The following is a 72089-nucleotide window of genomic DNA, read 5'->3' as shown; positions in this document are numbered from 1 at the left end:
GTCACCATGAAAACCAGAGGTAGGGCCCCACTGATTCAGCTTTCAACAACACACTTCTTCCTCAGCAGGGCCTCACAGTTAAAGTGTGGGGCTACAGCCTAGAGCCCATATTGGGATCCTATCCTTCTCCAGACACTTTTCCAGCATCCCCCTGTCCCCCATTCCCACAGAACAAAGAAAAAATAATTAGGATGTGGTAAAATATCACAAGAAGAGTACATTAATCCTTAAAGCACTTCCTTAGCACTGCTACCAACCTCCACATTCCCAGGAAGGAGGGGTAACATCTGGACTGTGGGTAACTGACTAATGCTTATGTTGGCTTCATCCCTGCTGTAAAGACTTTGTAACATCTCCCTTCAGTTAGCAGTAGACAGAGCTTCTGCATGGTCACTTAAGAAGGAAAAGGTGGGAGGTGGGCATTGAAAATATGCTAACTTCTGTCTGGGGCCAGTCATAGGTTAGAGAACCCCATGATTTCAGAGACTGCTCAGGTTAAGTCTTCAATGACCATAAAATATGGTAGATGTTAATTAAACCAAGACATAGAATGAAAACTGTGTTAAATAGGAACCTGGGTAGGAGGCCATGATTGTTGCCTCTCCATCCCAGTGTTTAGGAGAATGCCTGCTATATAGTAGGTGCTTGATAAATGTTTGTTGACTGATTAATTGAAGTCCAAATCTAGAGTCCTTTCTTCTATGTCACAGTGAATGAGTGAAATTTTCAGGGTGAGAGAAGCATGGCTTGGTATAGGACTGGCTAGATAGTGGTCTAAGTGAATTTGTGCTTACTCACCAAGAAGGGCAGCTGGGGGTGATAGATGGGGGGAAGGATTCCCAAACTGCAAAGATTAAGTCCCCAGCAGCATGGTTTCTGAAGGTCAGGAGGGTGAAGGCTGAGACAGGTGTGGAATGAAGCATCAACTAGCTGTGTGACCTAACCTTAGCCCCTGATAATTCTGAAAACAACATTCTTTCCAAACAGCACATTTCCCTTCTCTGAGCATCTATTCCTTCATCTGGGCAATGAACATCATGATACTTGCACTCTCTATATCAGAATTCAGGTGAAAAACCTCCCAAAGGCTTGTGAAGAATAAATGTGGCATATAAAAGGTAAATTGAAATCCTGAAGCACTTGGGATCTACATAACATTTCTTTCTTTTTTGGTGAGGCAATTGGGGTTAAGTGACTTTCCCAGGGTCACACAGGTAGTAGTCTGAGGCCGGATTTGAACTCAGGTCCTCCTGAATCCAGGGCTGGTGCTTTATCCACTGCACCATCTAGCTGCCCCCTGAAGAACATTTCTTAACATTCAGATATTCTCTTGAAAAATGCAAAATTTCAGACATTATTTCAGGACCATGGACAGACTTATGGACACCTGGTTAGGAGGTGATCACCGAGTCCTTGAATGAAATGATGGATGGCAGGATTCTTCTTCCTCCTGACTGAATTCTTGTAGCAAGAGCTGGTTTACATGTATTCTTATACATATTGTTCTGCATATAGGTTCTATGTGAATGTATCTAGCTCAGCTTGTTTATCTACCTCAATATCTGTTTCTTTTTGTCTCTCTATGTCTCTCTATTAATATATGTGTACATATTTATTTATTTACATATCAGCTTTTGTATATATTAATTATTTCCTGTTACATTGTACTCCCTAGGGATTTAAGTCTGTGCTCAGATGGCTATTCAGGGCAAAGTGGGGAAGAAACCACCTCCTCCTCTTGGCTGAGGGATCATCATAATACCAGCTTAATAATGAGCTATTATCAGAGCCAGTAACTCAGGATAAGATTTCCTTGGTAACAGACAAGTCACCATGACAACCAGAGGTAGGGCCCAGTAGATACAGCTTTCAACAATACAATTCTTCCTCAACAGGGCCTCAAAGCTAAAGGGTGGGGCTGCAGCCTGGAGCCCATATTGGGATCCTATCCTTCTCCAGAGACTTTGCCAGCATCCCCCATCCCTTTACTGACAAAGAATAGAGAATTCAGATATGGTCATATTGGGATGAATTAACACAGGGGAAGGACAGTAATCCTTAAATAAGGCCCTCAGCAATCTTGCCCCAACGGCCTCTTAATTCCCAGGAGGGAGGGATGTACAATCTGACCTGTGGGTTTGTTGGGGGCTTATGTTGACTTTCCCCTTTCTGTAGAAACTTTGTCATGTCTTCCTTCAATTAGCAGTAGACAGAGGTTCTGCACAGTCACTTCAGAAGGAAGAAAGTAGGAGGTAGGCATTGAAAACATTATGTCTGGAACCTGTCCTAGATTAGGGATCCCCAGGATTGCAGAGACTGCTCAGGTTCCACTCTAGAACCTCATTCCTCTGAGGGTACAATAACCATAAAATATGGTAGATGCTAATTCAGCCAAGACACAGAAATAAAGCAGGACTAAGAGAAGAATTGTGCAGGAAGTCCAACACAGGAGGAAGCCCTGGGCTGTGCCTGAGCCTAGACCTAGGGAGGGGCTGCATCGAGCCATCCCCACTTGCCATCCCAGCTTCCTGATTCAGACCAATAGTGTCTATTTCTATAATGGTTTCTCAAAGATGGAAATTACAGAAGCTCTTAAGAAATATATCTATTGGATCTTGTGATGAGGGGTTGTTTTATCCACTGCATCTAAATCCCCAGAGCCTTATTGTTGTTTGTCCTTCATTCTCCATGAGGACCATGATTTTGGGGTGATATAATGACTTGCAGTGAATTGGATTTAAGTGAGGCAGGGCTGTGCAAGGTCACCAGCCTCACTCTCTCCTCCAGAGCCATCTGGGTCCAGTGACAAGAAATACATCAGGACAGCTGGTGATGGCCCTGGATGTTTAAGACAACTTGGGTTAAGTGACTTGCCCAGGGTGACAAAGGTAGTAAGTATCTGAGGTAATATTTGAACTCAGGTCCTCCCAACTTCAGGGCCAGTGCTTTATCCACTGTACCACCTAGCTGTCCCTTCCTCAGAGCCTAGAACAGTGCCTAGACCAAGGGCGGTGATAAATAAATGCTTGTTAACTGATTGGTTTGGATTGGAAGACATTACTCCAGTACGTAGCATCCTAAGTATCCTAAGGAGGTTGAGCCTTCTGGCCACTAGATAGTGTGGCAATACCTAATGGAAGCTGCTCAAACTCCCTATGGAAGCATGTCTAAATCTACTTTGGGAGCTGGAATTCTATCCATGAATCACTTTTTTCCATATATTAGTCATGTTGATTTTTTGTTTGTTTTTGTTTTTTGTGAGGCAATTGGGGTTAAGTGACTTGCCCAGGGTCACACGGCTAGTGAGTGTTAAGTGTCTGAAGTCGGATTTGAACTCAGGTACTCCTGAATCCAGGTCCAGTGCTCTATCCACTGTGCCATTTAGCTGCCCCAGTCATGTTGATGTTTTAAGTAAGAAAAATATAGTAAAAAACATTATGTATTAAGCTGCACTCAAAGTTTTTCCATTCTTTCTGGATGTAGATAGCATTTTTCATCACGGGTCCTTTGAAATTGTCTTGGATCATTGCCTTGATTAGTGTAGCTAAGTTTTTTACATTTCATCATCATCACAATATTTCTATTACTGTGTATATTGTTCTCCTTGTTCTGCTTATTTCACTTTGCATCAGTTCATATAAGTCTTCCCAGGTTTTTCTGATAGATGACCTTCCAGCTTATCTTTCTTGGAACATAGACTTCACCTCATCCTCTAGTTACCAGCTTTAAACCACTCCCTTTCCCTCACTTTGCAGTTCCAGATCAGTTTTTTTTCATACAAATATTTTACTATTTTCCAGTTACATGTAGAGATAGTTTTCAACATTTGTTTTTATAAGATTTCTTGTTTCAAATTTTTCTCCCTCCCTCCCCCCTCCTCAAGACAGCAAGCAATCTGATATAGTTTATATATGTACAATCAAATTAAACATATTTCTGCATTAGCCATTTAATGAGAGAAGAATCAGAGCAAAAAGGAAAAAAACTCAAAAAGGAAAAACAACAACAACAAAAACAATAGAAATAGTTCGATCTGCATCTGGATTCAACAGTTCTTTTTTTTCTGGATTTGGAGGGCATTTTCCATCATGAGTCCTTCAGAACTATTGTGGACCATTATATTCCTGAGAAGAATCAAGTCTATCACAGTTGATCAACACACAATGTTGTTGATACTGTGTACAATGTTCTCCTGGTTCTGCTCATCTCACTCATCATCAGTTCATGCAAGTCCTTCCAGGTTTCCATGAGGTGAAATAATTTTTGAGCAACAAACATTTATTTTATTTTTTCCAGTTACATGTAAGGGTAGTTTTCAACATTCATTTTCATAAGATTTAGAGTTCCAAATTTTTCTCCCTCCCTCCATTTACTCCCCCCTCTACAAGACAGCAACCAGGTTATATATGTACAATCCACGAGTGCTCTTTTTATCAGTTCTTTCTATGGGGGTGGATAGTATGCTTCCTCATTAGTCCCTTGGGATTGTCTTGGATCATTGCATTGCTGAGAGGAGCTAAGTCATTCACAATTGTTCATTGAACAATACTGCTGTCAGTATGCACAATGTCCTCCCAGTTCTGCTCACTTCACTATACTATATCAGTTCATGAGTCCAGGTTTTTCTGGGATCATCCTGTTTGTCATTTCCTATAGCACAATCATATACTACAGCTTCTTCAGTCATTCCTCAATTGATGGACATTCCCTTGATTCTCAATTCTTAGCCACCACAAAGAGTTGCTATAAATATTTTTTGTAAAAATTTCCCCCCTTTTCTCTTTTTCATGATTACTATTGTTAATTGTTTCCCTTCCATCCTATTCCCTTCATCATGATATTTATTCTATTAGCCATCTTCTTTCATCCTATCACTCTTCAAAAGGGATTTACTTCTGTCTGTCCCCTACCCCAATCTGCCCTTCTTTCGCCCTTCTCTCTTTATCCCCTTCCCATCTATTTTCCTGCAGGGTTAGAGAGATTACTCCATCCAATTGAGTGTGTATGTTATTCCCTCCTTGAGCCAATTCTAATGAGATTGAGGTCTTTGAGCCAATTCTGATAAGTGTTAGGCTCATTTACTGCCCAGATTAAATAGATTACTCCACCCAGTTGGGTGTGTGTGTGTGTGTGTGTGTGTGTGTGTGTGTGTGTGTGTGTGTGTGTGTGTTAGTCCCTCCTTGAGCCAACTCTGATCAGTTTAAGGTCGTTGAGCCTTTTCTGATGAGTGTAAAATTTATTTACTGCCCTGTTCCTCCCCCATCTCTTCCTCCACTCCATAACCATAAGCCCTTTCCTGTTTCTTTCATGTAGGATATCACCTCTGCCATTCCCCCTCCCCCAGTGCATTTCCCTCACCCCTCAATTTAACCCTAATGATGTCATCATGGGGCAGCTAGGTGACACAGTGGACAAAGCATCCACTCTGGATCTAGGGGGATCCAAGTCAAAACCCATCCTCAGACACAAGACAGTCACCCACTGTACGACCCCAGGTATGTCCCCCAACTCCAATTTTTTATGGTTCTCTAGGGTCTTGTATTTGAAAGTCAAATTTGCCATTCAGTTCAGGTCTTTTAATCATGAATACCTGAAAGTGCTCTTTTTCACTGAATTCCCATTTTTTACTCTGAAATATTATGATCAGTTTTGCTGGGTAGGTGATTCTTGGTTGTAATTCCAATTCCTTTGCCCTCTGAAATATCATATTCCATGCCCTCCGGTTCTTTAATGTAGAAGCTGCTAGATCTTGTGCTATCCTGACTGGGGCTCCACAGTACTTGAATTCTTTCTTTTTGGCAGCTTGAAATATTTTCTCCTTGACCTGAGAGCTCTTGAATTTGGCTATAGTATTCCTAGGAGTTTTCCTTTTGGGATCTCTTTCTGGATGTGATCGGTGGATTCTTTCAATTTCTATTTTATCTTCTGTTTCTAGAATTTCAGGGCAATTTTCCCTGAGAATATCTTGGAAGATGATGTCGAAGCTCTTTCCTTGATCATGATTTTCAGGTAGACCGATAATTTTCAAATTCTCTCTCCTGGACCTATTTTCCAGGTCAGCAGTTTTTCCCAGAAGATATTTCACATTGCCTTCTATTTTTTTTTATTCATTTGGATTTGCTTTATTGTGTCTTGGTTTCTCATAAAGTCACTGGCTTCCATTTATTCAATCCTAATTCTTAGGCAATGATTTTCATCAGAGAGCTTTTCCATTTGGCTTTTCAAGCTGTTGACTTTTTTCTCATGTCTTTCCTGCATCACCCTCATTTGTCTTTCCATTTTTTCCTCTACCTCTCTAACTTTATCTTCAAAGTCCTTTTTGAGTGCTTCTATGGCCTGAGACCAATTCATGTTTTTCTTGGAAGCTTTAGATATAGGGGCCCTGACATTGACATCTTTCTCTGAGGGTGCACCTCGATCTTCCTTGTCACTGAAGAAACTTTCTATGGTCCTCATCTTTCTCTGTCTTCTCATCTTGCCTTTCTTTCACTTGGCCTTTAGCTCCTTAATGTGGGGCACTGTTTCCAGGCTGCACTGTCCCAAGCTTCAGAAGTCCCAGGTGGTACGATTTAAGGAGGAGCATGTTTTTCACTTGCCTGGCCTATTCCCTCGTCCTCAGATGACCCCAGACCAACTTGTTAATCAACCAGCTTTGTGTGTTGTGGTTGTCAGCTCTGACGAGCCTGTGCCCCTCCCCCACCTGTGCCATTGCTACTCAAGTCTACCTCCTGGTTCCCAGCAGGGGCGAAAAACCCAAGTTCTGCCTCAGCATCCGCATAGACCCCTGTAGTTTCCCCCTTGCCCAGGGCTTAGCCTTCTCACCAGAATGTGAGCTTAGTTCCAGATGACACAGGAGTGGAGCCCAACCCCACAGATCCAGTCCCAGGAAGGCCTCACCAGAGAAAGAGACCCCCAGAGCCTCTGACTCAGCTGAAGCACCAGTGTCATCTGGAACTAAGCTCACATTCTGGTGAGAGGCTGAGGCAGAACTTGGGTTTTTCCAGGTGAGCAGTTTTTCCCAGAAGATATTTCACATTGCCTTCTATTTTTTTTTATTCATTTGGATTTGCTTTATTGTGTCTTGGTTTCTCATAAAGTCACTGGCTTCCATTTGTTCAATCTTAATTCTTAGGCAATGATTTTCATCAGAGTGCTTCTAGAATATAAGGGCAATTTTGCCTGACAATCTCTTGGAAGATGCTATCTAAACTCTTATATTGGTCGTGGTTTTCAGGTAGCCCAATGATTTTCTTTCTTTTTTAAAAAATTATGATAATATTTTATTATTTCCAGTTACATGTAGAGATAGTTTTCAACATTTGTTTTTATAAGATTTCTAGTTTCAATTTTTTCCCTCCCTCTCTTCCCTTCCCCCTCCCCCAAGACAGCAAGTAATCTGATATAGGTTATATATGTACAATAACATTAAACATATTTCTTCATTAGTCATCTTATAAGAGAAGAATCAGAGCAAAAAGGAAAAACCTCAAGAAAGGATAACAACAACAACAAAAACAATAGAAATAGTATGGTTCAATCTGCATCCATATTCCACAGTTCATTTTTTTTCTGGATTTGGAGAGCATTTTCCATCATGAGTCCTTTGGAACTATCTTGTACCATTGTATTGCTGAAAAGAGTCAAATCTATCACAATTGATCAATACATAATGTTGATGATACTGTGATCATTCTCTTGGTTCTGCTCATCTAACTCATAATCAGTTCATGCAAGTCCTTCCAGGTTTCTCTGAAATCTGCCTGCTTATCATTTCTTACACATAGTAGAATTCCATTACCTTCATATACCACAGCTTGTTCAGCCATTGCCCAATTGATGGGCAACCCCTCAATTTCTAATCCCTTGCCACCACAAAAAGAGAAGCTATGAATATTTTTGTACATGTAGGTCCTTTTTCCATTTTTATGATCTCTTTGGGAAAAAGACCCAACAGTGGTATTGCTGGGTCAAAGGGTATGCATAGTTTTATAGCCCTTTGGGCATAATTCCAAATTGCTCTACAGAATGGTTGGATAAGTTCACAGCTCCACCAACAATGCATTAGTGTTCCAATTTTTCCACAGCTTCTCCAACATTTATTATTTTCCTTTTTTGTCATATGAGCCAATCTGATAGGTGTCAGGTGGTACCTCAGAGTAGTTTTAATTTGCATTTCTCTAATCAATAGTGATTTAGAGCATTTTTCATATGGAAATAGATAGCTTTTTAAAGCACCGGCCCTGGATTCAGGAGTACCTGATTTCAAATCCGGCCTCAGACACTTGACACTTACTAGCTGTGTGACCCTGGGCAAGTCACTTAACCCCCATTGCCTGCAAAAAAAAAAAATAAAAATAAATAGATAGCTTTGATTTCTTCATCAGAAAACTGCCTGTTCATATCTTTTGATCATTTCTCAACTGGGAAATGACTTGGATTCTTATAAATTTGATTCAGTTCCCAATATATTTTATAATTTTCTTGTGTTCCTTTCACTTCTCTCAATTGATTTTTAAAATCCTTTTTGAGCTCTTCCAGGAAGGCTTTTTGTTCTTGAGACCAATTCACCTTCCCTTGTGAGGCTTCACATGTAGGCAATTTGAGGGTATTGTCCTCATCTGAGTTTGTGTTTGCCTCTTCCCTATTGATACAGAAGCTCTCAATGGAGAGGGCTCTGTTTTGCTTCTTACTCATTATTGCAGCTTATTTATTTATTTTTTAAGTTGAGGTCTGCTCTGGGGGCACCAGAGTCCCTATTTTGAGCTTCTTGTGCTGGGGTATCAGTTCTGTGTCACCAGCTTTTTACACACTGAGGCCTTTATGGTGTGTGAAGTTCTCCCACTTCATGTCTGAGTGTGCTAGGATCAGTGAGCCTAGTCGAGCCTATCCTGTTTGTGGCCCTCCAGCTGGCAACTTGCCCTCTCAGCTGGTGCAGGTAGGTTTTTCCACTGTCCTGCTGGGCCCCCAGATTTTTGAGCCAGGATCCAGTGGCCTCAGTTGTTCGGCTGTGGCCCACAGCTTCCTGCTGACTTGCCCGGACCCCCTCAGTGCCGAGCTGCCACCCTGCGCTGCACCTCCCTTTTGCCCGAGTCAGACTGACCTTTCCTGAAGTCTTCTAAATTATCTCTGGTTGGAAGACTGTGTCTCTCTGTCTCTTTGCAGGTTCTGTAGTATCAGAATCCATCCAGAGGCTTGATTTAATGTTATTTTTGAGGGAACAGAAGGAGAGCTCAGGCAGCTTGCTGACTACTTTCTGCCATCTTGGTTCCACCCTCCACGATTTAGATTCTTGATGGCTTACCCTGATATATTTTAGAAATTAGGCCTTTATCAGAAGTATTGGGCATAAAATTGTTTCTCAGCTTTCTGCATCCCTTCTAATTTTGGATGCATTGCTTCTGTTTGTACAAAACCTTATTAATTTAATGTAATCAAAATCATCCATTTTGCATTTCATAATATTCTCTATCTCTTGTTTGGTCATAAACTGTTCTCCTTTCCAAAGATCTGAAAGGTAAACTATTCCTTCCTCTCCTAATTTACCTATGGTATCACCTTTTATGTCTAAATGATGTACCTATTTTGACCTTATTTTCATATAAGGTGTAAGATGTTGGTCTATGCCTAATTTCTGCCATACTATCTTCCAGTTTTCCCAGCTGTTTTTGTCAAATACTGAGTTGTTATCCCAGAAGCTGGAGTCTTTGGGTTTATCAAACAGTACATTACTAATGTCTCCTGTGCCTAACCTATTCCATTGATCCTCCACTCTATTTCTTAGCCAGTACAAAATAGTTTTGATGACTGCCACTTTATAGTAAAGCTTCAGATTTGGTACAGCTAGCCCACCTTCCTGTGCATTTTTTCATTATTTCCCTTGATATTCTTGAACTTTTGTTTTTCCAGATGAATTTTGTTATTATTTTTTCTAGCTCTACAAAATAATTTTAGGTAGTCTGATTGGTATGGCGCTGAATAAATAAATTAATTTAGGTAGAATTGTCATTTTTATTATATTAGCTCAGCCTATCCATGAGCAATTTATATCTTTCCAATTATTTACATCTGATCTGATTTGTGTGAAAAGTGTTTTGTAATTGTGTTCTTAGAGTTCCTGGGATTTTCTTGGCAAGTAGATTCCCAAGTACTTTATATTGTCTACCATTGCTTTAAATATAGTTTCTTTTGCTATCTCTTGCTGCTGGTAGTCCAATGATTTTCAATTATCTCTCCTGGATCTATTTTCCAGGGCAGCTGTTTTTCCATGGAGATATTTCATATTGCCCTCTATTTTTTATTCATTAGCATTTGCTTTACTGTGTCTTGGTTTCTCATAAAGTCACTAGCTTCCATTTGTTCAGTCCTAGTTCTTAGACAATAATTTTCTTCATATAGCTTGTTTATCTCCTTTTCCATTTGGCTTTTCAAGCTGTTGACTTTTTTCTCATGACTCTCCTTCATTGCTCTCATTTCTCTTTCCATTCTTTCCTCCACATCTCTAAACCCTTCTATTTCTCTTGCTTTATCTTCAAAGTCCCCTTTTAGAGCTTCCATGGCCTGCAACTAATTCATATTTTTCTTGGAAGCTTTGGATGTAGGGGCCCAGAGATTGTTTTTTTTGTTTGTTTTGCGGGGCAATGGGGGTTAAGTGACTTGCCCAGGGTCACACAGCTAGTTAAGTGTCAAGTGTCTGAGGCCGGATTTGAACTCAGGTACTGCTGAATTCAGGGCCGGTGCTTTATCCACTGCGTTACCTAGCCGCCCCCTAGAGATTGTTATCCTATTCTGAGGGTGTACCTCATTCTTTCTGGTTGCTAAAGAAACTTTCTATTGTTCTCAACTTTTCTTTGCTTGCTCATCTTGCTGTTTTTTTGCTTGACTTTTAACTCTTACAGTGGGGCTCTACTTCTAAGTTACACTGTCTCAAGCTTTAGAGCGTCCCAGGTATTTCTGTTTGAGGAAGGGCAGGTTTTTCTCTCACCTGGCCTGTTCTTTGGTCTGAAGATAACCTCAAGCCAACTTGCTAGTTAACCAGCCAGCAGAGTGCTGTTGTGGTTCTTAGCTTTGAGGAGCCTGTGCCCCTCCCCCACCTGGGTCTCCTGCTGCTCAGGATTTCTTCCTGCTTCCCTGCTGGGGTGGGATAGCTGAATTCCTCCTTAGGTACCGCAGACACCCCTGCACTTTCCCCCCCAGTCAGCCATTCAGCCCTCTCAGCTGCAGCTGATTCCCTTGCACTAATTTCAATAAGACTTTCCAATGTTTCCAAAAGGAAATAAGCCCAGATGAGACATTTAGGTAGTTTCCTCCCTTTTATAAATTTTTATATTGTATTTTGTTTTATTTATAACTTCACATCCCCCTAACAAGAATATTTTGATATGAAAGTATTCATAGATTTTTGCCTTAAATGAAAATAGATTCACTGTACCATTCCAGAATAAGTGACTTGTTTGGTTTGGTTTTGGGGAAAAATAAGCATTTCTGCAAAATCACTTTCAGACAGACAATAATGTGGTTGTAATCAAGGATTTCCAAGGTTTCTTCTAACTCTAACATCCTCAGACCTGGTGCCCCTCCACCCCCTGCATGCATTGTAGTCAGAGAAGGCTTCCTTCCAATAGCTTGTGAAGTACTCCAGGCACCCAGTATATGGAGGACCTGTCTGACAGGGAGGCTAGAGGATTGTGTTTGGGATCCTAAGAGGCTGAGGAGGTAGGTAACCTGGACTGAGAGCAGGAGTGAGATTAGCAAAGGGGAATTGGGCTCTCAAGGCCTGAGCCCTCATAAAGCATCTAGTGGTGAAATGGGCAGAGAACTGATCTGGAAATCAAAGGACCTGGTTCCTACCTCATGGGCCAGGCATGAGTGAGCTTGGGAACATAAGACTCCCTTCCTAGGCTTCCAGTGTCTCCTCCCTCCAATGAAAGGGGATTGTCCTTGATGATCTCTGAGACTTCTTCCAGCTGTGGAGCCTGTAGTCTTCATTCCCAAGCTAGACTTTTCAAGTCAATTCAGCAAGCATTCACTGGGTCCCTATTGGGTGCTGACAGGGCTGTTGGTGCTTCCCGTTGGGAATAATATAAAGATGAAGATAGCAGAGTCTGGGATGGGGGAGGTTGGGGGAGTTAGTGGAAATGAGAGAGATACAATAAAGGGGAGAAAAATTCAACATAAAATAAAAATAAACAAAAAAAGACAAAGTTCAGAAGAGGGCATGGAAAAAATTAGATGATTTGTTCATAACTTCTTTAATATATATCATTTAAACCTACATGTAAGAGAAGTTTCTTTTATCACATGATCCTCTCTATTTTTTCTTTGTTTGAGTTGGTCAATGATTGCTGAGTTCATAATCCAAATATACAATAGTGAATTGTTTTAAATTGTCTCAGTCTGCTGGGGGCTGGCAGTGCTGGGGTTGGGGGGATAGAAGTGGAGTAGAGTGAGGACCAGAATGTTTCAAGGTAAAACTCCAATGATTATGCAAATAAAATTGTTCTAAGCTTCAAAGCCCTATATACTGTCGTTGGCCTGTTGGAAGAAGCAAATGAGAGACCCAGGGTGTCATGGAAAATTTGAGGAGGGAGAAGGCTTAAGGGAAGCTTTCCTGGAGGATGCCTCAGCTGCTCTGGGGCTTGAAGGAAAGAAGGGACTTTAATCAATGCAGATGGGGGATAAAGGATGCCAAGCAGGGTAAGTGTGAGTAAAGGCATGGTGGTGGGAGAGGGCAAGTGGAGTAGTTCAGCAGCCCAATTCCATCCAGGGCTAAGAGGCGAGAAGCTGCTGCTCAGCAATGAAAAGGTATTTGTTAAGTTAGCAAGAGAGGCAAGCAGAGGGGCAGCAGGAAGAGGCAGACTGAGGACTTGAGAATCAGAGGGCTTGAGTTCAAATCCTGGCTATGACCCTGGCAAGTGAAATCTCTTGGAAATTCAGTTTTCTCATGTGTATAATGAAGGAGTTGAACTGGATGATTTCCAAGGTCCCTTTGCTGTTATGACATTTCATATTCTAATGTCCCTCCATCTCTAACTCACATTTTATGAATACCCCTAACCCCCCTGTCACTGGCATCTTTATCCTGCTGCTGACCTACTGCTGTTGACAATGACCTCTTTTGTCTGCAGGGTCTTTGTTCTTGTATGGCCTGAAGCATTTGGCCCACTTCTCTTCCTTGTGGGCTCTGTGTTGTGTGCAGGTATACCAGTGAGGGCTGGGAGGGGGAAGGTGCATGGGGCAGGAATTCAAAAGAAATGAGCAGCACTTTCTCTCTGGGGCTCCCTCCTTAGCTCACTGCTGCTCTGCTTACAGGGCTACTTAAGCTGCCAACTACTGAGAGAATTGTTTTTGCCTGGGGACTTAGGGAGCAGCTGTAAATGTAAATATAGGCATAGAACCTAACCTCTGCCTAAATGTGAAGAATTTGCTAACCTGGGGCCTAAAGAGATTGTGGTTGAACTCATAGCTTCTTGTCTAAGGGGCAGCTAGGTGGCACACTAACTCTGGAGTCAAGAGGACCTGAGTTCAAATCCCATATCAGACACTAACTGTGTGACCCTGGCAAGTCACTTACCCATAAACATCTGGGGTCATCCCCGTCGTTCAATATCACCCCAGTGAAAGGACAATCTTGTCTAAGATAAACTCCCTAAGGAGTTTAAGAGGAGGTAAACCTAGGGCCCTTAGGAGTCATTATATTACCTCTAGGCTTCCAAATAGCCAACTGTTATGACATGGTTTTACATTTAGAAAAGAGAATATCAGATCTGGGAATGTGCTTACATCATAGAATATCAGAGCTGGGAGGGCCCTTGGATCCCAGAACTTACAGTGCCAAAGGACCTTGCAGTACTGGATGTCAGAGTTGGGAGGGTCATAGGTCATAGGATGGCAGAGCTGGGATGATCCTCAGGACATAGAAGGTCAGGTCTTGGAGGGCCCTTCAACCAGATACTGGCAGCACTAGAAGGGTCACAGCTTGTGAATGGGCAGAGCTCTGAGGGTCCTCAGAGCCCTCAGTGTCAGAGCCGGGAAGAAACTTGGCCAAGCTTGCAGAGCTTGTGACAGGGAAAGCAGCTTCTCTCTGTGGAGGGAATGACCCTCCTGGAACTGGGACTCAGACCAAGGATGAAGGTATACATTTCCTATGATCTATGATTCTTTAGAGATAATTAATGCCACACTCTTTCCTCAGCATCTTGCCTGTGGCAGAGGAGTGAGTGTGCTGCAAATGCAGTCTGTCTAATCCTGGTGTGAGGCCCTCTCAAGGATTTTTAGTAATAAATGAATAGTTAAAGTAACAATTAGTCCCCTGCCACAGTATAACTGATTGCTGCTGGATTGTTTCTATTACTCTGTAGTAGGTATAGTGCTAACCTTTGCAAATAAAATAAAAGCCCAAACAAAAAAGTCCCTGCCCTCCAGAAGCTTACATTCTAATGGGGAAACAACACACCAGAAGAAGTTGTAGAGTAGGACATGAAGTGGGGTTGGGTGGGTTAGGGAGAAGGTGTATGGGGGCATGGTGGAAAAGAAAGTCCTGAGAGATAGAAGCAGAGCCCTGAGAGGAATGAAGGAGTGGACATGGCCACCTGGGCCCTTCCTTAAAGTGGAAGTTCAGGCAGGAACTGATCAGTCATACAAAGGGACAGCAGAGTGGAGGGATGGTCCAGGGTGAGGAGGGTGCTGGGTGGAGAAAAAAGTCTAGAGAGTCAGCAGCAGCACCTGGTGGGTTTGAGTCTCTTCTTCCCCCACCCCCATTCTGGAAATCTTAAAGAAATGTTACATATTGTTTCAATTCAATGATATATTGTTTGATGAGTCAATGTAGTTAAAGAAATTCATCCCTCAGTGGGTAACCTTCAGGTTGTACTTCACAAGGCTTGTAAGAGGATCTTAGAACTAGAGCTGCTACAATGATCAAAAATAGTTATCTTCCTAACAGTATAGTAGATGAAATTCTACAACAAAGATATTTATTTGAATGGCATTTTAAGAAGAGTAGTTTCAAAGGATTTCCACTAGCACCATGGAGACAATCCTCCACAAATACACACAGAATTTGGGAAGAAGAAATATAAGCATAGATAGATATAGATATAGATATAGACATAGATATATAGATATAGACATAGACATAGACATAGACATAGATATAGATATAGATATAGATATAGATATAGATATTGATATTGATATTGATATAGATACAGTTGCACATATACATATATGTATATGTATGCACATATATATAATATGCGTATTTAAAGCACATTGATAGTGAGGCATATGTCTTAGGCAATACATGTGATGAAGGCAACTCACAGCTTCAGAAGTTCAGAGCCTCAATGTCCTCAATCCTCTTTTGCAGAGGATCCTGGTGACCAGTCATTTTGTGGTGTGATGTATATAAAGAATATGAACAGCTTGGTAAAAGAAGCACACAAAATAGAAAAATGTGTACAAAAGTTCAGTGAAGAAACAAATCTTTAAAGCACAGAATTGGCTAAATAGAAAAAGAGGTACACAAGCTAGCTAAAAAAATTACTTAAAAATTAAAATTGGGCAAGTGAACTGTATGAGACATCAAGAATCAATCAAATAAAATCAAAAGAATTTAAAAATAGAAGAAAATATAAAATATCTCATTGGAAAAACAACTGACTTGGAAAATGGGCAGCTACATGGCACAGTAGATAGAGCATTGGTCTTGGAATCAGGAGGACCTGAGTTCAAATCCTGCCTCAGACACTTGACACTTACTAGCTCTGTGGCCCTGGGCAAGTCACTAAACCCTGACTTCCTCAAACATCTGGGGCTATCTCCAGTCATCCCGATGTATATCTTGTCACTGGACCCAGATGGCTCTGGAGGAGAGAGTGAGGTTGGTGACTTTACCAAGCCCTCCCTGACTTAAATCACCTTCCAATGTGTAAGGGGCTAAAATTTTAGCTAGTCTGTCTAAAATATCTAATGAGTGGTCGCCAATAAATTAGAAGCTTTACCAAGAGTTTAGACTTTTAAGCATTTATTAAGGAGAATAAGAATTTGGGGAAGAGAGAGAGAAAGGCCTAGATTCATCTATCTATCTCAGGGAGCTACAGTTCTCCTGCTCCGCTCTCCATGAGAGTCTTAGCAAAAGAGAGTGAGAGAGCCAGCCTCGCCCCTTCTTCCTCCCACAAGCCAACCTCACTTCCTGACAACCAAAGAAAAGCCACATGGCTTGCCCTCAGGCGCCTTCTCCTCATGGTGGAGTTTTTCTACAGTAGCTCTCCAGCAGGTGGCGTCATTCCAATCATTACAGATGTCATGGTCTTCTTTGAGAACAAAGGACAAACAACAACAATGATGATGACCTGGAAAATAGATCTAGAAGAGGTAATTAAGAATTATTGGACTACCTGAAACCCATGATCAAAATGAAGAGCCTGGAGAGCATCTTTCAAATAATTATCAAGGAAAACTGTCCTGATATCCTAGAGCCAAAGGGAAAAATAGATATTGAAAGAATCTACTGATCACCTCCTGAAAGAGATCTGAAAATGAAAACTCCTAGGAATATTGTAGCCAAATTCCAGAACTTTCAAGTCAAGGAGAAAATACTGCAAGCAGCCATAAAGAAACAATTCAAATACGGAAGTCACCATCAAGATTATGCAGGATTTAGTACTTTCAACATTATACTTAGAACGTGATATTCTGGAAGGCAAAGGAGCTACAATTACAACCAAGAGTCAACTACCCAGCAAAATTGAGAATAATCTTTCAGGGAAAAAATAAACATTCAATGTAATAAGGGACTTTCAAACATTCCTGATTGAAAACATCGGAACTGAACAGAAGACTCAAGAGAAGCATAAAAAGTAATCAGGAAAGAAAAAAATAAAGTAAGTTATTCAATATGGTTAAACTGTTAATATCCCTACACAAAAAGATTACATTTTTAACTCTTAAGAACTGTATCTTTATTAGGGCAATTAGATGAAGTTTACATAGAGTATGTAGTTATAGGTTGACTTTGATGGGACAATAGAAAAAAATAAACAGGTTCTCACCTGTTTGCACTGGGATAAGAGGAAGGGAGAGGCGGAATGGGGTAAATTCTATCATATGAAGAGGCACAAAGACCTAATACAGTGGAGAGACAAAAGGGATGGGAGGAAGGGGGTGGTGAGCATTGTCTGAATATTACTTTCATAAGAATTGGCTCAAAGAGAAAATAACATGCACAATCATTTGTGTATGAAAATGGATCTTGCACTATAGGGATGTAGGTGGGGACGGGGACAAGAAAACTTGGGGGAGCTAATAGAAGGGAAGGAAGATTGTGGGAGGTGATGGTCAGAAGTAAAACACCTGTGAGGAGGGATGGGGTGGGGGCTAAAGGGGAGAAAGGAGAGAGAGTAAAATGTATAATGGGGGGAAATAGGATGGAGAAAAATACACAGTTAGAAATCATAACTGTGATTGTGAATGAGATGAACTGTCACATAAAATGGAAGCATATAGGAGGATGGATTAGAAACCAGATTCCTGTAATATGTTGTTTACAAGAAACACAATATGAAGCAGAGTGTACACAGAGTGTAAAGGTAAAAGGCTGGAGCAGAATAGATTATGCTTCAGTTGAAGTAAAAAAAAAAACAGGGATAGCAATCATGATCTCAAACAAAAAGAAAAGCAAAAATAAGTCTAATTGAAAGAGACAAGGAAGAAAGCTACACCTTGCTAAAAGATACCATAGGCAATGAAGTAGTATCAATACTAAACATATACACACCAAATGGTATAGCATTTAAATTTATAATGGAGGACTTAACAGACAGTTAAATAGAAATAGACAGTAAAAGCTATACTAGTGGGAGACCTTTACTTTCCTCTCTCAGAACTAGATAAATATAATCACAAAATAAACAAGAAGTTAATGTGAGAAATGGTTTTTGTAATTAATATCTTAGACGTTTAATCCCGACTTTCCCCTATTCCAAATTCCTTCTTGATAAAATAAAGCCAACTCTTCTTGGCCCTGGTCCTGGTATAGAGTACTTTAATAACCTCATTTTAGAAAAATAAATTGAATAAGCCATCAATGAACTCCTTAAGAAAAAATCCTCAGGACCAGATGGATTCACAAGTGAATTCTACCAAACTTTTAAAGAACAATTAATTCTTATACTATATAAACTATTTGGGAAAATAGGCAAAGGAGTCCTACCAAATTTCTTTTATGACACAAATATGGTTCTTACACACAAACTAGGAAGATCCAAAAAAAGAGAAAAAAAAATAGACCAATTTCCTTAATGAATATTGATGCAAAATTTAAATAAAATACTAGCAAGAAGATTACAGCAATATATCACCAGAATCATATTCTATGATCAGAAGAGATTTATTATAGGCATTGGTCAATATTAAGAAAACTATCAGCATAATTGACCATATCAATAACAAAACCACCAGAAATTATATGATGATCTCAATAGATGCAGAAAATGCTTTTGACAAATTACAGTGCCCATTCTTATGAAAAACACTTGAGAGCATAGAAATAAATGGAGCATTCCTTAAAATGATAAGTAGTATTTATCTAAATCCATTAGCCAGAATTATCTTAGAAACATTCCCAATAAGATTAGGGGTGAAACAAGGATGCTAATTTTCATCCCTTTTATTCAATATTGTAATAGAAATGTTAGTTTTAGCAATAAGAGAAGGAAAAGAAATTGAAGGACTTATTATTCGAATTAGAAAATAGAATTAGGCAGATTTCAGAAAAACCTGGAAAGACTTATATGAAGTGATGCAAAGTAAAATGGGAAGATCCAGGAGAATATTGTACACAGTAGCAGCAACATTGTGCCTTAACTCTTCTCAGCAATAGGATTCAAGACAATTCCAAAATACCCAGGATGGAAAATTCTATCCACCTCCAAAGAGAATTGATGGAGTCTGAATGAAGATGGAAGTATAGCATTTTCACTTTTTTCTTTTTTTTTCTTTTTCCTTTTGCTCTGTTTCTTCTCTCCCAACATGACTTATATGAAAATGTTTTACACAATTGCACATATATAACTTCTATAAAATTGTTTACTGTCTTAGGAAGGGGCAAGTGGAGAAGAGCGGATATAGGACAGGAGAAAATTTGGAACTCATAATTCTATTAAAAAACAACTGTCAGGGGCAGCTAGATGGCGCAGTGGATAGAGCACCGGCCCTGGAGTCAGGAGTACCTGAGTTCAAATCCGGCCTCAGACACTTAACACTTACTGGCTGTGTGACCCTGGGCAAGTCACTTGACCCCAATTGCCTCACCAAAAAAAAAAAAAAAAAAGTAAAAAACAACTGTCAAAATTGTCTTTACGTATAATTAGAAAAAAATACTGTTAAAACATACTTATCTAAAATGAAGATAGTATTTATTGATATAATTTCATATTGTTTGCTTTTGTTATTAATTGGCTTATTATAGGCTCCTTGAGAGTGGAGAGTCTATTTTGCCTCCTTTTGTATCTCTAGGCTTAGTAGAATACCTTGCACATAGTAGATGCTTATGTAAGGGGCTAAGTACCTTGACTCAGAATATAATATACAATTATGCAACAATTTCAAATAATACCCTGTTTAATTCTAGCTAGTCTGTCTAAAATATTTAATGAGTGGTCGCCAATAAATTATAAGCTTTAGCAAGAGTTAGACTTTTAAGCATTTATTAAGAGGAATAAGAATTTGGTGAAGAGAGAGAGAAAGAGGCCTAGATTCAGCTCTCTATCTTGGAGAGCTACCATTCTCTTGTTCTGATCTCCACGAGAGTCATGGCAAAAGAGAGTGAGCCACACCTCCTTCATCCCCCAAGCCTCCTGTGAAACTGGCAACATCCCCCCCACACACATCTCCAAGCTAATTGGCTGGTAGCTTTGATTGACAGTACCCATGAGCAAAAGTCACTTCCTGACGCCAAGGACCTGACCGAATGGCTTGCCCTTGGTTGCCTTCTCCTCATGGCGGAGCTTTCCTACAGTAGCTCTCCAGCAGGTGGCGTCATTCCAATCATTACTCTAAATAGATGTTTAGTGATTGATTGTTTTGTAATTTTTCTTAATATTGAATCAGACCAGCATTCCTAGTATAAATACAATCTGGCCACAGTAAAATCTTTGTAATATGGTCTGGTAGCTTCTTTGACAATAATTTATTCAATATTTTTGTATTGATATTTATCAGAGAGAATGGTCTGGTTTTTTTACTTTTCTTTTTACTTTTTACTTTTACTTTTCTTGCCCTGGTTTTTGGTATTGAAAATCACATATTTTTTCCTCACAGGAGTTTTAAAAGAAACAATTTATGTAAAACTGAAGTTAGTTGTTCTTTAAAGATTTGCTAGAATTCACTTGTATAGTCATAGGGTTCCTTCTCCATCCTTACCCAACCTTTGCAAGTTCCCTTATGGTTTGTTCTATTTTTTTTTTCTGTTAATCTGGATACTTTATATTTTTGTAATATTTATCCATTTATCAGCATTGTTGGCATAAAATTGGGCAAAAGAGTTTCTACTAATACTTTCCTTTATTTCATCTGCCTCAGGTCTCTCCCCACTCCATTCAGCCACCAAAGTGATTATCCAAAAGCACAGGTCTGACCTTAGCCTCCCACCCCCACCCCCAAATACTCAAACCTCATTGGCTCCCTATTGCCTCCTGAATCAAACACAAAATCTTCTGACATTCAAAGACCTTCATAACCTAGCCCCCCCCTACCTTCCTAGTTTTCTTACACCTTACTCCCTTCCATATTGGCTTCAATCCAGTGACACCACCTCCTGGCTGTTCCATCAGCAAGTCTCTGGCTTTGGGCAGTTTCTCTGACTGTGCTCCCTGCCTGGAATGTTCTCCCTCCCTATCTCTGCTTCTTGGCTCCCTTCAGGTCCCAACTAAAATCTCATCTTTTACAGGAAGCTTTCCGAACCCTTCTGAATTCTAATGCTTTCCCTCTGTTCATTATTTTCTATTTATTCTGTAGGTAGCTCATTTGTACATATTCGTTTGCTTATTATCTCCCCCATTAGGTTGTTAGCTACTGGAGTGCAGCAACTGTCTTTTTTGCCTTTTTCTATTCCCAATGCTTAGCATAGTACCTGGCACAAACTAGGTACTTACTAAATGTTAATTGACTGACAGATTTTCATCCCATTTTTCCATTAAAAATATCATGGCAATTTGGTTATCCTTTAAAAAGCAATCCATTAACTCTTTGTTTTGCCCAGATTTTATTAATGTATTCTTTTATTCTCAGATTTTTTTTTTACATTCAATTAGTGTTTTGTTTGGTTGGTTATTTTGTCTGTTTCTTTTCCAGGTTTTCTCTTTTGTTCATGGATTTATTTGGAAAGATGAATTGTACCCAAGCATTGCTCACCCGAATCCTGCAAATTTGGGTATAGTGTGTGTGTGTGTGTGTGTGTGTGTGTGTGTGTGTGTGTGTGTGTCATTTTTTTCAGTTTATTCGATGATACGATCTCTTCTTTTTCGTGTCTGTCCTATGTGCTTTCTGATTTCCAGCTCTGGCCCAGTGCCTGCCACGTAGTAGGGCTCAGCAAACACTGACTGATGGCCTGATTTGTTTTGTGGGGGCGTCAACCTCCTTCTTGTCACGACCTGCGTCCCATTGGCTGAGGCAAGCCCTGCCTCCCGACGTGACGTCACAGGTTTCCTCCTTTCTGCGGTTTTTACCTGGGCTGGGGTGTCACGTAGTCTTTGCCAAGGGGCTGCCAGCAGCTCCAGCAGCTCCAGCAGCTCCAGCGCCATCAGCCTCCCGTTCCGGCTCCTGGGCCCGCTGGATCCCCGTGAGAGTCCCCTGTATGTGGGAGGTAAGCAAGGCCCCGCGGGACGTCCCTTTCGCTCCCTCCATTCCCACCCCAGAAATCCTCGGGGTGGGTAGGTGTGCATCCCACCCCAGCCGCACCCCCAGGCTTCACCCATGGGTGGATCCGCAGCTGGATTCGCCCAGGCCTCTGGCTGTCCGTCCATAGGGATGGAGGTCCTCTGGCAACGCATCTCGCGATCGCCCCCCCTTTCTAAGCCCCCTCCGTTCTGCGCCCCCCCTTCCCACTGCTGCTGCTTCACCACGCCCGCCCCTCCCCCATCCTCCCAGCTCCTCCATGGAGCGCGGCCCCGAAGGCGAGATGGGTGGGTGGATGGGTGGGGGTGGGCAAAGAGGAGCCCGTCTACGAAATACCTCATATTTTGTGCCTTTTCATCTTATTTATTCATTCTTTTATACGTTTGTTATTATTAGGGACTCCACAAACGCAGATCAAATACACGTTTCCATTTACATCAAACAAAAGAAAAACGGGATCTTCCATGCACCTGTTGATCTCTGCCATCTATGCCTTAGGTTTGTTTTTTTATAAATAATATATGTTAATGGTATTGATATAAATATAAATATATAATATATAATGATAAATTCAATCTCTATTTTTCAAAACTACCAATGTTTCTTTCTGGCCTTCCCCCTGTTCTCATCCGTACATTTTTTTTTAAAAGATGCCTTAGTGAACGTCTTTTTTTTGTTTTTCCTTCCCCGCCCCCCCATCTCTGTCTTCCCTACCTCCCACACCCTACCTCATTTAAAAAAAAAAAAAAGAAAGAAAAGAAAAGAAAGAGGAAAAGAAAGCCTTTGTGATAAATATGCATAGTTAAGGAAAACAAGACTCCATTTTGGCTGTCTGAAGCCCTGTCTTATTCTGCGTCAATAATGTGGATCCAGTGTGTCATCATCATTCTTCTAGGATCCTAATTGGTCATTGCAATTGATCAGAGTCCTGAAGCCTTTCACAAAGGCAAACCCTGCTTCTTTTAGGCTCATCCAGTTCAGACTGGATGCAGAGCTAATAGAGTTTTATGAGGCCAGCCTGAGGCCTCAACAACTCCCCATGTTAAATACTTTTTTTAAAAAATGCACAAAAGGATGGTTCCTATATAGGATATCTAACCAATTTAACTGGATTAGGAAGAGTAATTATTTTATTGTAAATTTTTTAAAAATTATTTTTACAAGCATTTATTATCATTTCTTCCCAGTGGGAACCACCCAACCCCACAAGAACAACAACAATGACAAAACACTCACAATAATTATGTATATTCTAGCAAAATCCATTTCCATTTTGGCCATGCCCAAAGAAGCAGGTGTCACTCTGGATTTTCAGTCTCTGGCAGGTGGTGGGTAGCCTGATTCATATGCAGTCCTCTGGACAGCATTGATTAGGATTCTAAAAACTTTTAATGTTTTTTCCCCCTCTATAATGTTTTTGTCATTGTGTTCTAGTTTTAGTTCTAGTTTTGCTCACTTGAATCTCTATCAGATCTTAAGAGTTCTTCCCAGGTTGCTCTTCCTTCCTTCCTTCCTTTCTTTCTTTCTTTCTTTCTTTCTTTCTTTCTTTCTTTCTTTCTTTCTTTCTTTCTTTCTTTCTTTCTTTCTTTCTTTCTTTCTTTCTTTCTTTCTTTCTTTCTTTGGTGAGGCATTTGGGGTTAAGTCACTTGCCCAGGGTCACACAGCTAGTAAGTGTCAAGTGTCTGAGGCCGGATTTGAACTCAGGTCCTCCTGAATCCAAGGCTGATGCTCTATCCACTGCACCACCTAGCTGCCCCCAAATCTGTCCATTTCTTAAAGCACAATAAAATAAGGGGCAGCTAGGTGGTGCAGTGGATAGAGCACCGGCCCTGGATTCAGGAGGACCTGAGTTCAAATCCGGATTCAGACACTTAACACTTACTAGCTGTGTGACCCTGGGCAAGTCACTTAACCCCAATTGCCTTACCGAAAAAAAAAAAACCAACAAAACCCAAAAAAACAAATTAAAAAAAAAGCACAATAAAATAGTATCCTGCCATTACATTCATAGACCACAGTTTATTTAGTTGTCTCACCAGAGGTATACACCCTCTTAGTTTACAGTTTGGGGGCTACTAAATATTTTTTTATGGATAGGTCCTTTTCCTTTTTCTTTGTTCCCTATGTGGTATAGCCCAGTAGTGATGCAGTTGGACCACAATTTAGTAGCTTTTGGGCACAATTATAAATTGCTTTCCAGGATGTCTGGACCAATTTGCATCTCTACTAGCAATGCTTTCAGTGTGCCTATTTTCCTGCAGCCTCTGCAACATTTGTCATTAATAGTCAATAAACATTTATTAAGCACCTACTATGTGCCGGCCACTGTGCTAAGCACTGAAGATACAAATAACAAAAAGAAAGTCCCTGTCTCAAGGAATTTACAATCTAATGGAGCAAGATAACACAGAGAAGAAATCTGGGAATTCTGTGTATATGTGTGTGTGTGGGGGGGGCTGTTCATTTTTCATCATTATCAACCAATGTGATGGTTGGGAAGTAAAACCTCAAAGTTCCTTTAATTTGCATTTCTCTAATTATTAGTATCTTACAGCATTTTATCACATAGTTCCTGATTGCTGAGATTTCTTCCCTTGAAGCCTGCCTCTTCATAGCCTTTGACCATTTATCTATTGGTGCATGGCTCTTAGTCTTATAAAGTTGAATTGATTCCATATGTGTGTATGTATATATACACACATATATATAATATAAAGCCTTTAATAGAAAAATTTGCTGCAATTTCCCCCCCATTAACCTGTTTCTCTTCTTATTTTAATTGAATTAGATTGGTTTGTGCAAAAGCGTTTTCAATTTTATACCATCAAAATTGTCCATTTTATTTTCTGTGATCATCTGTATAGCTTGTTTGCTCTTGACCTCTTATATCTATATATGTGAAAGGTAATTTCCCCCTTGCTCCTCTACTTTCTCCATAGCCTATAATGTGTGCTCTAGGCCATACTGGATGACACCTCAGACTCTCTTTTTAAATGCTACACAAAGTGAACAATATTGCCACATGGACAGGGCTGTATTTTAATGGGACAAAATGCATATAATTATTGATAGTGGGGGGGGGACCCCACCGAAGGTATTCCCCATTCAGTTCCAGGATTAAAAATCTCAGGATTGGGGCAGCTAGGTGGCGCAGTGGATAGAGCACCAGCCCTGGAGTCAGGAGTACCTGAGTTCAAATCCGGCCTCAGACACTTAATACTTACTAGCTGTGTGACCCTGGGCAAGTCACTCAACCCCAATTGCCTCACTAAAAAAAAAAAAAAATCTCAGGATTTCTGTACTGACAGCATCCCATGATGCTATATACATTATAGTATCAGATTTGTACCTAATGGAGAGGGGGAGTCTAGTACCTTGGTAGAAATTAGATGAAGTGACTCCCTCTATTGTACCCTGTGTTTCTTTTGGTTTCAAGAATGATCTAGTCAGGGGCAGTTAGGTTGCACAGTAGATAAAGCTCTGGCCCTGGATTCAGGAGGACATGAGTTCAAATTCAGCCTCAGACACTTGACACTGACTGTGTGATCCTGGGCAAGTCACTTAACCTTCATTGTCCTGCAAAAAAAAAAGAAAGAAAGAAAGAAAGAAAGAAAGAAAGAAAGAAAGAAAGAAAGAAAGATATAGTCCCCAAGAATACCCTTAGTTAGCCTCTTGCATAGAACAGTTACAGAGAATGGTAAAAGATAGTTGTTCCCTATTCTGATTTCTTCTATTTCTTTTTTATTTGAACTTATATGTTCTAAAATGTTTATAGCAGCTCTCTTTGTGGTGGGAAAAGAACTGGAAATTGCAGGGATGGCCATAAATTAGGGAATGGCCAAACTAGTCGTGGTATATGATTGTGATGGAATGCTACTGTGCTATAAGAAATGGTGAGCTCAATGATTTTAGAGCAACATGGAAAGACTTGCATGAAATAATGAAGAGTGAAATGAATAGAACCAAGAGAACATTGTATACAGTAACAGCAATATTATTATTATTATTATTATTATTATTTTTTAGTGAGGCAATTGGGGTTAAGTGACTTGCCCAGGGTCACACAGCTAGTAAGTGTTAAGTGTCTGAGGCCGGATTTGAACTCAGGTACTCCTGACTCCAGGGCCGGTACTCTATCTACTGCATAGCAATATTATTTTAAGAACAACTTTGAGTGAATAAGTTATTTTGTCTATTATAAATACCCAATTTAACTATAAGCGACATATGAAGAAAGATCCAGAGAAAAAAACTTATGAATAGAAGTATAGTATAATTTTGCACACATACATATACATACATATATGTGTGTATATATATATATGTGCATATGTATGTATGTATATGTATATATGTATATATATATACGTACCTATTTGTGTCTAATGGTAGTTATCTCTAGCATGAGGTGGGGGGGAGGGAAAAATTTACATAATAATTTTATCATATACTTGAAAGGAAAAGCAAGTTATGCATAGTAGATTTAGTTTTATGTGCAATCATCTTTTATTTGTCTGTGTTATGGAAATGCTTGTTTTGTTTCATACATTAAAAAAGATAGTTGTACCTCCCTCAAAGAGCCAGCTGCCTGATGGATTATTTGCAATACGCAGAAATGCTGAATATTTGTCTGGGCTTATTTTGTATTATGCTTGTTTTTTTCTTTGCCATGCTTATTTCTTCAAAATGTTTTATTTTCTTATTTCTATGCTTTGAATTTGTGGGTAAAATATTGAATAGCAATGATAATAATGGACATCCTTGTTTCACCCCAATTGTATTGGGAAATCTGACAGCTAAGAGTAAGCTATTGCTTACTCCTAGTTTTAGATATCGTTATCATTTTAAGGAAATCTCAAATTATTCCTATGCTTTTCAGGTTTTTTTTTTTTAAAAAAAACCCAGCAATTTTGTTATTGTGTTTTATCAAAAACTTTCTGAATCTTTAGAAATAATTGTACAATGTTATGAATTTTGTTATTAATATGGTCACTTATGTTTATGGTTTTCCTTATATTGAACTAGACCTCCATTCCTGGCATAAATGAAGCTAGATCATAGTATATATTACTGTAGCCTCCTTGCTAATGTTTTATTGAAAGTTTTCTTATCAGCCATCATTATCAAAAGTGGTCTATAGTTTTCTTTCTTTTTTTGACTCCCTGTATTTAATTACCAAGATTGTATTTTTGTCATAGAATGGATTTTGTAGGATTCCAATTTTACCTCTTTTTTTTCAAGCAGTTGATGTAGTATTATAATTAATTGTTGTTTAAATGTTTGGGAAAATACAGTTTATTTTTTGCTGAATTAAAAAAAAATAACATTCACCTTTTTTTGGAGTTCCAAATACTCTCCCTCCCTCTCTACCTTCCCCTACTCATTGACATGGCAAGTGATAGAATATCCATCATACATAACACATTTCCATGTTAGCCATGTTGCAAAATAAAAAAGCAAGAAAAATAAAGAAAATGAAAATAGGGGCAGCTAGGTGGCGCAGTGGATAGAGCACCGGCCCTGGAGTCAGGAGTACCTGAGTTCAAATCCGACCTCAGACACTTAACACTTACTAGCTGTGTGACCCTGGGCAAGTCACTTAACCCCAACTGCCTCACAAAAAAAAAAAAAAGAAAGAAAATGAAAATAAAAATATATGCTTCAATCTGTACTCAGAGTTGATCAGTTCTCTTTCTGGAAATGATCAAGAGCTTTTTTTCCCACATGCCTATTGTAGCTTTGATTTTTTCTGAATTGTTCAGATCAATTGGGGAATGGTTTGCAATTTTATCAATTTTGGCTCAATTTCCTTATACATAGGTCTGACAGGTAAATTTTTCCATGCTCCTTTAATTTGTCTAAATCATTTATCCATTTTGACCTTATATTGGTATATACTGTGAATGTTGGTCTTTACCAAGTTTCTGCCAAACTGCTTTCGTTTTCTCAGCAATTTTTGTCAGATACTGAGTTTTTGCCCCCATAGCTTAGATCTTTAGGTTTCTCAAACACTAGATCACTATGGCCATTTAATACTGTGTATTGTTTACTTAATCTATTCCACTGATCCATCACTCTATTTCTTAGCCAGTACTAGTTTATTGTAATAATTACAGATTTATATTATGGCTTTATATTACAATTTGAAATTTGGCACTACTCAACAACCTTCCTTCACATTTTTTTTCATTATTTTCCATCAATATTCTTGGTCTTTTGTTCTTCCAGATGAATTTTATTAATTTTTTCTACATCTATAAAATATTTTTGGTAATTTGATTGATATGGTCCTAAATAGGTAAATAAATTTAGGTAGAATTGTCATTTTTCTTTCTTTCTTTTTTTTTTTTTTGTGTGGCAATGGGGGTTAAGTGACTTGCCTAGGGTCACACAGCTAGTAAGTGTCAAGTGTCTGCGGCTGGATTTGAACTCAGGTCTTCCTGAATCCAAGGCCAATGCTTTATCCACTGCGCCACCTAGCTGCCCCTATTTTTATATTCTAAAACCTTGGTAAAGTTGTTCATTGTTTCAAATAGTTTTTGAGTTGGTTCTCTAGGCTTCTGTAAGTATACCACCATATATTTACAAAGAATGATAGTTTTTTTCTCATTGCCTACTCCTATTCAATTTCTTTATCTTGTCTTAATGCTATAGCTAGTATTTCTAGTACAGTATTGAATAAAAGTGGTGATAATGGATACCTTTGCTTCACCGCTGATCTTATTGGGAAGAGTTCTATTTTTTACCTATTAAAGATAAGTTTTATATAAATAATTCATTTAAAAATTTTTTTTTATTTTTAGTGAAGCAATTGGGGTTAAGTGACTTGCCCAGGGTCACACAGCTAGTAAGTGTTAAGTGTCTGAGGCTGATTTTGAACTCAGGTACTCCTGACTCCAGGGCCGGTACTCTATCCACTGTGCCACCTAGCTGCCCCTATAAATAATTCATTTTAAGAAAGACTGCAGTTATTTATATACTTTCTAGTGTTTTTAATAAGAATGGGTATTATATTTTGTCAAAATATTTTTTGGTTTCTATTTATATCATATGATTTTTGTTGTTGTTTTGTTATTGATATGGTTAATTATGCTTATAGTCTTCCCAATATTGAATCAGACCTACATTCCTTGTATAAATAACACTTGGTATGAGTTATATATTTTTGTGATATATATATACATACATATATAATAATCTCTTTGATAATATTTTGTTTAAAATTGTTTGCATCAGTATTCTTTAGAGAAATTAGTCTTTAGTTTTCTTTTCACCGTCATGGGGGAAATTAGTAGTTGTAATTTTTAAGTATTCCTCTTTAAATAATTTTACCCTCTTGCACATAAATCCAATTAGAATAAATAATCTTTTATTTGCATACTAAAGAAAGAACCAAGAGAGACAGACTCTCAAGGGAAGAAAATGGTTTAGAGGCATGGTTCTCTGAAACATATTTCTCCTCGAACAGGAGAAAGGCAAAAGCTTTTATAGATGGAAGATGGAGTGATCACCACCTGACGATGGAAAGTTCCCTTTGGGGGTGGGAGAAAGCTTGAATGAGAGGTAGTGGTCCGGACTTCTGGAGTTATCACTGTACTCTGGTGCCAATCAGGCACCAGGGGCTTATCTCCCATTTGAAGGTATGTCTGTCCTTTGGTTTAGCTGGCCAGTTTAAACTTTAATATTCCTAAATTCCTCGATATGTCCCAACCCCATAACAATCCCCACTTCTCTATATGTAAGGGAAAAGGGGACAAAGATTCTTTTCCTATAACTGCTTCAAGCTGAGTGGGGTTGAAGAAATCAAAGCGGGTGGGGGAAAGGGCCTGTTCCAGAGGGTGAGAGGAGCTGTGAGGTCCAGAGGGTGAGAGAAAATGTATACCCATGGGCTGTAGTTGACCTGAGGTTGAAGCCTTGATGCTAGATGGAACAGACTTTAACAAGAGGTTAAGAGGCCAGGGCAAAAATCAAAAGGACTTAAGGTGACAAGAGTGCATGTCAAATAAGTTGTACTTAAGGCATTTCTGATTCAGTTTTTTGTTTTGTTTTGTTTTGTTTTGGGGGGGGGGTTGTGGAGCAATGAGGGTTAAGTGACTTGCCCAGGGTCACACAACTAGTAAGTGTCAAGTGTCTGAGGCTGGATTTGAATTCAGGTCCTCCTGACTCCAGGGCCGGTGCTTTATCCACTGTGCCACTTAGCTGCGCCCCTCCCCCCCCCAATTCAGTTTTAAAATGCATAGCTGGGGCAGCTAGGTGGCGCAGTGGATAGAGCACCGGCCCTGGAGTCAGGAGGACCTGAGTTCAAATCCAGCCTCAGACATTTAACACACTTACTAGCTGTGTGACCCTGGGCAAGTCACTTTAACCCCAATTGCCTCACTAAAAGTAAAAAAAATAAAAATAAAAAAAAATGCATAGTTAATAGACAGATGACAAAGCCAGATTCTTATACACTTTAGTTGTTTAGGATATAAAAGGACTAGAATTTCTATATCTGCCATCTCACTATAGTAACCCATTTGCAGTACTAAGGGATGAAAATCCAATATTAGGTTCATGCTGATCAAATGACATGATTTTAGGAATTTTCCATAAAAGAAGAGGGACAAAGCTCTCAGGGAATAGTACTTCCCTAACCTTCATGTGCACTCCAGGCAGAAGTTGTATGGATAGCCACTTGCAGTGGAATAGGCTTAAAATTAGCCAAATGGGATAGTTTTCATTCCATGTGTCATATTGGGGAAATTAACAAACAAAAAATTGGGGATATGTCTACTGCCTTCGGAATTCCTTAAAACATCTTTAAGGAGACTCAATAATAGGTAAACTTAGATTTCCCATTTTAACAGAATTAAAATTTTGTTTTGTTTTGTTTTTTGCAGGGCAATTGGGTTTAAGTGACTTGACCAGAGTCACACAGCCAGTAAGTGTTAAGTGTCTGAGGCAGGATTTGAACCCAGGTACTCCTGAATCCAGGGCCGGTGCTTTATCCACTGTGCCACCTAGCTGCCCCATTTTTAAAAATTTGACATCCAGATATGAGAAATTTATTTTCCATCCTTGCTGATACAATTGTTCACCGATTTATACATTATAAGGAGATTTAGAAACATAATACCTTAAAACAACATTAGGATTTTTAAAAAACTTGAAACAAAACCAATTAATTACTAATAAGGTGTTCTTAATTCAGTTGCATGTACTTTATACACAGAATTTTCTAAGACCTAATATTTTTAGCACTTTGGGGGATGGGAAACAGGATAATGAGGGTTAAATATCACAGCTAGTAAGTGTCAAGTGTCTGAGGCTGGATTTGAACTCAAGTACTCCTGAATCCAGGGCCAGTGCTTTATCTACTGCACCACCTAGCTGTCCCCACCCCCCATTTTTAGCACTTTAAAAGAAAAAGACTATTATCCATAAATTCACATTTGATAATGTGGCAAGTTTCCCAGTTCTGTTTAAAATTTCTTTACTTTTTTTTCCAAAGATCTGAGAAGTCTGCCCAGACCTTAGAAACTTACCAGATAATGAGTCAGTGTGGTGGCCAGCTTTACCATAATTAAGTAAATAAATCAAAGCTGGTTCTTAGTGTGGTTCAGTGGTAGAAACTTTAAAAAAAGTTTTTTTCTTTGCAACTTTTACACATGACAAATAATCCCTGATTTAAACTATTCTACAAAGGTTTTTAAAACCTTTAACAGTGGTGAGATAGCTACAGGTTATTTCTTCCAGTCTATGCAGTAAACTAAGAGCCCATAGGCTAGGAATTTTTCAATGAGAAGCTGTAGCCTCCCCCCGCCCCCCCCCCACTTTTTCTTGACATCCCGCCCTAATAAGGGGCAGCGTGAGGATGGTAAAAGCAGGAAGGGATGATTAAATTTGTGATCCTCATGCAGTGTCGGTCTACATTTAAGCTTAAGTGGTCTTCCCCCTCTCCCCCTAACCTGCTGCTTTGATGGAACAATGGGAGAGTAAGATGGAGTCTATTAAGGAATCTGTTGTATCTATTAAGGAATTAATAGACTTACTTCCCATGTCCAGCATGACCCTGGTTTTGGCCATAGAGATCTCAGTAACAGGGGGATGGCTGGTCTCTACTCCCCTGAATTCCAAGTTCACAAGGGACCAGACTGCAGAGAGCTGGGTTTTCACTCAACCAACCTCTTGTGGGCAATTTCACCTCTAGTGACCCAGACTGCCATGTTGGGGCCACACTGGGATTTCAGGGAAGTGACCTCACCTTTGAGGAGTATCCCCCACTCCAGTGTCCCAGTGTACTACAGCTGAAGCAGTTGCCAGGACCTTGGCCACCCAAAGATCTGCTGGTAGCAGACATTATGGCCACTGCTATTAACAAGGCTTGCTCTATGGAGTGGGCATGATACTTCTTTTTTCTCTCTTCAACTACCCCAAAGTCCCTGTTATTAAAAACCTTAAAAGCAGCATCAAAGAGTTGTGAAGGTGGGGTTTGGGGACCCAAATCTAATTTCTGGAGTTTTCTCCTAATGTCAGGGGCAAATTGGCTAATAAAATGTATATTGAGGATTTTTATTCATACATCCCTTTCTGGGTTTAGATTAGTATATTTCTTCATAGAGTCCATGAGGTGACTCATGAATAGGGCTGCATTTTTGGCAGAACTTTGGGTGATCTCTCTTTTTTTTTTTTTTTTTTTTTTTTTTTAGGCAATGGGGGTTAAGTGACTTGCCCAGAGTCACACAGCTAGTAAGTGTCAAGTGTCTGAGGCCGGATTTGAACTCAGGTACTCCTGAATCCAGGGCCGGTGCTTTAACCACTGCGCCATCTAGCTGCCCCAGGGTGATCTCTCTTACTTTCTCATAATTGACCTATTCCTTAATCCCCTGCCTCATTTCCTCAACGAGGCAAATAATCATATGGTCTCTGCTAGCCTGGTATCATGATATTCCCATTTTGGATCCACAGTTGGAATTGCTCTTGTTTCAGGGACCTCTGCCTAGTTGGTTCCAAGCTGTGAGTGCTCATCAACAACTTGTACAGCTAGGTCCCAAATCCATTTTTTTCTTCATTGGGGGTATAATAGCTGACAAAAATAATTTGCAAGTTGGCCCAGGAAAGAGCAAACTGCATTGTCACAGACTTTAAGCCATCTATTGACGTTTATGGGGTTCTGTGAGTAACATCCCAATTTTTCTTTAATCTGAGCCGAATCACTCATGGAAAAAGTAGTATGTGTTTGTGTCACCCAGCCCCCATTGGGAACTTCCTGTAGTGGAAGCAAGGGAGTGGCCAAAGATAGTAGGGGCATGGGTGAAGCAGGTGTGGGAGGGCTAAAGGGGACTAGAGGAATGGGCATAGGCAACTGCAGGGCATCAGGTAAAGCAGATGGGAGTGGCTGCTGAATGGAAAAAATAAGAGAATAGGGAACATATTGGATCCCCCCCCCCATTGTGACAGGGCTTCAGCTGTGAGGGGCACAGCTGGATAGGAGGGAAAAATTGTGGAGACAGCTGTTGAGTGGGAAAAATAGAAGAGTACTGAAGTCTGCTCCGAGTATGGCAGGTGGTGCCAGTGTGCAAAGAAGAGAAGAGGTCAGAGTTTCAGGCATAGAATGGTATGACAAGGTTGACCCTTAGGGAGGGAAGGAGCAGGCAGGGAAGAGGGGGGTGAAGGGAGGAGAGTTAGGCTGAGGAGCAGGAGGGGATGAAGTCTCAGAGAAGGAGGGCATGTCAGAAAGATTTTCTAGTTGCATGGACTTGTGGCTTTCTAACAACCAGAGGAAGTCATCTAAGAAATCATTGAGGTCCTGTAAGGAAGGAGGCTTTTTAGGGTTATTGATAGCCTCCTTAGGTTTGGTCAGTTTTTCCAGGTGTTTACTGCTTTGTTTCTTCTCCTTTGAGTTCTGGTTTAAGGACATGGGATTTCTGTCCATTTCCTTTCACGCCTAGTGCTGGCAAGGGATAGACATACAAACACAAAAGTTCTTATCCAGATTGATTGAAGATCAAAATAGAAGTATCAGGTTTAGGAAGGTTGTGGCAAGAGGAAAGAGGAATTTCCTGCACCTCACTTTGGGTGCCATAAATATGTCACAGGGAAAATTAGTGGTTGGGGTTCTTAGGTAAATAATATTTTATTTGGGCACCAGAGAAAAGAACCAATACAGAGAGACTTTTGAGGGGAGAAAATGGTTTAGAGGCATGCTTTTCTGAAATGCATTTCACCTCAAACAGGAGAAAAGCAAAAAAATTTATAGATGGTAGATAGGGTGATCACCACCTGACAATGGAAAGTTCCCTTTGGGGGTGGGGGAAGGCTTGAATGAGAGGTGGTGGTCCAGACTTCTAGAGTTATCTCTGTCCCCTCCTTATTTGACTCTGCATCAGTTCATATGAATATTTCCATAGTTCTCTGTATTCATGTTCATCCTTATAGTGCAGTAATATTCCATTACATGAATGCACCACAATTTGCTTAACTATTCCCTAGTTGGTTCTAATTGTTCCTAATTTTTTATTTCTATTTGTTTCTATTTTTTTTTACTAACTACAAGTTGTGCTCTCTGTCTCTGTCTCTTTCTCTATATATATGTATGTATGTATATATATGTATTCTATATGGACTTTCTTGTACTGTCTGGGTAAAACTTTATAGAAATTTTAGTCACTTTCTTTGTATAATTTCATTTTTTTAATAAAATGGTTAGGGGGCAGCTGGGTGGTGCAATGGATAAAGCACTGGCCCTGGATTCAGGAGGACCTGAGTTCAAATCCGGCCTCAGACACTTGACACTTACTAGCTGTGTGGCTCTGGGCAAGTCACTTAACCCTCATTGCCTTGCAAAAATAAAATAAATAAAATAAAAATAAATAAAATGGTTATACCAATTCACAGCTCCACCATCAATTGATCAGTGTAACTAACTTTCCACAATCCCTCCAACACTGATTATTCCAATCTTTTGTAATTTTGCTAATTTTCAGAGTATGAACAACCTCAGGGTTGTTTTGATTTGCATTTCTCTTAGTAGTGATTTGGAACATTTTTTTCATGTGGTTGTACATACTTAGCAATTTTTCCTTTGAGAATTGTTTGTTCATATTCTTTTACTACTTATTTAAGGGTGAACTTCTTATTCTTTTATGTATCAATTAATTATTCATATATAATGTTTACACTATACTATATAATATCATTTACATATAATATTTATAATATAGAATATTATTTACATATAACACATTATATAAATATAATATCTATTTATATATAATATATTTAAATATCTTGGATACTAACACCTTTTAAGAGTAATTTGATACAAAGAATTTTTTTTTCTCATTCAACCACTTTCTTGTTTATCCAAGGTTTATCCACTTTGTCTATACAGAAATTCATCCATTTTATGTAATCTAAGGTATTTATTTTGTCTTTTGTAATTGCCTCTATCCCTTGTTTGGTTAAGAATACATCTTCCTACCCATAACTATGAAAGCTTTATCATCTGTTCTCTTCTAATGTTTTTCTTGCATTATCTTTAATAATAAGGTCATGAATCCATTTTAAATGAGTTTTAGAATATAGTGCAATTGGGGGCATCTAGGTGGTGCAGTGGTTAAAGTACCAGCTCTGGATTCAGGAGGACCTGAGTTCAAATCTGGCCTCAGACACTTGACACTTAATAGCTGTATGACCCTGGGCAAATCACTTAACCCTTATTGCCCCACAAAAAAAAGATAATGAGTTACATTTGGGGGCAGCTAGATGGCACAGTGGATAAAGCACCACCGACCCTGGATTCAGGAGGACCTGAGTTCAAATCTGGCCTCAGACACTTGACACTTACTTAGCTGTGTGACTCTGTGCAAGTCACTTAACCCCCATTGCCCAGCAAAAAGCCAAAACAAAACAAAACAAAGAAACAAAGAATATAGTGCAATCTTAGCCTAATTTCTACAATCCTGCTTTCCAATTTCTCAGTAGTTTTCATCAAATTGGGAGTTCATTCATTCTTAAGAGTAACATATGTTTTGGCAATCTTCCTTCCTTCTTTCCTTCCTTCCTTCCTTCCTTCCTTCCTTCCTTCCTTCCTTCCTTCCTTCCTTCCTTCCTTCCTTCCTTCCTTCCTTCCTTCCTTCCTTCCCTCTTTCCCTCCCTCCCTCCTCTCTGTCTTTTCTCATGGGGAATGCCCTTACATATGGGCACTATGCCCAAAGGAATATAAATTTTGATCACTTAAACTTCACAAGGGGCTAGATTTTTTTCTCTTCCCTACTATTCTATCATTAAAAAACTGGAATAATTAACTTTTTTTTCTTTTTTCTTTTTTTTTTTTTAGTGAGGCAATTGGGGTTAAGTGACTTGCTCAGGGTCACACAGCTAGTAGGTGTTAAGTGTCTGAGGCCAGATTTGAACTCAGGTACTCCTGACTCCAGGGCCGGTGCTCTATCCACTGCGCCACCTAGCTGCCCCTGATAATTAATTCTTTTGTCCCATATAGTTTTATTTATGATTTCTTGTAATAGAGCCAGGCTTTGATAAAACCCATTGGGATTCAAATGGAGCTACTTGACTATGCCTTAGACCCAAATTACTCTGGCTCTCTCTGATTGGCCAATAATAGGTCCCAACTCAATTCTCACTTGGTCACTTTTTGGATTTTGATGGTTCAGAGTGAATATAAATAACAGTTATTTCTGTTCTGGCCACAAAGCCTGAGGGTCTTCTCCTCCCAGATGTTTTTTTTGAGTAGATGAACTAGCTGTGTGACCCTGGGCAAGTCACTTAACCCCAGTTGCCTCACTAAAAAAAAAAAGACTAAATTAACTTTGGTAGTCATGTCATTTTTATTCTCTCGTCACAGCTCAGCTTCAAGCACTGGTATTCAAATTGTCCTTTGTTGCCTGAAGGGGCATTTTGTAATTGAATCTCTGTACTGTTTTCTGTGCATTTCTAGATTGATCCAGATATATTTTAAGCCTTTCCTAGTTATCTGGAATGAGATGTTCACTTCTATTATTACATATTGTATTTTTTTTTATCTTTTTTTTTTTGTAGGGCAGTGGGGGTTAAGTGACTTGCCCTAGGTCACACAGCTAGTAAGTGTCAAGTGTCTGAGGCTAGATTTGAACTCAGGAACTCCTGAATCCAGGGCTGGTGCTTTATCCACTGCGCCACCTAGCTGCCCCCCATATTATATTTTTAAAATTATTATATAGAAATGTAGTTGATTTTTGAGAGTAAATTTTGTGATTTGTCTTAGGTTGAAGTGAAGCTATATGGAACCAATCCTTGAAATAATAGTTTATTGAAAAGATGAAAATAGGAACATCCAGAGTATGTGCATGTAGGTAATGTGGGGACCAATTTTTAATTGGGGAGTGTTAGCTAAGCGGCTCGCCACAATATTGGGGCAGGGAAGGAGACAGACAGCCTCCCTTATTTAACAAGAACGAACTTAAAAAAACACAAACAAGATCAGTAGGATTAAGGGAAAGGAAATAAAATGGAGAAAGGGAAATTATACAACCCGAACAATACCACCACCCAGGAATCAGCTGAGAACACACAGCAGCGTCCTGTCACCTTTCAGCTTCAAGCTAGTATGGCAGAAATCCTCCCTTCTTCCCAGCAGACCCCAGGCTGACCACACACAGCCCCCAGCCAATTGGCTGGCCGCTTTGATAAGTCATATGACTGCCCTCACTAGGCTTCCAATCATTATAATTTTGCCAGGCCCATGTAGGTGTAGGCGAGTGGTGATGACATGAGGTGCCTGCGCCATGACAACAGCTACAACCAGTGGGTGGAGCACCGTACCCTAACCCTAACCCCGAGGCCAGTGTGCGCGCCGAGGTCTCCTCAAACTTCAGCCAAAAGATGGGGTGATAAAAACCTCAAATAACAATTAATTCTTTACTTCCCCCCCCTTTGTTTTGTTGAGAAACATGGGGTGTTTCCTTGATGGAACAATAAATAATAAAAAATAACAGAATATCATAACCAATGCTAACAAACAATATAGGAAAGGGAAAATACATATTATAGATGATGTATATAGTAACAGAAGGAAAAACAAAAAACAAAAATGTCCATTTAAAGTCCTTAAAATCTTATCTTCAAAGGAAGGTTGAGATGTCATCAGGGGAACTGGACTCTGGTCTGGATTCTGGCTGTCTCTGGATTCCGGTTGTCTCTGGAACTGCTGGATTTTCATTAATCTTTAGCATAGCATTGTCCAAAAATGTTCAAGTTAAATAATGAAAGTTCTTCAAAATATACAAAACAAATTTAAACTTGATATATACAGCATATTGGAGTTCCCCCTTTGGAGGATACTCATATCTATACACAATACAAAATTGAGATAGTTATGACATTACTAACACTTTTTACCACTATATGTCTATCAAGGCCAAATTTAGTTATGTGTCCATGATGACACCTGAAAATGTTGTGGAAAGGTTACCCTACCACATCTCATGGTGCATAGACATCTAATAATTGTGCTAGGCCTCAGGTGGATGGATTCTGACCATGCCACCAGATTGAGTAAAAAAGCCAAGTTAAGTTAAACCAGGTTCATGTGTTAAGGGTAACATGACATCAGACCATTTTTGGAGTGAGAGAGGAAGAAACTGGACTATGTCCAGCAATTGTGTTCTACATAACTGCTCTCATAAGCAAACTATGGACTTCCTGAATGTATTCCTGAAAGGATGTAGGCTGTTCTCTCAGCCTCCATCAGGGTATCTTGCATGTACCTGTCTCTCCTCCTGTTGTACATATATTCTCTCCAGGGCCTGCAATGTAGAGTTGAACCATCTCCATCAAGCTCATTGTAAGAGCAATTAGTCTCTGAAATGGTAAGTTTCCATAAATCATAAATCTCATATTAATTTCACCAAAGACAATATGATGGTAAAAATGTGTACTACACTGCATAACTTAGGATATACTTGAAATATATATATATATATATAAAATCCCAAACCATATCCAGAGTATACATAGTCACAATGACATACAAATGATAAATGAATGTAAATGGCTGACCACACACAGCCCCCAGCCAATTGGCTGGCCGCTCTGATAGTCACATGACTGCCCTTACTAGGCTTCCAATCATTATAATTTTGCCAGGCCCATGTAGGCATCGGCGAGTGGTAATGATGTGAGATACCAGCACCATGGCGATAGCTACAACCAGTGGGTGGAGTACCATGCTGCCTGCGGAGCCCCCAGGCCAGTGTGCACACTGAGGTCTCCTCAAACTCCAGCCAAAAGATGGGGCCATAAAAACCTCAAATAACAATTAATTATTTACAGTAGCCTGTGAGAGACTATGAGAGAAATCCATATGAGCAGTCTTTTTTATACAGACAGCAGAGTAGGAACTTCTGTAAGTATCTAAAAATAATTTATGTGCAGTTACAACTATTTCTCAGAATACAATTCAATACATCTATTTTTAGACCTCATTTCAGTAAAATTTATTTCAGTACAACTAATTTTCAGGATTTTCATCCAGGTATATTTTCATTGGCATGTTTATCATAACCTAGGTGCTTTGATAACGTTGGCATAGCATTGGCAGAACAATTTATTTAAGTCTGGTTCTACTATGTGCATCTGGTCTTGGCAGGAGGTAAGGAATTACACAAGACTGCTCCTTAAAACCATGCTATGTTACAGTTTAACCTGCTTAGGACAGTGCTGTGTTCAAATTTAACCTTCACTTCCCTTTATATTCCTGCTTTTGATACTGTTTTATAGGATCAGCCACTTAGAGGATTCAGATCTTTGCAAGAACATGATGACTTATGATTGTACAGTTCTCAGGTATTATATAACTAATATGTGCAGAGCAGTGCTATAACTAAGAAACCCAATAATATTATGATGGGATGAATCAGAAACTTTAGAACAACACTTGCTTTCAGGAAATGTCTCTTAAAGTAAACCTTTCACTAACTCCCCAGTGTATATCTGGTGCTGGATAATATTAAGGCTTTGGCCAAACTTTTGTATGCAACATTTAGTTAGTGTCCATTTAAAACATGGGTTTTTCATTCTGTTGCGCTGGGTTTAGCTTTTTCTTCATAATACCTAACATTATAATAATAGCTAACATGTATATAGCACTTATTTTTTGTCAGGTTCTAGGAAGGGAGGGAGGGAGAAAAGGGAAAGAAATGGAGAGGAAGGGAGGAGGAAAGGAAGTAGGAAGAGAGAGGGAAAGGGCTTTGGGAAGAAATGGGGCTGAGATGGGGAGAGAGAAAATGGTGAAGTTGGAGACAAAGACATGAGGATGGAGAAGGAACGGGAGAGGGAAATACAGAGGAGAGAGAGAAAATGGAGAAAGGGGGAGAGAGGCAAAAAAGAGAGAGGTTGAGAAGTATGGAGAGTAAGGTAGAGGATGGAGGAAGATAGAAAGAAGGAACAAATAAGACAGGAAAAGAAAGAAAGACTGAAGAAAAGAGATCGATAAAATGATGGAGAAGGGAACAGAGAAGAATGAAGGTAGAGAGAGAAAAGAGAGGAGAAAAAGAGCAAATTATGGAAAGGCAGTAGGATATGAAGGGAAGGAGGAGACAGGGAGAAGTAGATAGGGAAACATAGATACAGAGGGACAGGGAAAAGGAGGGGGAGGGAGGGAGAAGAAGAGAGATAGAAGGGGAGACAGGAGAGGGGGATGTAGTGGGGGAAGCCAGGGAGACAAAAGAGAAAAACAGAGATGCAGAATGAGAGAGCTAGAGATAGAAATTGAGGAGGATGGAGGGGGAGAGAGTGATAAAGGCAGAAAGAGAGATACAAAAAGAATGAAAGACATGGAGGCAGAGACAAAGAGGAATAGAGGTAGGGAATGAGGGGGAGATAGGGTGAGAATGAGACAGAGAAAAGGATGGATGGACAGATACAGGAAAATGAGAGTGAGGGAAAGAAAAGAAGAGGGGGATGGGAGGAGGGAGGGAGAAAGGAAAGATAGAGAAGAATGGAGAAGAGATAGGGAGAGAGAGTACATGACAATAGAAAGTGCAAGAACTAGGAATGCAAGAGGGAAAAAGAAGAGAGAAAGATACAGAGAGAAGGATGGAGAGTTATGAAGCAAAAAGGAGAGAGAGAGAAAGACAGAAAAGTATGGAGAGAGGGAGAGAACAAGTTAGAGGAAGAAATAGAAGATGAATTGAGAAACAGATAAAGAAGAATAGAAAAGGATAGAGACCAGGGAGAAAGTGAGGATGGAGAGGGAGGGATAAAGAAGAGACAAGGGGAAACAAGATGAAAAGAAGAGAGACAAAAGAGAGAAATAAAGAGATGGAGAAGGAGAGAGACAAAGAAAGAGAGATGGATGGAAGGGGGAGAGAGTGACAAAGAGATACAGAGAGAATGAGAGAGAGGGAGCTAGGAAAGGAGAGAGAGGGAAGGAAAGAGAGAGGCAAGAGAGCCTTGGAGAATGAAAGATGCGGAGACAGAGGTAGCAATATAGAATGATAGAATGATACAGGGAGGGATGGAGATAGAGAATGGGAAATGGAGAGAGACAGAAGAGAAGGATGTAGAATTATAGAGAGAAACAGCAAGGACTAGGAGGGAAGAGAGAGAGAGAGAGAGAGAGAGAGAGAGGGAGAGAGGGAGGGAGAGAGGAAAGACAGTGAGGATGGAGAGGGAAATAGGGAGGGAAAGACATAGCAAGAGAAAGGAGGGGGAGAGTGACAGAGAAAAGGATGCAGAGAAAGGGCTAGGAGGATGAGGAAGAAGGGAGATATAGAGATAGAAAGGAAAAAATCAATCTCCCATTTAAGAAAAGTTCTCAAAATAAGATGGCTTGAAATTTTAGGGAAAAAATTACCTCTACTATTAATACCCATTATTTATTATGAATAACCCTCCAGCTTTGTCATAATTCTCAAATTGGCTTTTTAAGCAAGCAATTTGACCACATTGTAGACTTTTGAGAACGTTCCATCCATTTTAATCTTCTTGCACATCCTGAAATGCTTTAGACAGTCCATGTAATATATGAGCTTCAATAAACTGAGGCAAACCTTTTCTGAAAGGTAAGTAGTACTTTTGCATTGTATGACTGTAAAGATCTGATGTACTTAGTGAGTCCCTACATAACTATTTTGTATGATGTCTAGCCACATGTACTAAGAAGATAGGAAGTGATCTTTAAGCATTGACTTAGGGAAAGCAGAAATTTCTACTGAGTCCATCACAGAGAATACCGAATTCTGAATTTATTGTATGTGTCTCCTTGGACAGGTAAGGAACTAGATTTTAAGTTTTCATTTGTAAAACCATGAGGGAAAAAAAAAAAAAAACATTGCTTGTAGAGAGTGACAGTATTTCACTGAGCGATCCTTTGTTTTCCAGAGTGTCAAGTTAATGCTTTAAAAATGTTATTGATCTTTTTTATTTAAAAAAATGTTATTGAGGGCAGCTAGGTGGCACAGTAGATAGAGTACTGGCCTTGGATTCAGGAGGACCTGAGTTCAAATCCTGCCTCAGACACTTAACGCTTACTAGCTGTGTGACCCTGGGCAAGTCACTTAACCCCAATTGCCTCACCAAAAAAAAAATGTCATTGAACCCTTTCTGACCTATTAGGTGGTTTGAAATACTTCCAGTCACCCTGAGGACCACAAGTATTTCCCTTTTATTTTCCCAGTGCATGTGTGTGGAATCTATATACCTCCAGGTACACTACTTTAAATAGTTTTGTGAAGGAGATGGGTAGCATTTATTTCCTCTATCTTTGCATTCTTTTAAAAATATATATTTAAAAGTATATTGACAATTAAAACAGTTGAATATGTGAAATGTTTACTCCAACTTGAGATCTTGTAGATAATCACTAAAGACAATCACTAAAACATATCTGAAGCCTGTGTATTAAGGCATTTGTATGGATGGACATGTGTGGATATCCAAATAGATCTGAAAGGAATTCAGTAGTTCCCTATTACCCCCAGGGTAAAATTTAAGATATATCATTTAGGACCATGGTCTTTAGTTGGCCTTTTACATTTTTTTTTCACTGACAATTCAGAACTAGCCCCCTCCCCGCCCCCCTGCCAAGTATGATCAATTTATTAGTTATGCTTTTGTTGTTCTTCAGTCAGTTCAGCCCTGCCCAACTCTCTTGACCCTATTTGGGCTTTGGATTTTTTTTCTTTTTTTTGCAAAGATGTTGATTTTCCATTTCCTTCTCCAGCTCATTTTACAGATGAGGAAACAAAGGTAAACAGGGTGACTTACCCAGGGTCACACAGCTGTTAAGTGTCTGAGGTAATAATAGGTGGTTCTTGAGCACCAAGGAGAGCTTGCAAAATGCAAACTCTTTTTCCTTTTTCTGCTTTTGGACTTCACTGGCAATAAAACTTTAAGCTGGCTTTAGTTATGTTTATTTTCTAGTCAGTGAAATCACCTTCTGCCCTCACACTGAAACAATAACTGTCACTCTGGTGGGGTGGGGCGGGGAGTGAAAGAGGCAGAGACAGACACAGACAGAGATGGAGAAAGACAGATAGAGAGACAGAGAGACAGAGACAGACAGACACAGAGACGGAGAAAGAGAGAGACAGAGACATAGAGGCAGAGACAGAGAGAGACAGAGACAGAAAGACAGAGAGACCTTAGTCCTTGGGGAGCTACAACCCCCCCCCAACACATTAAGATCTCTCAGACTCACCACAATTCGGTAAACAAATGTCCTTTCTATTCTCAAATTTAGTACACATTTAGTTTCTAATGCTGTAAATTCTCTCTCTTTGCATTTCCAACCTGGCCAGAATTTGTCACACAAAGGTGAGATTTTTATCTTTTGAAAGCTTTGACATTTTCAGCATAAAAAGTTCCCATTTTTTCCCTGCCTGTTCCTAAGACAATAGGGCTTTAAATTTTCCTGCAAGTGTCTAGAAAAGATAGTAGGTGAATTACAAAAACCTTGGGAAATTCTTTGCCATACAAATTGATGTCCCATAAGTAAAGGCAAACAAGAGTTTAGGTTCTTCAACCAGTAGAACAGAAAGCAGAACATAGATTAATTTCTGAAAACAACTGCGGTCAGAGGTACAGAAGTCATAATAGTAGAGGGATTTGTAACAATAGGAATACATTTATTTACAATTCTAAAATCTTTGACAAAGTGATTAAACAAGTTGACCTTTATTCATATTTCCTTTTCTTATAGGTAAGATAAGGGAACTGCTCCTTTTTTATTTATTTGTTTGTTTTTTCAATCTTAATAGTATTTTTTCCAGTTACATGTAACATTTGTTTTTATAAGATTTGGAGTTCCAAATTTTTCTCCCTCCCCTCTCTCCAAGATAGGAACTGCCCCTTTTTGATATCTGTTTCTCTAAATCTCCCATTACTGGCTATGTTCCTTTAATTTGAGCTTTAAAAAAGGATTGTGCTTAATTTATCATTATGACTTATCCTTGTAATTGTGAGAAATAACTTATTTCTCTCTTATATTGAATAACTAATTATTGAATCAGGGCCAAGGTTTTCCCCTTTCAACTTCCTCATCCAGAAACCAACCAGTGTGAGAAATCTTTCTTAAAGATTTACCCAGGGGACAGCTAGGTGGTGCAGTGGATAGAGCACTGGCCCTGGATTCAGGAGGACCTGAGTTCGGCCTCAGACACTTGACACATACATACTAGCACTATGATCCTGGACAATTCACTTAACCCTCATTGCCCCGAAAAAAGAAAAAAAAAAAGATTTACCCATGACAAGATCTAATGAGACAGTAAAAGAAATTCTAAGTTTAGTCTAATGAGTATATTCCTATTTATTGTGTTTGATCAGACAGCTCTGGGAAAACGTGGACTTTCCCTTTTGTCAGACAGGTGATATGGAAATTGATAAGTCAAGCTCTGGGTAACACAGGTCACATACCCCAACACTCTTATTTTAAATTATAACCAGTCAGAGTTGATTGCCACACCTCAGGAACTCTTTGAAGGGCATATAAACTGTGAGGCTACCACCATTAGGGATCTTTGGTCTAAGAGATATGGCCAAATGATTAAATTACCTAGAAACTGTCTCTTGCAGTTTTTAAGTCACCTATAATAACTGATTATAAGTGGTTCAGTTACTTTTATTGAACCAGAATCATTATTAGAGTGGACTCACAACACAGAATCAAACAATTTCCTTTAATTCATGGTGCTTTTTCAGTGTGAGATGAAATTCCCACTATTCCCCATACCCTTCCTGAACCAGAAGGCACATAGTAACCAAATCAACCCCAGTGGGTTGTAGAATATGGTAATGTATAGGATATGTTAATTTACATATCAGGTCTCTCTCTCTTTTTTTTTTTTTTTTTTTGGCGGGGCAATGGGGGTTAAGTGACTTGCCCAGGGTCACACAGCTAGTAAGTATCAAGTGTCTGAGGCCGGATTTGAACTCAGGTCCTCCTGAATCCAGGGCCGGTGCTTTATCCACTGCGCCACCTAGCTGCCCCCAGGTCTCTTCTTGACAGATTAACATCCCCCCCCCCAAAAAAAGGCATGACTTTCAATTGAATAAAACATTTGGGGATAGTGAGACAACTTTTATTTGTCTCACCTCTTCCATTTTCTTTATACTTTTTGTTTGTTTGCTTGTTTTATTGTTGTTGTAGATGTTGTTGTTTAGGAGGCCCAATACCTATCCCCAAAATATGCTAGGTTTATAAAAATCCCCTTTGATAAACCAGCTTGCATTCTTCAAATGAAGCCTCTTTCGACCACTGCAAAGCTAGTCTGTCTTAAGTATAAATATTCTACATATGACAGAGAGATGTTAACTGAGACAGAGAGAGGCGGAGAGACAGAGACAGAGACAGAGACAGAGACAAAGAGAGAGAGAGCACCTGGCTTCTCGTCTTTCTCCACCAATTGAGCCAGTGAAGACTCGGTGGGATCTCTTTAGAGCCTATACTGCCCCTTTTTCCAATCTACAATACCTAGTCTCTAGTTTCTTCACCACTTTTTGCTGACTGAGGTCAGTGTGCCAAGTCGCAGCAGGGAGACTTTTTAGAAAGTTGGGGTCTCTTCTTTTTTTTTTTTTTTTTTTTTTTAGTGAGGCAATTGGGGTTAAGTGACTTGCCCAAGGTCACACAGCTAGTAAGTGTCAAGTGTCTGAGGCCGGATTTGAACTCAGGTACTCCTGATTCCAGGGCTGGTGCTCTATCCACTGCGCCACCTAGCTGCCCCGGGGTCTCTTCTACTAGAAAGTAACTACAAATAGTCAGAGGGAGCTTGCTCAGTGCTCCTCCAGTGTTGTAGAATGCTGCCAACTATACCAAGTTGTTAAGTTGAAATGAACCTATGTGGAAACAATCCTTGAAACAATAAAGAATTAATTGAAAAGAGGAAAATAGGATCCTGCATCCAGAGAATAAGCATCTAGGTAGAAAGATTACAAGAGAAATCCAACACATTCTTTTTTATATAGTAACTGAATAGTAACTTCTATAGTAATTTAAAAATAGCTCAGGGCCAGTACATTTGTTTCTCACAAGTTATTTCTATACAATTATTTTTCAGAATCTGTTTCAATACAACTATTTTTCAAAACTGTCATCCCTTTATTTCTTCATTAATAAATTTGTCATGACCTATGGACATTGATAACATAGGCATAAAATTGCAGAACAATCTGTTCTGGTTTGGTTCCAGTTTGTGTATCAGTTCTTGGTAGGAGGGAGGTAATTATAGAAGACTACTTGCTAAAATTGTGCTATGTTAAAATTTAACATCTATAGGTCTGTTTTTAACCCCCTTTGATATTCATATTTGCAACTTGGCTAAAATTATTGTCTCTATTAATGTCTTTGCTGATTTCCTAAGATGTTCCAGTTATACTCTCATACCATCAGCAAAAGGATAGTTTGATCTCCTTTTTACTTGTCTATGCTTTATTGTTGTTTCTAGCATTTTCAGAACTCTGTATCACATAATGGTAGAGAAAGTGAGCATCCTTGCTTTGCTCCTGTCATTACAGGAAAACATTCCGAAGTATCCCTACAAACAGATCAGAGAAATAATGTTTAATCCCTCCTACAAATTAATAAACAGATCAGAGAAATTACAACATCTTATATCTCCTACACAAACCAGATCAGAAATAATGTTTAATTTCTCCTACAAATCAGAGACAGACAGAAAAAGCATACCTGTCCTCCTACGAAAACAGATAAGAGACAGACAGAAAAAAACCATAATGTCAATTTAATATTTTAGTGGGCCAAGAAGAAAGATCACACAACACGTGATCATGTGGAGACTTCCCTTCTAAGAGAGAAGCTCAGGAGACTCCCCATTTCTGAGGGTATATAAGGTTTTAGTTCACTAATTACAGGACGTTGTCAGTTTCAATAGTATGATACAGAAATCAACCCAGAAGCAAATATGAAGGAAATACAGAAGCATCATGGTAAGACTACAGGATTCCAAAAAAGGGTTTGGCAAGGATGAGGAAGCTCAGATGTAACCATAAGATAGGGACTTACTATCCTGAGGGAAAAGAAATCACTAGGTAGGGTCTTTTATCTGCTAGCTATCTGGTTTAAGTTTGAAGTTCAGTTGAAGGACATTTTGCTCCTATTAATCCAGGCTTTCATAAAACTCCTTTTAGATAATAAGGCACCTCCATCAAATCCAGGTGATCCATATATTCATATTAACACCCTATTGTATGATATTTGCTTTTAATTTTAGGTAGATATTTTTAGGACATAAAAAACCTCCTCCAAGCCTATACTTCGTATGGTTTTTAATATCAACTGCATTGCACTTTCTCAAAGACTTTTCCTTAAACTATCAAGATAATAGTGTGGTTTTGGATGTTTTTATTTTTAATATGATTATTGATGTGGGGGTGGGTTTAATTGATCAGATTGATGCTTAGGTGTCCCAAAGAATTACAAGTCTCAGTGACTCAGTTTCCCAAGTTTTATTATCAGACTGTGGTGACCATAGGGAGAAAAAGTGTCTTGAATAGGGGGAGGAAAATGGTTATGGTGAAAAAAAGTAGGTTATCTCCTCATTTTCTTAATCCCCTCCTTGTGGGAGGTTCATGGGAGGTCTTATCCTAATTTGGATTTCCTGGGGTCCTAAGACAACCTCCGAGGCGGGTACCTTTTTCCTTAGAGGTCTGTTTTGGGGGTTTGCATGTCATAAGGTGAACCTAAGGACACATTTGACCTTCTCTGCACATGTTCCTAAAGACATGCTTAAACTTGTCAAACACAGGATCTCTGCGTTTTTAGTATCCCTTTACTTTAGATCTGGTTTCTAGGTGTCCCGTCATCTAGGAATATTAATGGCTACTAATGGGAAAAAATGGTACCTAGTTACTTTCCCTAAGCTTCTGTTGATAGTATTGGTTGGTAAGGACTGAACCCTCTAGTTACAGTTCTGTTGATAGGAACACAAACCCTTCCTCTATTAACCCTTTTAGGTACTATTGATAAGGACTCAAACCTCCATTGATCTGTTAGCCCCTTTTTGCCTCCTCCATCAATTATGTTGATTATGTTTTCTTAATGTTGAAACATCCTTGTTTTGCTGATATAAATCCAACTTGGGCATAATGTATGATTTCTTGGATACTTCACTATAGTTCGTCTGATAGGTTTTTATTTAACATTTTTGCATAAATATTCATTAATGACATTGGTCTGTAGATGGCTTGTGTTTCATTCATCTCTGGTTTAGGTATTTGGACCATATGCTTTTCTTTTCTTTTTTTCTTTTCTTTTCTTTTCTTTTTTTTTTGCGGGGCAATGGGGGTTAAGTGACTTGCCCAGGGTCACACAGCCAGTAAGTGTCAAGTGTCTGAGGCCAGATTTGAACGCAGGAACTCCTGAATCCAGGCCCAGTGCTTTATCCACTGCACCACCTAGCCGCCCCAGGACCATATGCTTTTCATAAAAGGATTCTGGTCTACAATGCTTGCTTTCTCAATTTGTTTGAATAATGTGTATCACTCGGGCACTGACCCTTTCCTCTTTTGGTAGTTCCTTTACAACTAATTTTATTTCCTTTTCAAAGATTTTATTATTTAAGATCTCTACTTCATCTTCGGCAAGTTGAGTATTAAATATGTCTTTCTTCTGCTTTGTTAGCATAATAGTTTTTGATTAATCTTTTAAATTCTCAGTGCTTTTGTGATTTCCCCTGATTCTTGCCTAATTTGTTGATTTGATTTGATTTGATTGCCTAAGGCTAATTGATAAATGTAAAGATTTATTAATTTTTTATTAAACTTACTTTATAAGCCTTTTCAAAGAACCAGCCTTTAGCTTCATTTATCATTTATAAATATGTTTGTGTTCATTTTGTTTCATTTTTGCTTATTTCAGGTTTATTTGTTGTTTTTTACATTTTAAAATGCATATTCAGTTCATTAATTCTCTCATTTTTTATTTTGTGAATTTATATTTATAGGGATATGGGTTTTTTCCCTACCAGAACTGCTTTAGATGTATACTAGAAATTTTCATGTTGTTTTAATCATTATCATTTTCTTTCACAAATTTGTTTCTATGATTTCTTCATTAACCCATTCATTGTTTAGAATTTCATGATTAAGGTTCTATTTGACTCTGTGCTTTTGTTTCTAACTCCTCAGGCAATGACTATTTTTATTGTGTATGGTCTATAAAGGATATGTTAACTATTTCTGTATTTTTACATTTGTTTGCAATATCTAACACATGGTCAATTTTTATAAAATTTATATTTATATATAATATTTATATACACTTTTAATTAAAATTCCATATGGAACTGAGGAATAATTCAATACTTTTGCAGTCATGTTTAGAACATACGTCTTTCAGCTCTGGTTTCCCCAGCAGTTTGTTCAGTTCCTTATTTTATCTTTTGTTTATAGAAAACTAGGAGAGGGACATTCAAGTATCCTGTCACTATTATGTCTCTGTCTGTGTTATTTTGTAGTTCAGTTAGTCTTTCCCTTATGAATTTGGATACGAAGCATATAACTGTGTTATTTATTTTGGTTTGTTGCCTATGGTTCCTTTCAGCAAAATTTCCTTGTTCATCCCTTTTTATTTTTTGAATATTTGTTTTTGTATTGTCTGATAGCATGGCTGATATTTTTCATTTTTCGATTTATTTGATGCATAATACAAGTGTTTCCCATGATCCCATTTTAATTTTGTGTATATCTTTGTTTTTTAAATGTTATTTCTTATTAGCCATAGATTATGGAGTTTTGTTTTTTTATTAGATCTATCATTCTTAAGTTATGATTTACACATACACACTTCTACTGTAAATACAATATAATATCTTCAACTATTTTAGCTTATTTTTTAAAACTAAAAACTCCTTCTAATGCCTTGCTTTATAGAAGGCTCAGAATTTCTAGCTTTTCCTTTCCTATAAGTTGCTCTGTTTGTTTTGGACTCCAGGAACATCCCTACTGCCCCCAGGATATACTCATGAGGGAGGAAGAAAGAGAATTTGGAACTCATAATTTTTAAAAATGAATGTTAAAAATGTTATTTTTCATGTAATTTGGGAAAAATAAAATATTATTTAAAATACCCCCCAAAGGGGCAGCTAGATGGCACAGTGGTTAAAGCACCAGCCTTGGATTCAGGAGGACCTGAGTTCAAATCCGGCCTCAGACACTTGACATTTACTAGCTGTGTGACCCTGGGCAAGTCACTTAACCCCCATTGCCTGCAAAAAAAAAATATGCCCAAAAGGTACAATATGGAGAGGAGGTGCTTAGACTATGAAACTTGCAATGCTTCCACCTTTGTAACATCCTGCTTCTTCCAGGATAAAGCCATGACTAGAAATCTTAGACTCTTAGAGATTTCATCAGTTTTTAAGTACCCTAAGGTGTCTCTTTCTTTTTCAGTTGCTAATCAGGATTAGAACAAAACAAACCAACTTCTTTCAAAGGTTCGGTTCTCAGAGAGCTCAGAATTTCCAATTCTCCATTCCCTCCTATTTATTTGCTCTGCTTACTTACTTTATTTATTTATTTATTTAATTTTTTTTACGGGGCAATGGGGTTAAGTGACTTGCCCAGGGTCACACAGCTAGTAAGTGTCAAGTGTCTGAGACCGGATTTGAACTCAGGAACTCCTGAATCCAGGGCAGGTGCTTTATCCACTGCGCCACCTAGCCGCCCCTCTGCTTACTTTAGACTCAAAGGAAGAACCTGCTTCCTCCAGGAATATGTAATCTATCCTAGTCCCCATTTTGTCAAACCCTCTAGCTCAAAAGGCACCCTTTCTCAGTCAGAATTTTGATGTAGTTGAATAATCACTCCTAGCCCCTGGAGCACTTGTTTGCTCACCTGGGACCCTTCCTTTTATTTACAGATAAACAAGAACCAGCTTGGCCTGGGACACTGATTGGAGGAGGGAGGTGGGAAGTAATCTGGGGATGGTGGACCAAGAATTGGATGTTTCTGATTTTCTAACCAAGATTACTAGTCCATCAAGCAATTATCATTCATTAATTGCCTAAGAAGCCACACACACCTGAAATAGATTGAGGTTTATTTGAATTTATTTTGATCTAATTTTAAGTGAAATGTGACTTTCCTAATAAGATGTTTATGATACGTCAGAATTTATTATACTATTTGACATTCAGACAAATGGGGAAAATACATGGATCTGAAATTTTGTTAACTGGGAAGCATTTAATAAGTTACCTCACATCTTTCTACCTCAGTTTCCTAATCTGTTAGAGGATAATAATAGCACCCACCTCCCAGGGTTGTTGTGAGGATTAGGTTAAAGTGCTAAACACAATTCCTAGCATAGGGTTAGCACTTTATGAATGTCAACTGTTATTATTTCTTTAATTAGACATGACTGATTCATACAATATGACTTTATATAGGTTTTAGATGTGATCAGCATACAGTGTCAATGGTGATAAAATGGTGTAAGATATGTAAGATAAAATATGTAAGATAATTTGGAAATGTATTCAACTGAATTGAGGCCACCTGATTGTTAATGGGCTTGTTTCATATCTGAAATACATACTTTTTTATGTCATTGTTATGTTGACTGCAATTTAGGAAAGTAGAAATTTTCATCTTTGCCTATAGTTAAGAGGAAGTTATAGCTAAAATTATCTGTCCATCAATTATGAAAGTTGTAAGATTATTGACTAAATTATTTGGGATTATTGTCATAATGTTAAACCCTATCGAGTATTTATATAGGTGTTTTGAAAGGGAAGATTGGTAATTGATTGCTGTAAGAGAACAAAATACAAAGAAAAGACCTTGTAGACTCCCCCCATTTTTGTAAACTTGTTGACAGGTTGCTGGAAACCCTCTGTGTAGGCAAGGTCACTAGCCCTGGGAAAAGATCTTGTTATGAGGTATGTAATTCCAAAACAATGAAAGTGGCTGAGAATTTATAAGTTTGTGTATAATATAGAAATGATTTCTAGTGATTGTTTCTTATGCCAGGATAAGTCTAAGCTCAAGGAGAAGAAAAGAAAAACAAGTGAAGAATATTAAGTGAAATCTCTCATGTATGTGTGAGACCTGGTAAACTTTTATTGCTTATTGCAACTCCACAGAAGTAAAAATAACTGTATCTAGCCCTAAGATGTGATTAGTAAAACTTGCCATTTGAGGTAAAAGCTCTTGGGAGAGTGTAACTGATATTGGTTTGAGTTTTGAATTCAGGTATAATTGTCTGATGGATCATTAAGTCAGTAATCCACCTTTTGTGGAACATGCCACAAGCTACTCAGTGGGAATGTATTCCTGAATTTTTACAGGTGGAGATCTGTATCTGGGGAAGAGATAAGAGCATGAATCTGGCCTAAGGTAGGATCCTTCTGGCTCAGTTTCCCCACTGTGTTATTTCCTTTTGAAGAGAAATGTTTCCTACCTGGCAGTTCCTGAGGTCTTACAATGAGGTGGAATTGTTACTGCATGATTGGTTGTAAACTCTGACTCTTACCTAAAGTCAAACACAGCTAAGTGTGCTTTATCCTGCCATATATGTGTTGTCATTAATAACCAGTTTTCATGTTGCTAGAATCATCTCCCTGCTTTTACCTTTTATAGCAAATTTCTATAATCAGAGCAAGTGGTCAGAAGAGAGGAGCACAATGCCAGTGTGTAAGATCTCACTGTTAATTGGGCTTGTCATCTGCCTGCTAATACTTACATAGTCATGTGTAAGATTATGTCCCTGGAACAGTTCATTCTTTCTGAATGTTATGGGAATAATTAGACAAAGGTTTAAAAAAAGCCTGCGAAGCAAAAAAATAATGTTAAATCATTATCCCATAGACTAAGATCGGAACATATCTGAGCATGTGAAAATGCATGTGTGGAGGAAGATCTGAGCTATTGAGCCTGGAATTATAGTCCTTTCTGTATCCTAAACAACTTAGTAAATGAGTATTTGGCCTAGTCATTTGCCTTTTACTAGATATATATTCCTGTATAAAATAAGGTCCTTAAATGTTTCAAAATGATGTCAGAATAATTAGGTATCGATGTAAGAGTTTATGGGACCAAGCTGTTATTTTATTAATAATTAAAACAGAATCAGAAGCATCTTCAGTTTGGTTTGAAGAAATGAATTTTAGTACAAATAGTTCTCTTAGAATCAAGTAACTTATGGAATAATTTGTGTTGCATCAATGAAAAAGTAAATTTTATTTAATATTCTTATTTAACGTGGAAATAACACCTGTTGTTTCCTATGGAACAAGCATGTTTTATTATAAACAAGGTTATATGATATGCACTGTTTGAAATTGATTACTCAAGTGTATCTACACATCCCATCCCAAGTCTTTTACTACAACTGAAGTTAACGTGGTAATTTTTATGTAAATTCATTTGTGTATCTTATAAAAAGTGATCTGTAATATATGTTTTTATATGAGGATTAGATCCTTATCTGTTTCTTTTCCTCCTAAGGGGGAGGGGGGCAATTGAATTGAAATTGAATTAAGTGATACTTAAATTTGGAGTTCTAAAATAATTAACAGTTAAAATAAAAATTGTAAAGTAAAATAATTGAGTAAAATTTTTGAAAAAACAAGATCAAATGAATATATATGTAATTTGGAAGGTTTTAAGACTTCTGTCTTCTGTGATATTTAAAGTATTAGTTTGTATCTGAATGTCTTACATATATCAATATAGGAGTAACTCTTTAGCTTGTTGTTAACAATGTTTTTGTCACCTATAGAGTTAAGATAAGGATAGAAACAGCATGGGGTATTTATAATCTACATTGTTTGTAGTTTCAGGTGAATTATGGGCTCCCAATGTGATGTTCCCCTTATAACTCTGTTATTGATTAGATTAGGTTTCCACCACATGTACTAGTTGTTAGAGAAGTAAAATCTGTGACTCATATGGAAATCTTATATGGAGATCTGTTTTGTAGAAGATTTTTTTCAGAAACTTCTAAGGAATCTTTACAACTAACTGGGAATCAAAAAGGAAGTCCACTGAAGTAGTGCCCTTGAGGACATGATATTATCCAGACTGCCCCAAGAAGATATGTTTTAGGGACCATACAACTGTATGGGACATCTGAGATCCAAGATGAAATATGTCAATTGAATGGATATTGGAAAGGGTTGCTAAATTGCAGGGAGACATCCATTATTATACCCCTTTGGCTTCTATTTTCTATGTTTATACTTAGTTCTCTTGGTTTTCTTGATGTTGTGTGATTTTCCTGTCTGGATTAATCCCTGATTTTGAACATTCTTACTATGACTTGCACTGTGCTTTCTTTGTTTATGGTTCTAATCTTATTTTGTAGTTGGAACTATCCTGTATCATCTTCAAGACATAAAAGTGCCCAAGGTCTCTTGTGAGCTAGCTTTCTGTCTGTTGAACATTATCCTTGTAAAGTGTTTCTTTCTCTTGCCTTCAGAGACCTTTACTGGGTAGTATCCATGGGAATGTTTTACCTCTCTGTGGTTATCAGCATACCCTGGGGTCACTTTTGACCACTACAGGAGGAAGGGAGATGTTAAAGGCCCCTGGACTTATCTTTTTGAGTTTCCATATTTTCCAGAAATACTGTACCTGGAGTATGTAAGAGGCCCTGAACATGTCAAGGACAAAGTCCACCCTTAGCTGACATGATTTGTTGCTTGTACCCCAAACTGAATTCCCTGGGTGTCCTTGGGAGTCAAGAGAGGTGCCAGTCAGTCTGCACCAGCCTGAAAAACTGTTTCTGCTGCTGAGACCCTTGTAGACAAGCATACCATCATATCATTTTGGTCTAGCAGTTCCCAAGGAAAAAGAATGCTGTTTCTCTCATTTTACTTATTGATAATTTCTCTGCCCTTTTGGGAGGGGACTGGTCCTTTTCCCCTCCTCTATGACTTCCCCTTTTCCCTGTAATTTAAATACCCTGCATTTCTGGGCTCCTTGATATAGGGAGTTCCCACATTCATGTATCTTTTCTCTTATAATAAATTCAGTTGCAACATGTCTCATGGACTTGGGATATTGTTTTTGGTTAACACTGTACATAATAAGCTGACTTTTTTTTTCTTATGGTCCTGTTGATATTTTACTTTGCTCATTTGCTATTTCATTGATTTGGTTTTATCCCTTCTTCTTTTTAATCAGATTAGCTAAGGGTTTGTCAATTTTATTAGTCTTTTCAAAGAACCAGCCTTTAGTTCTAGATATCATTTCTTTGAGGTATTTTTGTTTTTAATTTATCTGTTTCTCCTCTATTTAAAAATATTTTTGTGCTTTTTTAAAGCTTATTTGTTGGTTTTCTAATTTTTCAATGACTATTCCTCTTATCTTCTTGTTGTTAATGTATAATGGATATATACTTTTTCCTGCTTAGGACATCTATATCTACATCCTATAAATTGTTGTGTATTGTTTCTTCTTCTTCTTCTTCTTCTTCTTCTTCATCATCATCATCCTCATTTTTTCAAATAATTACTTTTTTCAAAAAAAATCTTTGAACTTGTCATTATTTAGGATTTCATTCTTAAGTTGCCATTTGGTTCTCTGTATTTGTGCTGTTTAAACCAATTACTATTTTTATTAAATTATTGTCTGGGCAGAAAGGTAGAGGTAGGGAGCTGACAGAATCCTTTTGTTTCTCTTCTCTGCCCCTTAGTTTCCCTCTCCAGAGCCCAGTGAACAAACGTCACAGCCCCAGGTCTTGGACTCACGAGTTCCTTCACTGCCCTGATGGCTACTAGCAGCCTAGCCCACAGCCCGCTGTACCGGGTGCTGGTCCGGGTATCTGAGAGCTGCTCTGGAATGGAAAAGAAGCTGCAAAAGTATTTCCAGAACCCATGGAGGTCCGGGGGAGGCAAGTGCAGGGTGAAAGCTGGTCCCCGAGAAGGCACGTTCTGGGTAGAGTTTTATAAAAGACAAGCCAAGGAAGGTGTGATGGCAAAGAAAGATCACTCTGTGGCGATCGGTGCTGCATCACATGTGAACATCTTCCTAGAAACAAATGAAAACTCAGGAGAGAACAACATTTTGGACATAAACCAGCTTTCTTTTCTCCCAGAGGATTTTCTAGATGATCACCCACATGGAGGTGGCTCCTCTAATTCCTTCATTCAAAATATATTTCTTGATGTGGAGGCTGAGCTGAACTTCAAGCTTTCCAGAGAGCAAAAGGAGATGATTTTTAACCTCTGCCCAAATCTCAAAATAGAGGGAAGCTGTGATGGAACTGAGACAGTGATTGGCGACTACCAAGATATTGAAAAAATTTATCAATTCTTAAGTGAGAAGATGATGGAAAAAGAACAGAAAGAAGATTTGGCCCACTCAGCCTCAGCAAGAGAAAGTGACCAAAATATGCCAAATGACTGTGACAGTCCTACTCTTCCCTCCAAAACCAAACACAGAACAGAAGAAGAGTCAGACTTTGTCTTGGTTCCTTCACATCTGTACGAATATTTCAAATATTTTTTTACTGAAACTCTGGACAGAATAGAAAGTGATTATCAAGTACACATCAAAAGCACTATGACATATCCTACAGGCAATGTTTCTTTAGAGTTTGAGACAAATAATCCAGAGGATAGAAAAGCGGCTCAAGAAACTTTTACCAGACTATTTCAGAGGGAAATACAGAACGTGATCCGTCAGGATATTCATTTCGCAGATAATAAGCTGGCCCTCGACGTCCAAAAAACCCTGACTGAAATGTTTAAATACCTCCACGTTAAAGTTGAAGGAAAAGTCTTAATCCTCTGGGGAAACCCACAGGATATTTTCAAAGCTCAACATTTCATTGAATCAAACTTCTCCCGCAAACAATCTGTGGGAATGATGGCTTCCCAAAATATGTTGGAGAATCAAGTGGAGATTGATACCACTCATTTGCGTATTCTGCGCCAAGAAATCAGAGAAATAGAGAAAAAATTTGACACCGTAGTGGAATTAGTGAACCTTGCCCAAACTCGGAAAACCCTCCTTATATTTAAACCAAAACACAGAGATGTAGACCTCTCTGCACACGCTTGTGAAAATTTCATCGAGGTCTTTCACATGCTCTTACCTCAGATTGTCAAAGAGGTAGTGGTCCTGAAACCATTTAACCAAGAGAGAAGCTGTTGGCCTGAAAAGTTGTTCTTTGAAGACTTTGAAAGAATGTACCCCTATGTAAACTTGGAGTGGAATATACATGAAATGATACTGACTGGTTTGCCCAAGTACCTTGGAGAAGCACTGAAATATGTTAAGAAATATTTTGGTCTTGAAGGTCCTGCTCAGCCAAGAAAAGCATCAGCTACTTCCCTTAGAGGTAATTGGAATAGAGAGTCCAGATCCCCATTGGACAAAAATGGTGATGATTTCAAAAAGGCCTTACCTAACTCCAAGGGATTGCCTAGCTGTGGGGATTTAGGAAGAGAGAAAAAAGAGGAAGAGAATGAGGAGTGTGTCATCTGTCTGGAAGTCATTCGCCAGAAGGAAGTCCTCCCAAAGTGCAAGCATGGGTTCTGTGGCTCTTGTATCAAAGAGGCCATGAAACATAAGCCAGTGTGCCCTGTATGCCAGACTTTCTACGGTGTTGTGAAAGGAAATCAGCCAGATGGAACAATGACAACCTCTTACAGAACCTCTTCACTTCCTGGTTATAATTCATGTGGCACCATTGTGATTCAGTATGACATGCGGGGAGGCATACAGACGGAAGAGCATCCCAACCCAGGAAAACGCTATGAAGGAACAAGACGGGTGGCATACTTGCCAAATAATGAAGAAGGACGCCAGGTTTTGAATCTCCTCAGAAGAGCTTTTGACCAAAAGTTGATTTTCACAGTAGGACAGTCTCAAACATTAGGAGTCAAGGATGTGATCACTTGGAATGATATTCACCACAAAACTCTGCAGTTCGGCGGGCCAGAAAACTTTGGTTACCCTGATCCCAATTATCTGCAACGAGTCAAGATGGAGCTGAAGGCAAAAGGAATCGAGTAAGAGTGCTGACTTCAAGGATGCCTTGAGAGCTGGGCTTGCAAGAGCTGTAGCTGTGGACAGTAATCAAAGCAACTATTAAAATATGTGTGTTTAGTCATCGTTTAGAGAAAAAGAAAATAATCTGAAAAGAATTTAGTTTGTTTAGAGGTGAGTGGGATGAACTCTGCTAACCTGTCTAATTCCTTGGTAGGAATGTAAAAGTTGCTCTACTAAGAACCCAAAGTATATTTCTCAGTGTTTTCCTGCCTATATCCATTTTGCTGTGTCACCAGAGATTTTGGAGTTAAGGAATATTCTGTATCACCTTCACAAGATGATGACTGACCCTCAAATCCATTCACATTATTTGTGGTCAGCTGTTGGTGGCCTCAGAATTCACCAGAATTCCTTCTAATTGGCATTGAATCTAGGAACATTAAAAAGACTTGAAGACATCTTAAAGAAAATTACAGTTTCCAAATACTTGCATGAATCCTTCACATCAGAAAGAAACTGTCCATCCTTGGGGCTCTGGCAAATTTAATGTAAATTAAGGAATGGGGAAAGATATTTCTGTCTTCAGTCAAGTACAGTGACTTCCAATCACTTTCAGGAACAAATAGAAACCCTTCATAACCTTGCCCCTCACTTTACTCCCCAACTATGGACTCTGTGATTCAGTGATACTGTTCTCCTGGACATTCCTTGTACAAGAAACTCCATCTCTCTGGATTGTGCATTTTCACTGGATATTCCCCATACCTGGAATTCTTTCCCTCCTCATTTCTACCTACTGGCTTCCCTGACTTCTTTCAAGTCCTACTTAAAATGCCACCTTCTACATGAAGCCTTTCCTAAATCCCTTTAATACTAGTGCTTTTTCTATGTGGATTATCTCAATTTGTCCTGTATGTAGATTGTTTATACATAGTTGTTTGCATATTGTCTTTCCCTTTAGACTATGAGCTACTTGAGAGTGGATATTGTGTTTTGCCTTCTTTTGTATCCTCAGCACTTAACATAGTGCCTAGAATATAGTAGGCACTTAAATACTTGTTGACTACTTTGGGCAGGCTCATTGAGCTGGGAATCAGAGTTTTCAGATATTTAGGCAACTAGCATTGGCTCGTTTGCTGCCCTGGTTCACTGCATTCGAAGCTCACTTTGTAGTGCATCTTGTGGCAATTGCTCTGTTTGTCTAGACTTAGTGAGACCATATTCATATAAAAATATTTTCTAACTTTTGATCTCCACAAAGTGGTCTGTTCAATTTACCATTATTTTAGGTGTCCTCTCAAAAGGGTAGTTGTAGGGCAACAGATAAAATGCCCACTCATTTCTGAATAAGTCTACCTTTTGTATTTGCTACAAAAACTAAGCATAAATATTCATGAAGAGCTTAAATACTGGATCATGTGGCACTGCTTAGAGAATGAAAGAGAACCCCTGATACAGAGAGGTTCCTTTCCCAGTTACAAACAGTTTATTGCTGATAATGCCACACCCTATCGCTCCAGTGCAGATAAGTATTGTAGCTTAAATGATGTCTAGTTGGTTCTTCTCTAAATAATTAAATCATCTGGATCTAGTTCTATGTTTATTTTAGGGGATACATGATTTAATGGCTGTGTCAGATGCTTCTAATAAAGTCAAAACTGTGTTATAATCAGAAAAAAAGTTGTGGTGTGTAAAAAAATTATTAACTATTTCTGTGTTTTTGCATTTGTTTGCAATATCTCTGTTATCTAAATTGACTTGGTCAATTTTTGTAAAATTTCCGTGCACTATTGTGAAATGTGTTTATTCTATTGGAGTTCCATTTAGAAGATGCCAGAAGCCTTCTGATCTCATTTGTCCAGCAATTTGTTTAATTCCATATTTCCCTTTTTTTGTTTTGATTTATATTAAAATTATTCCAAATTGAGAGATATTGATAATTCACTATGTAAACACATTCATTTATGAGGTACAAATGAGCAATTCCCTCATGAGCTAGGAAGATGCCTGAGTCTCAAAAGTGGATAATTCAAGAGCCAAAATTATTGGGGACCAAAGCACAGTGTGAAGGCTGGGAAGGCATAATGAATTAAGGTGGACACTTTGGTGGAATAAACAACTTTAAATTTCCTTCAAATGTCTAGAAAAGATGTGAATCACAGGAATGCTTAAATTTGGATAAGCCAGATACACAGTGTAACTTAATCAAATTTTCCTTCTTTTCTTACCAATAAAAATAGGTACTCCAATGGCACTTTTTTTTGTAAGTCCTTATTTCTCTAAGTCTTCAATTATTGACTGTATTCCTTCAATTTTAAATTTAGACAAAGGGTATTGCTAATTGTATGACTATGGTTTATCCTTGGATTAAGTGGCTATAATGGGGTCAATACCTTTTATCAAGCCAGAATCATTTCTAGACCAGGCCCACAATACACACGGTTTTCTTTATTTCAGAGTCCTTTTCCAGCATGGGGTGAAATTGCAACTTTCCCTCACCCTCTTCCTGAACCTGAAGCCACATGATACCTAAATGAGCCTTTTCTTACTAAAGTTCCAAAAAAATACACACTCTTGGGTACAGAATATATATCATAATTTACACAGGTGATCTCTTCCCAACACATCAACAGGCAAATCAAGTTTTAGTAAAAATGTATGATTTTCAATTATAGGTCCTGCTTGAACAGAGGGTTTGGAGAGAGCTTTTAACTGTCCTACCTCTTCTTGATTTTCTTTTATCTTTTCCTTCTTTCTATCCAAATAATTTTAAAGTTTGTTGGAGGCATATACCCGCCCCTAATACACAGTTAATCCATTTGCTTGTATACAGTGTTTCTCAAAAATCCTATTGAGTATGCTAGTTTCCTATTTCAAATGAACCTTCCTCTAGACACTGCAAATATGACTTTTCATAAATCAAAATATTCTACACGTGACCAAGATATTAACCTCTTGAGATAGAGATCCACCAGAAAGGTATAGAGCTTCTCATATTTCTCCACCATTGTAGCCAATGGAGATCCAGACAGGATCTCTTCACAACATACTCTACCATTTTCTAATTTACAATATCTGGTCTCCAATTTCTTCACACCTCTTTACTTCCCAAAGCATAGATTGGTGAAGTCCTGCGGTGGAGACTTATTAGAAAGTTGGGGGTCACTTATCTGTTAGAAAATGCCCATGAATAGCCACAGGGAGTCCACTCACTGCTCCTTCAATGCCTCAGATTTCTGCCAAGTCAACCAAATTTTCAGGTTGGAATGAATTTATGAAGAGACAATTCTTGAAAGAATAAAATATCTGAAAAGAGGAAAAATAGTGGCATCCAGAGTATATACATATAGGCAGTTTGCTATCAGTTAATCAACATTATGCACTTACTATGTGCTAAGCACTTGGGATACACTAAGGGGCAAAAGAAAAACTTTACCTTCAAGGAAGGAGCTTATAATCTAAAGGGGGGAGGGGCAGCTAGGTGGTGCAGTGGATAAAGCACTGGCCCTGGATTCAGGAGGACCTGAGTTCAAATCCAGCCTCAGACACTTTACACTTACTAGCTGTGTGACCCTAGGCAAGTCACTTAGCCCCCATTGCCCCCCCCAAAAAAATATTTGGGGTAGCTAGGTGGCACAGTGGATAAAGCACCAGCCCTGGACTCAGGAGGACCTGAGTTCAAATATGACCTCAGACACTTAACATTTACTAGCTGTGTGACCCTGGGCAAGGCACTTAAACCCCATTGCCCCACCAAAAAAAAGTATTTGGGGCAGCTAGGTGGCTCAGTGGATAAAGCACCAGCCCTGGACTCAGGAGGACCCGAGTTCAAATCCGACCTCACACACTTGACATTTACTAGCTGTGTGACCCTGGGCAAAGGTTTGTCATGCTGGGGTGGGAGTGGGGATAAGATCCCACTCTCTATAAAATGCTCCAATAGCATGCGTCTCCAATAGCCTCTGACAACCGAAGGCCAACTCCTGGCCTTCTCATGGTGGAACTGTTTCTGCTAACAGGAGAAGGGGTGAAGGCGAGTCACTGGCGCCTTAAAACCAGTCGCTTCAGGCAGGTGGGGCTGGTCAGCCTTGGCAGGCAACTTGCCTAGGGGAAGGAAAACCCTGATTTTAAACCTCCACTGCCTTGCGGCTATACCCACATATGGCTTCAGGAGTTAACCCCGATGAAAAATCAGGAGTCAGAGTCCCTTAGGCAGTTGGATGTTGGACATCCCAAACTGTACTGGCTCTGCTTCTCCTTTGGATCCACCCATGTCATGGAGAGGGAAAACCTGCTGCATGGGCAACAGCTTGTTTTCCATATTGATCCACCCAGGCGAGCACCCTGGAGAGGACACTCCAGTTACTCCTCATGGGGTAGATACAACATGCACAGCCACACTGTGAGCCTGTGGCTCTTCAAGGTGCTGATCCATGGTCGTCCGAGACTGGTGGAAGCCTACTGACCCTGGGCAAGTCACTTAACTCCCATTGCCCCACCAAAAAAAAAAAAAAACAATCTAAGGGGGAGGCAACTTAAGACTGAAGGCATTAGGATTAAGAGGGGCTGTGAAAGTCTTCCTGTGAAAGATGGGATTTTAGTTTACACCAAAAGGCAGCTGGGAAGTCAATAGGTGGAGCTGAGGAAGTCCCAACATGAGAGCCAGCCAAAGAAAGTGCCCACAAATGACTTGTCCTATTTATGGAACATTTAGGACTCTAATGTCACTGGATCAAAGGTATAAGATAAAAGTCTGGAAAGAGAACAATGGCTAGAATATGAAAGGCTTTGAATTCCAAACAGAACATTTTGCATTTGCTTGTGTAAGCAATAGGGAGCCAGTGGGAGTTATTGGAGTTGGAGCTCAGGCAGTGACATGATCATAGCTGCTCTCTAGAGAAATCACTCTAGTGGATGAATGGAGGATGGATTGCACTGGGGAGAGACTTGAAATGGGCAGACCCACCAGCAGGCTACTGTAGTAGTCCAGGCATAGGGTGATGAGGGCCTACACCGGAGTGGTGGCAGTGTCAGAGAAGGGGGGACATTCAAGAGATATTACAAAGGTAACAATCACAGTCCTTGGCAACAGATTGGATATGAGGGGTGAGATAGCGAGGGGTCATGGATGTCACCTTGGTTAGGAGCCTGAGGCACTAGGAGGATGCTGTTGTCTCCTACAGTAATAAAAGAGGTGGAAGGGTCGGGGAGGGTTTGAAGGGAATAATTATTTCTGTTTTGGATGTCTTAAATTTCACATATCTCTAGGACATCCAGTTCTAGATGTCTGAAAGGCAATTGGAGATGAAAGATTGGAGGTCAGCAGAGTTTGGGGCAGGAATAGTAGAACTGAGAATCATCAGCATAGAGATGGTCATTAAATCCATGGGAGATGATGAGATCATAGTATAGAGGGAGAAAAGAGGCTCCTGGTTAGAACCCTGAAGGACCCCTATGGTTACAAGTTGTGATCTGGAGGAGGATCCAGGAAAGGATACCAAGAAAGAGCATTCAGAGAGTTAGGAAGGGAATCAGAAGGCAGTGGTGTCCGAAAAACCAGGAGAGAAGACAGTATCAAGGAAGAGAGGAAGATCACAAGTATCAAAGGCTGCAGAGAGAAGGAGAATAAGGATAGAGAAAAGGCCATTGAATGTTGCAATTAAGAGATCACTGGTAACTTTGGAGAGAGCAGTTTCAGTGAAACAAGTTTGGAAGCCAGAATGTGAGGGCTTTAAAGGGTGAGAGGAGAGAAAGAGGAGGTATTTCTTGTAGAGAGCCTTTTTGAGGAGTTTAGCTACAAAATCCAGAAGAGACAGATAATAGTAGAGATGGATAGGTCAAGTGAGAGTTTTTTGAGGATGGAGGAGACAAGGAAAGAGTGAAAATAAGTGAAAACACAGAGATGACAGGGCAATCTGTTGGAGGACATGGGATGGAATGGCATTGCTAGGATAGCTAAAGGGTAGTTAACCTTGCTAAGGAGTTAAGCCTCCTAATCATGGGAGAAGAGTGAAGGAGGAGATAGTGACAGAAGCAATCTGAGTGATCACAGATGAGGAAGAGGGACCTCAACTGAAAGGGTGGTGAAAGGGGGTGTTATGAGAGGTTTGAGGAGAGGTGAAAAGGTTTTTAAAGACTTGCCATGGAGGGTGATAGGGAGTTGATAGGAGCCATAAACAGATTGACTAGCAGCAGAGAATGCCCACTTGAAGTTGTGGAACTTCATGACCAAGTCAGAACAGTTGTATGACTTTCTCCATCTTTATTCAGCAGCACAAGTAGAGGAGTTAAGGCAGTCCTTTGTGTGAGTATTCCAAGGCCTCAGCCTACTTGGGTAGGAAGAATCAGCAATTCAAGAGATCTAGGGATTCAAGTGTGGAGGACAATGTAGAGTTTCATCAGTTCAACAAGGGGTCAAGATGGAGGGGAAGGGAAGAGAGTGGCTAGTTTAGGGGGGATGATGTGGAAGAAAATTGAGGGGTCAAGGGATTGGAGATGATGATGTGGACAAAGAGTAGAATTTTGTAAACAATGACAGAGAGAGAGAGAGGGAATTTTGGAATTTTTAAACTTGTATGTGGTTCATTTGTGAGTGATTGCAAGATGAGGATATGACCACGTATAAACATAATAGATGTGGTTGGTGTGGTGAAGTTGGAAGTGAACAAATTGAGGAACTGAATGGTTAGGGTGATAGAGTTAATATGTGTGTTGTGGTCCCTTAGTATGAGTACAGGAGTCAGAAGCAGATTGAGGATGGAAGGAGAGTAACCTGGAAGCCCACATACAACAGTTACATTGATTGGGTGCTAGATATCAATAGCATGAACATCAAGGGAAAAGAGGTTGTTGAGTAACAAGGAGTATTTTTAACTCCACTTCAACCAGTGAACTGAGGAGAATGAGAGAAGGTGTAGTCAGTACTGGAAAGAGGGACCAGGAAGGGTGTCGTCTAGAGGTAGCCAGTATACACACACACACACACACACACATATATATATATATACATATATACATATATGTATATATATATATTTCTATGAAGCCTGGCTATCTATATCTATCTATCTATCTATCTATCTATCTATCTATCTATCTATCTATCTATGTCTGTGTGTCTGTGATATGAGATATATATGAGAGATATGTGATGTATGAGATGCATACACACACACACACACACACACACATATATATAAGGAGTGGGAGACGAAATGACTTAGGATGAAGGGAAATATTTTACCTATGGAACATGAATTCCACAAAGCACAGGGGAAGGGTTGAGTGGTGTGAGAGTTAATTAGGGGTGAGAGGGTTCAGGGAGATGGGAATAAGTAATTGACTGGTAGGGTGTGTGGAATGTGGTTTGGATGATGATCTTCAGGGGTTCAGAATCACTGTGATTAAAAAGGTATGACCAGGTGTAAGAATGGAGGTTGGAGATAGGACTGGAGTAAGTGCAATATGGGAGGCACACATTCAGGTGGTCAGATGGGAAACCCTGCTTCACCTCTTCCTTCTGAAGGGTGGAGATTAGGCATGAAAAGGGTGCAGCAAAGGTTGAAAGTCAAACCTGTGCAATAAGAAACAAAGTCAGAAGTTCCATTATCCACCAACTTTCCCCTTTTCTCAAGAGGCAGACACAGCTGGAGATAGAAGGCCTGAGGTAAAAAGGTAGGCTGCTCCTCTTTGCACCAGAGAGTCTACACATCTGTGTGTAAATAGTGAGCTGGTAGCAGGACATATACGTTGTCTTGTGCAACTACAGATGGAAGCTGTTGCTTTGGGGCACGTGGAAGACTCCTGACCTCTCATCACCTCCCTGTGTGGGACATACTGTGCCCAGCAGGAGATGGAAGGCACAAGGCATGTAGTTAGAGGAACGTTAGGCAGCTCTTCTCAACTGAACAAACTGGTGAAAAGTGGGTAGCAGTAAGTGGTAGACTCCCCAGGAAGGGAAAGTAATTTGGGCAGATGGAAGATCACTGGTCCCTTGCCAATTTCCCTCAAAGGACACTCTGCCTAGCAGGAGATGGAAGGCACAAGGGACAAGGTCAGAGGAATATTGGGTTCCTCTTCTCCCATGTGGAGGCTGGTGAAGAGGTGGTAGCGACTACAAAATGCTCCCAGTTCTCCATTTATACAAGAGATAGAGTAGCATCAAACAATTCACAGAACAGTTTCCTAGACATTTCCTTGATTACAGAATACTTTGGGAATCAAAGCTGATGTGTATTATTATTTCATATTATTAGTTCTTATAGGGCAGTCTGAGGTTTGGAAAAAAATCCCTTTTGTTCTAATCTTGAATTTAATTACATGCATTATCAGTGAGATAGGTGAGGCATAGTCCATCATATCCTTTAATTTCACCACTTATTTCTGAAATATTTGGGAAGTTTCCCTTAATAAGTTTAGTCTGAGCATTGTTTCCTTTAGTCCACTAGAAATCTCTACTCACCACTTACTCTTTTTACTGGCCAAGCTGAAGAGTTATATGGGCTAATTGTTTTCCTAATTTTGTCTTCTTGCTCTAGGTCCCTGATGGCAGTGATTTTCTTATCTTGTCCCTTGATTCTCTTCTGTGGTGTGTTTACCATTAGTTTTGGGACAGGGAAGACCACCAGATCTCACAGGGCCATTCTGACTAATAATCTAACATTCATTTTTCGTTTTCCCTTAAGGAAAAGCTTTTGCTCTGTAGAGCCATGTTGTATATGGATTTAGTTGGATCCGGGATGGCCATTACCCTATATAATTCCTCTGGCCAATCTTCAATTTTGAGTCTTTGGTATACTTCCCAGCCTGGGGTTTCAGAGTACCTGAAACCATTTAAAATGTTTGCTTTGAGGATATTTTCTCATTTTCTCTTATTTTGTTTCTGATACTGTAGCTATTTGGGAGCCATTGTCTAATAGAGCCAACTTCTGGTGGTCTGGACCCTTGTTAGGCCAAATTGCTAATTTCAGATAGTGGCAATTGTCTCCCTTGTCAGAACTTTACTTCTGACCTTTGTGAGAATTTAACAGGGGTGAGGACAGGGCACAGGAGGAATTGGAAGGAAGGAAGGAGTGCATATTTAGTTTCTGAGGTAAAATCTTGGTTTAGTCTAAGGGCTATTTATGACATGGTCTACAGTCTCTGTTCTTCCTAAGAGGAAGAACATTTTATAATTCCTTATTTACATATTTCCCCATATCAACATATGGCATAACGATAACAACCAATCAGATTTTTTAAACTATGATACCAGGCCTTAACTTATTGTGGGCAAGAGTGTCAGCTCCTCCTTAGAACAATGTTATGTTAATGTACATAACTCTTCAAGAAAGAAAACCTGACTCAGGCTTTGACCAATCAGATTGTGGCCTTAGGCCCCAACCCTATGCTGGAGTAAGAATGTTCCCATTTCCCACTAAAACAGTGCTTTGTGTAAACATAACCTTTCAAAACAAAACAAAACAAAACTCAAGTCCAGGCTTGAGCTACGAGTCACGTGGGATCACCTTGGGTGCTTCAAGCCGAACTCCCAGCCCAGCTGGACTCCCATAAAACCCAGGCCCCTCTTCAGGCCCTGCTCAGGCCTAAGGTCCAGGAGCCTCAGCTTCTCAGAGCCTTGTGTGCTGCATGGCCCCCTACTGGGAGGTTTGGGCAACAAAGCTGTAGGGCCTAAAACCAGACTTACTCTTTGCCTTTAGGGCTCTGAGAAGAGTCCAAATATAGTCTTTTCTCTCATGACTTTGTGCTAACATAAAGCATTGATTAGTGTTCACCTAATTATTGTTTCTGAGCTAACTTATAAGCTCTGGTTTCTAACCTTTTCCTCTCCTTCACTAACATTATGGTTAGATATGGTACACAAGATCCACCAGGGTGATCCATTTTATCCCCTTGGCAAAGAGTCACTTAACCCATCAGCAAACAAGTCATTACCCCTCCGTTTCTTTTCCTGTTTGTTTCCATAGTGTTATTTTCAGAGATATTTGGTTTAGAACTTCTAGTAAAACCTAGGTCATCTGTTTCATTTTCTTAACCTGTTCTCCTTTTCTGAAGTGAGAGATGCATGTTCTCCTTCAGTATCAATCCTGTTCTTTCCCCCTAACTTAAGTAGCAATTCCTCTAAACCTTTGAAGAATATATTTTTAATTTTCTACTGTGGTGGTTCTGGCTTCAAGAAAGTCAGAAATTCTCTAATCATTGGCTTAGTATCCTTATCTTCACTCCCTCTGGTTCTTGGAATATAACCCATATCTGTATTAAAATAGCAGTGCAGCTGTTTCTGAGGTTTGTCCTTACCAGGAAGAAAAGTGTCATGAGACACTTTTTTAAAGGAAAGTTCTTCTTAATAATTGACCATATTATTGCATGCTCAGTATAAGGGTTGGTTTCCACTCTGGGCATTCTTTTAACAGAATGCCATCTCTGGCATAGAGGGTAGAGATAAGTATAGGATTCATATTGATGCTGTTGAGAGAAAGAGAAGGGAGGGAGGAAGGGTGGGGAGGGGGAGAGAGAGAGAGAGAGAGAGAGAGAGAGAGAGAGAGAGAGAAGCAGAGAAGGGAATTTCCCTTCTGTTGCAGCATAGGGTTTAATTTTGGTCCTTTCCCCCTTTGGTGGAGGCAGTAGGTGACCAGCCAGGTTTATAATTTAACCCTACCAGTGAAGATGCAACTACCAAGAGTTCTAGTCCCAGCCATGGAGCAGCTCATGAATCTAATGAAGAAAGTGAGATTTCCTGTTTCTTGTTCAGATTCCTCAGCCCTGATCCATCACTTATGAGATTCCCTATCACTGAAATGTTGGGTTCAGCTCTGACTTCGTTCAGAGCAGACAGAACAGTGGCAGCAGAGCTTTCTGTACTATTCTGTCTGTGGACGTACAATAGCAAGGAGACTTCATCTCAGTGTTTGGAACATATATGTTCCATCAGCCAATAACAGAGTTGATTCTCAGCCTTGTCTCTCTACTCCTTTCTGATCATATTCCAATGGGACACTTTTAACAGAAATCCATTAAACATTGTCAATTGTAATGCACAATACATCCACTAAACCAGTTTGCTGTTACATATGCTAAGTAGAGTGACCAAAACACTAATTGGACTTACACTTCCCAATTCTAGAAAACTTGATTATTCAAGAATGTGCATAGGTTAGTTTCTACTACCAATTAGAATAATAGCATTAACCCCAGTAGGAACAAAGCACTAATATAATTTCCTCTAGTTTCCCAATAAGCATGTCTTGCAGTTGTACTCAGTGACAAGGTTCCCACTCTGCCCAGCCAGAGGCCATGATTCTCCCTGAGAGGTGGTTGCCAGGTAAGTGAAAAAAATTTCCTTCACTCAATCAGCAGCATTGAATCCAGAGAATGTTTGGGTTTCAAGTAATGAAATACAGGAGCTCAACTTAGTGGGGAGCCAAGGGTATGTTGAAGGCTGGGGGCATTGGTGGGCTTTCTTAGAGTTGTAGCTATGGGCATTAGGTGGTTACACTGAAATTCTATTTGGTGGTCAATGACTTAATTTGTTTACCAGTTAATTTGATAGATACCTGACAAAATAAGCTTGTGACAATGTTATTTTAAAATGTCAAATGATGGCCTCTCCTGCTGGAGTAGTGGGGGTGTCCCATATCTTTAACTGTAGCTAATAAATACAGACATGTTCTTTGCCAACTTAAATCACGGTTTTGCTTGTATTAATGTAATTAAAAAAAAAAACACTGGAACACTTCATCACAAAATGATGGTCTAATGCAAAATGAAGTTACTTGTGTCAAGGCAAAAAACTTATTCTGACTACAGTTCCAACTTCATTTCTATATAATCATTCAATGATGGGTGTAATTGGGATTTCATGATGCATATAACTAAAGCTCCAAGGGTTTTTAGAATGAAATAGATAGAACCTCCAGTTCTGCTGACAATAGAACCAGAGCTATGAGCACTATATTTAATTTTCCTCCCAACTTATTTTTCTTTTTCTTTGTTTACTTTCATTTCCCTCATTCCTGCATTGTTGAGTATAAGGAGGAAAAATATATATTGCAAGTAGAAAAAGATGTCCTAGGTCTAGGTTGGAGTAAAGAGTCAGCCAGGGAATCCATTTCTCTATTATCTTTTTTCCTGTGAATCCCTTAAGGTTAACATTATTCCTGCACTTCTTCATCCTTAGGAGTAATCCAAGGAAGAGTTTAGCTGTCTAACTCTCCTGCACAAATGTCCTATCACAGCTGGCACCATTACCTTTGAAAAGTGAGTTTCCTTGAGGTTCTCCACCTTTGTGCCTTAAAGTTAATGTGATTTCTTCATTTATGAGTCTTAGGATTTCCAGTGAAGGGCTGTGGAATCTCCATTTCCTGGACAAATTCTGGACATTTTCAAAAGCTCAGTGTTGTTTCAGAAATGTGAGTTTCCAGAACTGAACTTGAGTAAGAAATTTATAAAGGTTTAGCATGGAGACATTAGTCAGACAATCCTGGGCTGGTGCCTCCTGATGGACAAATTAAATAGTTCTGCTGCACTCCTGACTCATCTTTCTCTGCAAGTGCTCCTATACATCTATAATAATAAAAAAGTAACTCAGTTGTATAAAGAAAACTGTACATTTTGTGTCACTTTTGAGACTCTAAGCAAACTGAAATTAATAATTTTCTTACCTCAATGTTGCAGGGGAGAGACCAGAAGAGAACACATATTAAGTAACTTGGTTACCTTGAAAGGTCTGGTAAGTGGATGAGTTGGGAGACAAAGTCTAGGCTTCCTGATCCTACAGATCAGATTGTGACCACCAAGTGATTTGGAATGCTGCTTGTTAACAATAGTTTTTCTTCCCTTGCCACATATAGATTCATTCTTGCCATTGTTCACTTCCTAAAAAATTCATGGTCCACATAGCTAGAACTACAGGCCTTTTCAAAGGCCTTTTCTCTATTTGGAAGCCTAAAGAAAGTGAAGCCTTCAAGGTTTTCCGAAGTCTAATTGATAGAATGTGTCTGAGGCACACATTAGGTCCCCTGCTTGTCTGACTCCAGATGCTGCCTTCAGTGTGCCTCTACCTTTGTCTGATTTGATTCTTCCTTGTAATTTCCCTTCTCTTAACTCCATCAAATGAAATCAACAGGACAAAAAATTGCAAGAAGTTGGGATGCCAGACACCATGCTGTCAGTCTGGCTATCTCTTTTCCTCTAACCACTAAGGCTTAACATAATTGATGTACTTCTTTCTAAGACAGAGAAACCCTGGAAGATTTGAAAAGCATCCCTCTTGTCCACAAATGTTGGCAGGAAACCATCCATCTTCCCTTCTAAATGTAAGTCTCTTCGATTCTTCTTTCTTTTGGGAAAATTGGAGGATGGTTGCCCTTGGGAGTGGCATTTGACTTTGCCTAAGGGGTCTTCCATAATGTCATGGAAAGATTCCATTCTTGCATTCCAGGTTTTTTCCTTTCTTGCATTCCAGGTTTTTTCCTTTCTGTTCAGGATTAATCACAAGGACAACAGCAACAAAAACAGCCCTAATGAGAATTTCACCTACCGTATCAGAAACAAGCACAGCAAATACCATTGAAGGGTGTGTTTGTTATCTCCTTAGACCCATCAGAAGGCCTCTGATTCCAATGTTCTTATTGGTACATTTGAAAGAAGAATTTGACAAAAGATTTGACAGAATTTGACAGAAGATGCTAAAACATGGGAAGTTACTCATATCAGGAGCACACACCTCCTATGGGGCTAAGGTGGCTAGTCTGACC

General features: G+C 39.2%; 1 protein-coding gene across 3 annotated transcripts; it reads left to right on the top strand.

Annotated features, from left to right (window-relative positions):
- The first annotated feature begins 21708 nt into the window (after nucleotides 1-21708).
- Nucleotides 21709-60589, top strand: LOC122733454 (E3 ubiquitin-protein ligase DTX3L-like). 3 transcript variants are annotated; one of them, XM_043973884.1, is made up of 4 exons: nucleotides 21709-21862; nucleotides 22291-22392; nucleotides 52683-52731; nucleotides 56033-60589. In XM_043973884.1, exon 4 carries the CDS (start codon nucleotides 56107-56109, stop codon nucleotides 58357-58359), a length of 2253 nt encoding a protein of 750 aa, XP_043829819.1. In that variant the 5' UTR covers nucleotides 21709-21862; nucleotides 22291-22392; nucleotides 52683-52731; nucleotides 56033-56106; the 3' UTR covers nucleotides 58360-60589. The 3 variants fall into 3 exon arrangements, with proteins under 3 accessions (XP_043829819.1, XP_043829818.1, XP_043829820.1); XM_043973883.1 differs by lacking the exon at nucleotides 52683-52731; XM_043973885.1 differs by lacking the exons at nucleotides 21709-21862; nucleotides 22291-22392; nucleotides 52683-52731 and adding an exon at nucleotides 52252-52274.
- Nucleotides 60590-72089: the final 11500 nt, after the last annotated feature.

This window comes from Dromiciops gliroides, chromosome X (genome assembly GCF_019393635.1).
Source record: "Dromiciops gliroides isolate mDroGli1 chromosome X, mDroGli1.pri, whole genome shotgun sequence".
NCBI classification, from domain to species: domain Eukaryota; kingdom Metazoa; phylum Chordata; class Mammalia; order Microbiotheria; family Microbiotheriidae; genus Dromiciops; species Dromiciops gliroides.
The sequence above is the reverse complement of the archived record's forward strand: the minus strand, read 5'-3'. Positions and strand labels throughout refer to the sequence as shown.

What these genes read in the sequence shown, in the direction of transcription:
- LOC122733454 (XM_043973883.1), top strand. Translation starts at nt 56,107, where the DNA reads ATGGCTACTAGCAGCCTAGCCCACAGCCCGCTGTACCGGGTGCTGGTC.